At 53.3% G+C, this 64,527-nt stretch overlaps 1 protein-coding gene across 1 annotated transcript; it reads left to right on the top strand.

Annotated features, from left to right (window-relative positions):
* Positions 1-4,341: 4,341 nt before the first annotated feature.
* Positions 4,342-40,400, top strand: VSTM2L (V-set and transmembrane domain containing 2 like; the record flags this gene model as incomplete). Its single annotated transcript, XM_080716400.1, has 4 exons — positions 4,342-4,462; positions 29,794-29,963; positions 31,313-31,363; positions 40,128-40,400. 4 exons carry the CDS (start codon positions 4,342-4,344, stop codon positions 40,398-40,400), a joined length of 615 nt encoding a protein of 204 aa, XP_080572526.1.
* Positions 40,401-64,527: the final 24,127 nt, after the last annotated feature.

Here is a 64,527-nt window from a genome sequence, read left to right as displayed (position 1 = left end):
GGCCCACACGGTGAATGATTTCCAATGCCTGGTTTAATTTATTTTTAAATGAAATTTGTTATTGATTCTGGATTAAAAGGACAAATCTTACGGCTGTTACCACTGACAGAGCCACAGCGCTCAAGTGACACCTCTCCAGGAGGAGGGAGAGTGGCCCCCAGAGTCAGGGGAGGGGCGCAGATCCAGGAGCGGGGCTCGGGGGTAAGGGGCCGTGCGGGATGCCTTCTTGGGAAGAACTTGACATCTTTCCCTGCCGAAATCCTGGACACGACGACGTTCACCTTCCAAGTCTCATTCATGCAAGGGAAATGGCAGGGATGTTTGCCTGATGGCGTCTGTGTGACTGCTAGCTGCTTGCTCGCTTACTTGCCTCCAGGGACAGGAGGCTCGCTCTCTCCGGAAGCATTCCCAGAGTGAAGTGCGCGACTCGAGGCAGCCCCCCTGGTGAATTCCCAGAGACTTTTTCCTGGGAGAGCCTTTGGTCGCCCGATACCACTGCACTCCGTTTCCGCATCATCTGCGGTTTGTATTCCGAAGGGCAAAGCAAACAAGAGACCGAAGTTCAGCGGGAAGGAGCAGGCTGAAGACTTGCCCTTCGGCATCCAGCTCCGTCCTGCCGCGCCGCGCAGCCCCGCCGGGTTACTGCGACTCTATCAGCTTCAGCCTCCCCACCTGTAAAAGAAGAAGGAACGATACGGTCTCAGGGGCCGAGTGAATCCTGTGAGATCGTAGTGAGGGATCTGCAAACCTTAAGGGCGGCTTTAGTCGATGTTGCCGAAAACACAACAGTCCAATATGGCATCATGGGAGAACACTGAGGTGGGAGATGGAGAAAACTTCTGGCTGGCTGGCTGTGTGATTCTGAGGCAGTCGCTCACCCTCTCTGGGTCCTATTTTCCTAAGCTGCAAAGAGGTGGAATGAACTAGATACACTCAGGTATTATGCCTGCCAGCATGAACTCGGGAATCTAAAATATCACTGGCCTGTCACTGCCTTACTTTGGGCAATATGCTCAACCTTTCTGAGTCTCTGTGTATTATTTGTAGGTAATAATAACAATAGTCAATATAGATCATGCCTTTGCTATGTACCAGGCACTGTTATCATTGCTTTCCATACAATAGCTCATTTAATTTTTTTTTTTTTTTTGTGTGTGTGTGTGTGTGGTACTGGGGGTTCCTGGAAACCCTTCTACCTTCGGGCTACATTCTCAGACCTATTTTATACTTTTTTATTTGGAAACAGGGTCTCTTAAGCCAGCACAGCTGGCTTTGAACCTGCGCGATCCCTGTCTCCGCCTCCCGAGCGCGGGGATGACAAGCGTGCGCCCCCACGCCCGGCTCACTTAATCTTCACAGTATTTTTTTTTTTTTCTTTTTGTACTGGGAAATGAATCCAGGAGCATTCTACCTTCCAGCTATATTCCCAGGCTGATTTTATTTTTTTATTTGGGAACAGGGTCTTACTAAGCTGCTGAGGTCTTTCTAAGTTGTGGAGACTGGCTTGGAACCTGTAAGCCTCCTGTCTCAGCACCTTAAGTACTGGGATTATAGGCATGTGTCATTGTGCCTGGCTTAATTCTCAAAATAATCTTGTCAAGAAGGTATTATTATTCTTATTTTACAGGTGAGGAAATCAAGACACAGAAAGGCTAACCATATTATCTAAGGTGAGGTGGCTAGCATTCAAAACTCAGAGTATAAGCTGGGCATAGTGGCACACACTTGTAATCCCAGCCTTTGGGAGGATGAGACAGGAGGATCGTGGTTTGAAGACAGCCTCAGATACTTAGTGAGGCCCTCTGCAACTCAGTGAGACCCTGTTTCAAAATAAAGAATTAAAAAATAGGGCTGAGGGTGTGGCTCAGAGGTAGAATGGCCCTGGGTTCCATCCCCAGTATGGAAAAAAAAAAAAAACAAAAAACAACTCAGAGTATGGCTTTAGAGTCCTTAACACTTAGGACACCATATCCTACTCTGTATGGCCTAATTGCTCTGAGGATTACATGGGATAATTAAAGTTCTTCACATGAGGCTGGGTACCCAGTGATAAAACAGAGGCTTGGGAACTGGAAAAGGCAGCTGGTATTTCTTCCTTGGGGCATGCTGGGACCTTGGACAGTGTGATTCCAGCTAGATGGGGGGGGGCATGCAAACGTGGGAAGGGCACTGAAGGCGAGTGCTCTTAGGGGGGCAGTGCTGGAGCACAGGACATGGCCAGCAGAGAGGCTGAGACCTTGAATACAAAGAGAAGTCGAGATTTTCCAAACAAACATGGCCACCGGAGGGTTTTGAGCAGAGCTATTCTATCAGAAGCCTTCTCAGTGGCTTACGATCCCTAGAACTCTGTCCTTGAAGGACCCTTAGAGGTCACAGGTTTAAGCTTGTTCCAGACTCTGAGAAAAGGTTCCTGAAGGTAAGCCGGCAGGCCAGTGGCTCCAGCAGCATGCTGCTGTCCACACGCCACCCTCGCAGCCCCCGAGCGGGGTCTCCCGTTTCTCCTCTCCTCACTCTCTCCCTGTCCCCCTTCTTGTGCCCCTTCCTCCAGTCTGGTATAAGAAGAGAAAGCCCTGGGTTTGAGCCCCACTTCTGTCCCCACGGTGTCCTAGCGAGGCCTCAGGCTAGAGTTGAAAGAGTTTCGGCTTTCAGTCTTGGCCCTGCCTGAAGAACTAGAAGATTCTCACTTTCCTCATCTTTCTACAGAGAGACAACGCCCATTTCATTGGGAGGAAGGTTCAAGGGAATTAATGAATGAGCAAAAGCTTCTGTAGTCCTAAGTGCCTGTCTCAGGATAACCCAAACCGCTAGAGCGGCCCCTCCGTCCGCAAGTGTGGTCCTGGAGACCAAGAGGCCCCTCGCCAGGCCCTGTCCGCGGTGCTGGGGAGCCTCGGGGGCTGTCCGTGGTGCTGAAACGCGCTGGCAGGTGCGCGCGCGCTTCAGGGCCAGGGGGGGTCCTTGCTTTTGAAGGAACTGGATTGTTCCCGGCCGCCACGGGCCCGTCGAAAGAGAGGGGTGCAAAGACAGAATGCAGACAGCGACGGGGTGTGTTCCTCGGGCTCTGCCCTCTATCTCAAACTTAAAGCCCCGTCCACAGTGCTGGATGCTGGACCCACCGTGCTGTGGGGAGGGGGTCGTCTGGGGTGCTGGCCCACCCTGGCAGGGGGAGGAATTCGGAGGGTCTGTCCACGGTGCTGAGTCCTAGCCTCAAAGAGTCGGGTGGGGGCCGTCTGTGGTGCTGAGAAGATGGACGGCTGGGTCTGGAGCTGTCCTCCCCCGAGGTGCTGAAACCTCAGCGAGGGCTGAGGCCGACTAGGGATGAGAACGAGGGCGCTGCCCCGAGTCAGGGGCCCCGCCCTCGGAGAAGCTAGCCCTCCGAGTTAAGGTGCTTGCTCGGAGTAAGTGGGACACAAGTCCTCCTTCCTGTCTGTGCTGAGAGCCTGTCCCAACAGACCAGTACAAAGGCCAGGGAAGGAATTGGAGGAGCACACACGCAGGCACACACACGCACACACACACACACACACACACACACACACACACACACACCATAGACACACGCACGCACACACCCGAGGCTCAGCAGTCCAGAAGGGGGCGATCCCGCATCTCCAACCTAGAACGATCTCCACCAAGTGGCCTGCCTCAATCCCATTGTGCAGACCAGAAAACTGAGACCCAGAGAGGGGGCCGCAGCAAAGTAACCCCGAGGCGGCCGTAAGCGGCGCCGTGCGCAGCGCTTTACAGACCCGCAAACCTTCTGCACTACCCCGGGGTCGCTCTTACTGCCCCCATTTCTCGGATGAACATTCAGGGTGCCCACCTGGGCGGGATGGCACGGGAGCCCAAGGCCGCGGCAGGGCTGAAGCCGGGCCCCGGGTCTCCGCCGGGGTCCCACCTCCGCTCGCCGCCCCCGGCCCCCGCCGCCGGCCGCTGAGGTCGAGCAGGCCCTGGGTTTGGGTCTGGGGGCCAGGGGAATGGTGTGTCTCCTCCTCCTCCTTCCTGCCGGGCAGGCTTTCTGTTGCTGGGCGGGAACCGGCTCCCTGGGGCGGCCCGCCACGCCGTCCAGCCCCCGCCCCGCTCTTGGGCGGGTGGGGGGAGAAAGTTGCGAGTACCGCTTTAAAAATCCCAGCCTGGGCAAAAACTTTGATGATAAATCAAGCGGCAGATCCCTCCGCGCTCCGGGCGGGGGCGCAGCGCAGCGGCGTGGCCTTCCGCGGAGGGGAAGAGTCCGCAGTCGCGGCGCCGGCCGGGCTGGGCGTGCGCTGCGAGCAGCCGGCGGCGGGGCCGGGCCGGGGCGGGCGGCGGAGCCCGAGGAGGCGGCGGCGCCCGGCCCAGCGCAGCATGGGGGCCCCGCTCGCCGCGGCGCTGGGCGCCCTCCACTACCTGGCACTTTTCCTGCAACTCGGCGGCGCCGCGCGGCCCGCGAGCCACGCGCCCTGGGACAACCACGTCTCCGGCCACGGTGAGTTCGGTCGCCGCCCCCACGGGCTTCCCCGCAGACCCCCACCCGGGGCTGCGCGCTCCAACCTGGCCGCCCCGGGGCTCGAACCCGCGCTGGCGGTGGCCGGAGTCCCGGGGCGCCCCCTGCTGGGACCCGCCCCGGGCACCCTGGCCGGCCTTGGAGGAGGGGGCACTGGAGGGCACCCCCACGCCCACTCTTGAGAACCCCCTGGGCATGCACACGCACACACATGCACACACAGGCTCGCGCGGATACGCACACCTCCATGACCACATAGATGTCCACGGCCACAGGCACCTCAGAGCCACACTCCCCGTGTTCTCACACAACTCCTTCCCCCGCATCTCTCACACCTCCCAGATCCCCCTCCTCACTCATAAATACACTGCCCAACACACACACACACACACACACGCACACGCACACGCACTGCGCTGGTGGCTCGCACCGTGCCAGCTGGCACCCAGGCTCCAGTGCTTTGCCACAACTCCCGCCTGTCTGCCTGGAGACCCGTAAGGACACACACGGACTTGTGGGCACGCTTTGCCCACCCACTCCTCTGCCCATCTGCCTGGCCCCTTCCTGGGTTTAACCCCACAGCAGCCTTGTCCCTCTCTCTCCATCTTGCCCACCCCACGAGGGAGCGTAGTCCTGCGCTGCGGGCAGGAGACCCGTCTTTGGAGACCGGTTAGTCTGGCCAGCAGCCTCCGCTGACAAGTGGGTGGCATCTGGGGGACGGAGGCGCCATGGGAGCCCCTCAGAGCCTGGAGTCGTTGAGCTCCTTCCAGCCAGAGGCATGGGTGTGCAAAGAGAATGCCCAGTGCTTTTGTCTGTCTCTGGGGTGAGCAGGAAGCCCCGCCGTGGTTTCACAGGGCACCCCATCCTCATTTCTGGCCCCCGAGGATTGAGACTGGGAAACCTCAGCTCCAGCCACCGTGGGCGCTGGGAGCGAGCAAGCGTCCCCAGCGCGGCTTGCCCGTGTCAGACGCGCCTCACCCCAGAGGAGCCCAAGTTGGCAGCAGAGTTGGATGGTGGGAGGCAGGCAGCTGCGGGGACTCCCCTGCCCCTGTGAGCCAGACTGTGGTCTAGGGGCCAGGACATAGATGAAACCCTGTCCCCTCCATCCTTACCCTAACGGCTCCGGCTCCGTCTCTCGGAGGAGGCTGCAGCACCGACGCTGGGTACCGTGTGCCCAGGGCTGGGGGAAGTTTGCACAATGGACAGAGAACTGAGTGGTTTATTCTGATGGGAATGAGTGAGGGGTACGTGGTGGATCATAGAGGATCCACGGTGGATTCTCCCGGCCTGACACATGAGTGGGACTGCTTCAAGGGGAGGAGTTTCTAAAGCCGTTTTCAGGGTATCTGCTTTTGGGGGACCATGACTCCCTGCGCTCTTCCACCTCACCCCTTTTGCTAATAGCTGCTGTGTGTATCGTGTATTGTTTATACGCCCTTCGCACTCCGTACCTGATTCTACGGACCCGGCTGGAGGGGCGGTAACTAGGGAAAGGTTATTTTGATCCTCAACTGACAGCTGGGGAACCCAAAGCTCAGCGAGGGGAAGGGAGTTGCCCAGGGTCACACGGTGAGATAGTAGCTGAGCCAGGACAGGCCCCAGAGTCTGCCAGGCGAGGACAACACTCCCAGGACATTCATCTCCCGGTTAGATTCCCTCCCATTCAACGGAAGCTGGGAATTCCTCCCTCCCCTCGCCTCGCCTGTTCGGTTCCTTGACACAGTTGGAACTTATACCAGGAGGGTTTTCCAAGCAGGGACTTCCCTGAGTTTGCTGTCCCGGAGGTAGGAGGACCGGAGCGCTGAGGTTTGTGGTCATCTTGTTCCTGGGGCGACTGACCACAGGATTTGGGTACCAGTCTGCCATTGCTGAGGACGTGGGCTCTGCCTTCTGTGTGGCAGTCTCTGCCTGCCCCCTGGTGCCAGGCATGCTGAGGGGGCATAGCTCTGCCCACCAGCTATAATCTCCCTTCAGTGCCCTGGAGGGGTTCAGCTAAAGCCCAGGGGAGGGGCTGGATGGAAAGGGGACAGCGCTGGCCACTGGGAAGCCGGCTTCTCTCCTGACCCCACGAGTGTCTCTGGGCAAGCGAGTCACCCTCTGAGACTCCCCCTCTGCCCCTCAAGGAAGGAGGAGGCCAGGGTGCTCTGCAGGGGCCAGGCTGCCTCCCCCCCCCCCGACATTGCCGGGTTCAAAGTCACCGACAGGGGCAGGAGGAACCCCCACTGCTGCCCCTCTGCTGGCCAAGCACCCGCCACCACAGGAAGGGTCTAAGCCACTCACTTAATCACAAAAAGAAACTGTTATTAATGATAGTGAGACGCGGCGAATAAGTGGGTCATGTCTAATAAGCCATTTGTGTTCAGGAGGAGAATACCAATTTGATAAAAGCTGTGTGTGCTGAAAAAGCTCCGAAATTGCTGTTTAGCAGATTGGAGCCTGATCGTTTCATTATTCCTGGGCTCCGCGTGTCCTCAGCTGATTCAGGAAATGTGGTCAGGTCGAGAAGGTGTCTCTGTCTGGGGGTGGGGGCCGGGGCTGGGAGCTGGGCCGCCCCCTGACCCCGACCGCGGTCGGCTGCTCGCTGCTGCGGCTCCTCTGAGCTCAGCCCGGGCGGGCGCCAGGCTAGTGTCTTCCACCCACCTGCCCCGGAGCTTGTCACAGGGAGAGCCTGTGGTCAGGTGGGTCAGCAAGGACATCTGTTTGGCTTCCCGTCTCCCTCCTACCTCCACTCCCCCTTCAAAGAGGGCTTTGTAAGGCACGAGGAAGAGACGGTGCCTGGCTCTCAAGACAGCATCCAGGACGGGGAGGTGCGGCGGTGATGCGCAGCGGCTGTGCCTAGTAGGTGTGCAAAAAACGGCAGCTGTTTGGATTTTCCGTATCAGAAAGGGCCAGCTCGTGGCTGAGTGCAGCAGGGGAGGAGGAAAGGGAGCTCACATTTAAGAAACGCTTACTAGGCTTACCATGTGGGCCCTGCCCTGTGAACTTCCGGCCTGCATCATCCCGCGAGGCTGGTGCCGGACCTGGCGGGAAGTGAGGTGCTGGGAGGGCCACTGCCTTGCCCAGAGCCACTGGATCTGCACAGAGAGCTGGAAAGCCATACTCAGAGTGAAGGCGTGTCTGATGGGCCTGGACCTGCCTCCTCCACAGGCCAGCTTGAAGCAGGCTTGGCCTGTGCTGTGACCGACTTCATCCTCCACATGGCCCTAAGTCAAGCGCACGCCCTCCCAGCCCCCCAGAGCACTGGTGAAGCAGTAGTGGGTTCTGCCAAGAGGAGCCACAGCTCAAAAAGGTGACCGGTCCTCGCTGAGGCCAGGCGCACGGCAGAAGCAGGCTGCTGGGCTGGACTCCTTAGCCAGTATTCTTTGTAGATCTCGTGCAGGGCAGGGATCTGGAAGGCGAGGACGTTGTGAGGATCTCTGCAGATCCCCCCAGCCTTAGAATCCCCCAGGGAGTTTGTTACGGGGGAGATTCCCAACCCACGGGCCCAAAGAGACCCTGGGATCTGCATATTTTATGGTACTGGAGATTGAACCCAGGCGTATTCTATCTCCAAGATTCGCCCCCAGCCCTTTTTTTGTTTTGAAACAGGGTCTTGCTTGGTTGCTGCAAGTCTCACTAAATTGCTGAGGCCTCGAATACGTCATCTTCCTATCTTAGTCTCCCAAGTCCTGGGATTATAGGCATGGGCCATTGTGCCCGGCGTGAAATCTGCATTTTAATAAGTTCCCCAATGATTGCTATGCAGTCTGCAATTAAGAAGTCACTGCCTAGCTGGGCATGGTGGTGCACTCCCGTAATCCCAGTATTTGAGGGTGAGATAAGGAGGATCACAGGTTCGAGTCCAACCTCAGCAATGCAGGGAAACCCTCAGCAAATTAGTGAGACGCTGTTTCAAAATAAAAAATAGAAAAAGACGGATACAAGGTGGGCATGATAGCGCACGCCTGTAATCCCAATACTTGGGAGGCTGAGACAGGAGGATCACAGGTTCATGGCCAGCCTCAGGTATTTAGTGAGGCCCTCTGCGACTTAATGAGGCCCTGTTTCAAAATAAAGAATAAAAAAATTAGGTCTGGGGGTGTAGCTTAGAGGTAGAATGTCCCTGGATTCCATCCCCAGCGGTGCGAATAAAAGAAAGAGAACTGGGTACACAACGGGAAATATACCAAGTGATATATGCCTGTTTGTACCACTTTGAATCTCATTATGATGGATAATTACATTGTACCAATAAAAGTATAATAAACAAAAAGGGCCAGGGTTGTAGCTTGGAGATAGAATGCCCCTGGATTCAATCCCCAAAACCAAAATCAGAAAACGAAAAGGAAGCCACTGCCTTACATATTTGCCCTTCCCCAACGGGAGGTGGAGGGATGAAGATGGGGGAGGCTGGCTTGGTTTTGCAGGGAGGAGTAGTCCAGACAGGGTAGGCATGTGGACCCTGAGAGGAATGCCAGGAAGCCTCCTGCCGCAGCCCGCATCCATCCTCTCAGCCCAACACACACACACACACACACACACACACACACACACACACACACACACCTAGGCTGGCACCTTCAATTATTAATACACCCCAGTGCAGACAAGGCCTGGCCTGGCGCTTGTCCATGGAGTGACCCATGGTCCTGAGTTCTCTGTTGCCAGGAGGGAGCAGCAGGGTGCCAGGGGAGGCAGGGGCCCTGGGCCATTTGGCAAGCCGCCTGTGTGCTGACAAATGACTCTGGCCGCCTTGTGTTTCTTACCGAACCGTTGGTGTCTCACCATCAATAAGCCAGCTAGTTTGGTGGCTGGAAGATGGAGAAAATTGAGTCCCGTCTTCCGAAGGTTATGATGTTAAAAATGTGTTCATCTTTGTCTCGGGCACTGGTGATTATTCTATCAATTACGCCGTAAACACTCCGCTTCGGGCTGAGGGTTTCCCGGCCTCCTGTGGGGAATTGGCCCTCACTGGTGGTTTTCCCCAAGTCTTTCACACCGATTGGTTTTGACACCCTGCCCATCAGCGACTCCCATGGCCTTTTTTTCCAAATGAGGGAGCCGCCCATGGCCAGGGGAGGGGGGGTGCAAGGAACTCTGCTCTCTGCTATTGTGACAGCCAGGGTGGCAGGTGGAGTCTCCCCCGGGGAAGCAAGCAGGTAAAGAGGGCCCAGGTGAGCGGCCCCTTACCCACCAGCCACCAGGCAGGAGAGAGCCCCTGGAGTGAATTGGGAGGCCCTTCCAAACACCTTCCTTGATGCCCTACCCTACAGCCAGGCGGCCAGGCAGGGGCAAGGAAGGGGGAATTTGCCCAGAATTGCCTGGGGGTTAATGAATGGATTCCAGGTCACCCATCCAACTCCGGCACAGAAGCAAGCATCTGTTAGTGCCAGCGCGGTGCTTGACAGTTGTCTCCTTTGATCCCTGCAGGATCCCTAAGAGGACGGGACTGTCCTGGGCCCCCGGTATAGATGAGGAAAAGGAGAATGTGATTTTAAAAGGTTCACCCAAGGTCTCACCCCTAGTAAGTGTTGGATCCTGGATTTGAGCCCAGGATCCAGTCAGACTCTCTAGCTGTACTACCGAAGAGGGAGCGGCCCTGGGTCATGTGGGGAGGGAGGGCAAGGGGCACCATGACCCAGGAGGGGGTGCAGAGTGGGACCCGGCCTCGGGGAAGGCGAGAAGGAGGCCTACAGAGTAGACGGCAGCACAAGTCCACACAAGGGGCAAGCATCGGAGAGAGAGGGAGAGGTGGCCAGAAATGGGTCCACTCCTGGGGCGTAGCCATTGCCTGGGACTTCAGAGACCAATTAAGCAGTTGATGGTTTTGGAGGGAGTTTGGGGTCAGCTGGGCACCCAAGGTCAGATTTCCCTGTCCTGGGATCCAGCCCTTGGCCGGCCCAGGGAGAGGGTGAGAGTGGGATCTGATTTGGAAACTTTGGCTCATTCCAAGTTCGTACATTTTTAAACATTTAAATAATTTTAATTTCATAAGGAATTCCTGTTTGTATTAAAAGATCATAAATGGGAGCCCCACCTCTAGCTGCCAGCTGGCCACAGCTAGTACCTGCTGGGGTGGGTAAGGTGGACCCTTTACCACCCAGGGGGTGGACCCAGACTCAGTTCCTGGGGCACATTTGAAGTGCATCAGCCATGAGAGCCTAAGGGCCCAAGGGCTGTGCCCTCCTTTCCTGGCCCCAGTGAGACTTCCATCGGAGGTGTTGTGGCCTAACTGGGAGAGTAAATTCCCCCTCTGCCTGCTGGTGACCCTGGGGCCCATCCCACTGGCCCCCTCTGACATCCAGAGAAGTAAGGTGTTGGAGGAGCTGCCCCTCCTGGTCCCCAAGGCTGCGCCCTCCCCTTCTGGAAGCCATCAGGGGAGTCTCTGGGCCTCAGCGCCACCATCCCCAGTTGAAATCCTTCTTTAAGAGTCCCCAGGGCCCTACAAGACTCGGCCTTGCCTGAGAGATAGGCTCAGGCAGAACCTAGACAAACCTCTTACATTTTAATAGTTATGCATTTATTTTAATGTGGGCTGGAAAAATATAACCAGCACATCAAAATAGATTTTACAGATATGATTGCTTAGGATGAGACTAACAGGGTATTAAAAAATAGTGGGTCTAGGTTTATAGGAAAACATTGAGGTCATAATAGTACAGGTGGCGCTGGCCTGCGTGGAGGTACGCCAGCCCAGGGGCCACCCCCCACCTCACTCTTCACCCCCCGGACCGCTGGCCTGGGGACTGCTGCTGTGTATTGGAGACTTGGTCACTCATTCATTCAATAGATAGCCTTCCATGTGCCAGGTTATTTTAGCCACTGGGGACATAGCAGTGAAGAAAGATGGGTCTCTTGCTGTCTTGGAGTTCTCAGTCTATTGGGAGAGACAGATAGCTAAGCCCAGAAAGAATACCTGAGTATGAATGTGTGAGATTCAGAGAAGGACGCTCACCTCTGGGTAATAAGGCTGCCCAGTGGCGAGCTCCCCGTCACAGGAGTCGTGCAAGCCGCACCCAACTAGTTAGGAGCTGAGGGCGCTTTAAAGGGGTTGCCCACCTTATTGCCCAAGGGAATGAAGACTGATGAAGTGGGCAGAGAAGCCAGAACACAGTGGGTGGTTAATAAAGATGCATGGACAGCGGTGTAGAGGTCCTGCTGGCAGAGGGCACAGGGGCTGGAGCTCCCAGCTGCGAGGAGACGCACACAGGCCCGTGACAGGCCTGCGCTGGGGCATCCTCCGCCTTTGCTCCAGCTCTGGATGGAAGTGGGAGCGCGGTGGAGGAGCTCAGGCTTGGTCCACATCCCTGTCTTCTGCCTCTGCTTCTAGGGTGACTTGCCGGGTGACTTGGTGAGGTCTCTGGACCTCAGTTCCCCTCCTGAACAATGAGAAGTGGGCCCAAGCCCCCACCTTAGAATCCCCCACCCCCGCTGCCGCTGCATCCCCCAACCCCGGCCCCCACTCACTGTTGCTGGAGGATTTTCTCTGTGCTGTCCCCCTCCCTCCTCTCGTTTGACCCCCCTGTGCAAGGTGAGAAGGTCAGCCGGGGTTCACAGAGCTGGAGGGGTGATGGGGGTATTGAATGTCTGTCCAGCTGGAGCACAGCTTGGGGGCCGCAGAGCCAGAGTTCTCACCCCCTCGGTGTGCGGTGTGCGTGCGTGCGGGCAGGCGCCCTGGCTCCATGGGATTCTCACAGGGAAGGCAATGCTGAGTGCTTCTGAGATACCGCCGCACTCTGCTTAGAATAGTGGGGTCTGAGGTCTGGGGTCCTGGCTGGGTCGGGCCTGTGTGTGCGGCCTGGGTTCTCCAGCAGAGAGAGTGTGGTCTGTTTGGTGGCCGGAGTGGGTTTGGTAGGTGGCGGTGTGATCTGAGCAGCTGTAGCAGGCTGGGAGGGACCTGGCCGCCTGGCGTCCTCTGCGTCCACTGCTCCCGTCTTAGCTTCAGGATCGGGCTCCGCCTTCCCGCTCCTCCAGCTGTGCGCTGGGAGCTGAGGCCAGCCCTGGAGCACTGGGAGGGCCAGAGCCCAGCCGGGCTGTGGAGAGCTGCAGCCAGGTGGCCGTGCCCCCAGGCGGTCCTGCCCACCTCTGCCTAGCCCGTGGCTCCCTGGACTCACTTTCCTCTGGGCGTCTCTGCCTGTCTCTCTCTTTGTGTCTCTTTCTCTCCAGATCTTTCTCTCTTTTCTTCTCCATCTCTGTTTTCCGCCCCTTTTATCTCTTTGTCCCTTTCTCGGTCCTCTGTTCCCACCTTCCTCTTTCTTCTCCTGTCTCCCACCTCATCTCTCTTTCTCTCTCTCACGCACACCTCTTCAGATGACATCTCCAGATCACACACACATACATTCCATATATCAAAACGACACTCACACAGAGCAGGCGCTCAGTAAATGTCGTGGAGTGGCGTGAATGAATGAATGAGTGAATGAATGACCACGCGCTGAAGCTTGTTGGACTAGTGGTTCCTAATTTTTCCAGAGGTCACAATCCTCTTGAGAAGCTGATGAAAGCTAATGGATGGTTTCCTCAGAGGAATGCCACAAGGTTTTGCCCATGATTTCAAAGTTTGTTGAGGCCCCGCAGTCTGTCCCTGGTCCCCAGAGGAAGCAGCTCTCACCTCCCTGGGGAGGAAACAGAAGCTGACAGAGGAGCCAGGGCAGGTCTCGGGCCAGCCTGGGCCCTCCCCCTCCCCTGGGACTGGGGGGGGAGGGCAAAGCTTCATCTATTTCCCCAGCAAGTCCTCGATTAGCATCTTGGGAGGTGGGTAGGGGAGAGCAGAGACAGTACGGAGGTGAGCCTTGGGGGGGGGGGGTCTCTCGAGGGCGATCACTGTGTGTCCTGGTACAGTCGGAAGATTTCCTGGGGGAGGCAGACTCCTAGGCTGATACCCAGAAACTGCAGGGGCTGAGGAGGCACACCCGAGGCCAGCTGGGAGCCATACCTGGCTGCCTGGGCTCACCTGGAGACTCCTGCTTGTGTCTCTGCAAAGGCAGGCTGCAGCTAGAGACCCAGGGACCAGGCTGGGAAGGCAGGGACAGCCAGGCAGGGGAGGCCAGGCTGGGGGGAGGAGAAGCCTGGCTGGGGGGAGGGGAGGCCAGGTTGGGGGAGGGGAGGCCTGGCTGGCGGAGGGGAGGCCTCTCAGTGGACAGGGAAGGCACAGAGGTGGCTGGAGCCTCGTGGAGCTCGGCTGACCAAAATCCAGGGGTGGTGAAGACCCAGCTGGGCAGGAGACTGGAGCTGGTATGTGTGTGTGTGTGCATCTGTGCATTTGTGCGCACATGTGTCCATGTGCACAGCTGGCCTCCTTTGCAGTCTCTGACCCGTGCAGCTTCCTTCCTTCCCCTGCTCTTCCCTGGCCCACCCAGCTTGCCCTCTTCCCATCCGAGGGGAAGCCCAGGACGCGCCCCCTGGGCACCTATTTGCCACACCCACCTTGCGGAGGAGGGAACTGAGGCTTGGAGAGGCATGGGGGGCCTGGGGCCTCAAAGCAAAGGGGCAGAGCCCCAAGTTTGTTGCAGACAGCCTGGCGTGCTAAGGGTGTCTCTGGGCGCAGGGGGTCTAGACTTAATCCCTTTCTCAGAATCCTCAGCCTGCTTCCCGGCAGAGTGGAAGGCTGAGAGCAGACGGCAGGGTGTCTGTTTTGCTTTGTGAGGTTTTAAAAAAATCATTTCCGGCCTCCGAGGCAGCAGCAATTACTGCCGGCTCGCTGGGGAGCTGTTTGCCGCCTGTCATCGGCCCCAGGAAAGGGTCCCTAATGGAGGCCCCGCGGCCAGAGCGCAGGGTAGTGGAAATAGCGCTCAAAACAAAGCCCCACTAATGGTCTCCCGGCAGGCTGGCCGAGGAGGGGAGGGGAGGGCTGGTGCCCAGCGAAGTCCTCCAGGGCCGGCCAGACTCACCCGCTGCCTCCGTCCCCCTAAGCCCCCCATGGCCACGCTCCAGCAAGGTTCTGGAAGGCCCAGCCCCGCCTGGGCTCTGCTGCTCCCTGGCTCTGCACCTCTGCCTCTGAGCATGTTAAATCCCCTCCCAGGCCGAGGGTGTATGCAGTGCAAAGGTCCTGGAGCGGGGCTGAGCTCAGCTAGGGACTCTCTGGTTCTAGAATAGTCTTTGTGTTTGAAGAGGCCAGGCAGGGAAAGGGGGGGCTGGGTGTTTGTGGGGGGAGCTGGAGCAAGCCCGCCCGGCAGGTGAAGGGATCCACAGCGTGGGGCTGCTTCGGAGTCACTGTCTGCCCGATACTGCTTACCCATGGATCCTCCCAACACCCACCTTACAGACAGGGAAACTGAGGCTCAGATTAACCCAGCAGGAGGGAGAATGCAATTGGGGTTCAAATCCAGGTCGGCCAACTCAGAGCCCACCCACTACCGCCATGCTTTGGGTTCCCACGCCCCACGCCGAGGGGCGGGGCGGGGCAGGTGCTGGTGTGTGGGGAGGTAGGTCTGACCCAGGCAGGGTGGGGCCACAGCCGCCCTGCGCCCCTGCCAGCTGGGCATCCGGAACCCCTGCTCTGTGGCATACCAGGAGTCCTTGTCCTCTCCCTCCTGGTGGTCTGCGCACCCCACTCGATGCCCCTTCCTGGGCTCCGTTCGCCGTCCCTGGCCCCCTGCCTCCACCCATGTGCTCCCCAAGTCTTTCTCCTCCTCTCCTCGGTGAGTCTGGGGTGCTCCTTCCTGGGGTTCTGGGACAAGCTCCATCCTGGCTGCTGATACACCTGCCTTTGCCTCATCCTGGCCCGTCTGCCCTGTCGGGGGCCTGCAACAGGGATGCACATAAACTGGGGTTTGGGGTCAGACACCCAGACACCAGGACAGAATCTGACCCGCTCCATCCTCCGCCGCACGGGCTTCCTTAGCCCTTAGAGCAGAGGGCTCCACCTGCTCCCTGCCAAGCCCTGCACAAGTCTCCTTCCCTCCCTCCCCCTCCCTCCCCCTCCCTCCCTGAGGCCCAGGCGGGTAGGAAGTGGAAGCAGGAATTCCACCGGGGAAACCTGCTCAGCTCCCACAATCCTGCAAGTGCCAGAATATTTTTGCTTTCCTTAAATCTCCCTAGATTTGTAATTCCACTGCTGTCTCCCTCAATATGTGCCAGTGGCCTTGGGAGCGCCCTGCCCCGCCCGCTGCGGGCACCTCAGGCTGCTGTATGGGAACTGCTGGCCCGACCTGGCATGTCCTCACCTCTGCCTGCCTCAGTTTCCTCGTCTGTAAGGCGAGCAGAATGGTACCGGCCATTTCTCAGGCTGCCACGGGGATTAGGTGATCTATATTACTGCATTAAAGAAACACCTCAAGCAGGGCGTGGTGGCGCACACTTGTAATCCCAGTATTCCGGAGGCTGAGACCGGAGGATCGTGGTTCGTGGCCAGCCTCAGCCTCAGCTATTAGTGAAGCCCTTTGCAACTCAGTGAGACCCTGTTTCAAAATAAAGAATAAAGCCGGGCGTGGTGGCGCACGCTTGTCATCCCCGCACTTGGGAGGCGGAGACAGGAGGATCGCGCAGGTTCGAAGCCAGCCGCGCACACTGGCTTAGGAGACCCTGTTTCCAAATAAAAATGTAAAAAAATAGGTCTGGGAGTGTAGCCCGGAGGTAGAAGGGCTTCCAGGAACCCCAGTACCACCAAAGAAAGAAAGAAAGAAAGAAAGAATAAAAAATAGGGCTGGGGGTGTAGCTCGGAGGTAGAATGCCCCGGGGTTCCATCCCCACTACCACAAAAAGAAAAAAAGAAAGAAAGAAAGAGCTCTAGAAAAAGTAATGGAAGCTGGGTGTGGCGGTGCACGCTGGTATTTCCAGGAGACTGAGACAGGAGGGTCACAGGTTCAAGGCCAGCCTCAGCAACTTAGCAAGGCCCCCAGCAACTGATCTAGAACCTGAAACAAAAGATACAAAGGGCTGGGGGCGTTGCATGGAGGTAGAATGTCCCAGTACCAAACAAAAGAGACACCTGACTCACTTCCGTGGTGGGTGATGCTCAGTGAAGGGAGCCCGGTGCACGGGCCACATCGCGGGATTTCGTTTGCGTGCAATGCGCAGAGCAGGCGAGCCTCCAGAGACTGACCATGGATTCGTGGGCCAGGGCGGGGGGCGGCGCGAAGAGCGGCTGCTTAATGGGTACAGGGCTTCCTCTTGGGGTGACAGATGTTTTGGGACTACAGTTGGACTACACTGTGAATGCACAAGATGTCACGGAATTATTCACTTTAAGATGATTGATTTTGCTCTGTAAATATCACCTCAATTAAAATACCCAGCTTAATGAAAATAGGGACCCTCGACAGTGCGTGCCAGGCAGGCCACTTTATAGATGCTGACACTCAACCCTCAGAGCAAGGCGGCGAGGCCTCGTCCGTGTCACGGATGCGGAAACTGAGGCTCCATGTCATCGGGCGCTCAGAAATGTTCTCTTTCGGCCTCGTGTGGTGGCGCACACTTGTAATCCCAGTACTGAGGAGGCGGAGAGGGGAAGATCGCAGATTCGAGGACAGACTCAGCCACGTAGTAAGGCCCGTACCAACTTGAACCCTGTTTCACAAATAAAATAAGCTAGGTGTGGTGACCACTCCTGTAGTCCCAGTACTTGGGAGGCCGAGGCAGGAGCTGCATCTGGCCTCAGCAGCTTAGCGAGGTCCTGTTTTCAAATAAAAAATAAAACAGGGGTGGAGGTAGAAGGCCTCTGGGTTCCATTCTCAGTCACACACACACACACACACACACACACACACACACACACACTAAAGAAAATGGGGCTCAAGTGTAGCTCAGAGGCAAAATGCCCCTGAAGTCAGTCCCCGGCGTCATCACCAAAAAAAGGTTCTTTTTTATTTTTTCGTTGTGTTACTGAGGATTGAGCCCATTCCACCTCTGAGCTACACCGCCAGCCCTACTTTATTTTTTATTTTGAAACAGGGTCTCACTAGGTTGATGAGAGTCTCACTACTTGCTGAGGCTGTCCATGAACCGCGATCCTCCTATCTCAGCCTCCCAAGTACTGGGGTTACAAGTGTGTGCCACCATACCTGCCTTCTTTCTTTTCCTTTTTTGTTATTTGTGGGTCTGGGGATGGACCCAGGGGCATTTGACCTTTGAGCTACACCCCCTGCCCTATTTTGTATTTTTATTTTGAAACAGGGTCTCACTAAGTTGCAGAGGGCCTCACTGAGTAGCTGAGGCTGTCCACCAACCGCGATCCTCCTGTCTCAGCCTCCTGAATGCTGGGATTACAAGCGTGCGCCACCACACCTGGCTTCTTTTCCTTTTTATTGAGCAGGGCAGCCCTCCCCTGCCAGCTGGGCCTGGGCGGAGATCACCAGTGTGAATTGTTTCTGTGTGTCTAACGCTGGGCACGGGGTTCTGCCAGGCATGTGGACCTGCTGTGTTCTACACACTGAAACAGACTCTTCCCCCGGAGAGTTCATTTAACCCCTAACATGAATCTCGGCCAGTGACAGGTGAGCACGGAGGCTCAGAGAGGGGAAGTGGCCCCCACAAAGCCACACAGCCATTTACATCCTCGCGACTTGCCTTCCTCCTGGTCAATGCAGGACACGCGAGCAGGGTCAGGAGCAGCCGGCCCTGGACTGGACGGCTCAAGAGGCCCTCGCTGGAGTGTGCACCCGGGCAGCCTTTCTTTTATGTGTCCCATTTCATTAAAAATTCTCAATTCTGTATTCTAGTCCATAACATACTCAGGTGTGTTGTATGTATGTATGTATGTATGTATGTATGTATTGCAGTACTGGGAGTGGAACCTGGGCCTTGTACCTTGGGTTATACTCCCAGCCCTATTTATTTTTTTATTTGAAAACAGAGTCTCAATGCCGGGCGTGGTGGCGCACACTTGTAATCCCCGTGCTTGGGAGGCTGAGACAGGAGGATCGCACAGGTTTGAAGCCAGCCTCAGCTACTTAGTGAGGCTCTCAGCAACTTAATGAGACCCTGTTTCCAAATAAAATAGAAAATAGATCTAGGAGTATAGACCAGAGGTAGAAAGCCCCTGGGTTCCACTCCCAGTACCACCAAAAAAAAAGAAAAGAAAAGAAAAGAAAGAAAAAAGAAAACAGGGTCTCACTAAGTTGCTGAGGGCCTCACTAAGTAGCTGAGGCTGGCTTCGAACCTGCGCGATCCTCCTGTCTCCGCCTCCCAAGCGCGGGGATTACAAGAGTGCGCCACCACGCCTGGCTACACATATAACATTTTTATCCGGGCAGCTTCCCAGTGGTGAAGTGGCACACACTTGTAATCCTAGACCTTGGGAGGCTAACACACGAGGCTCACAGATTTGAGGCCAGTGCTTGATAACTTAGTGAGATCCTATTTCAAAATAGAAGGAAATCACTGGGCATGGTGGCACACACTTGTAATCCCAGTACTTGGGAGGCTGAGACAGGAGAATTTGGGTTCGCAGCCAGCCTCAGCTATTTAATGAGGTCCTCCGCAACTTAGTGAGACCCTGCTTCAAAATAAATAATAAAAAAAATCTGGGGGGTATAGCTCAGCGGTAGAATACCCCTGGGTTCAATCCCCAGCACCACGAAAATGAGTGAATGAATGAATAAATAAATAAATATAAAAGAAAATAAAAGCTGAGCGTGGTGGTACATGCCTGTAGTCCCAGTACTTGGGAGGCTGAGACAGGAGGATTGCAGGTTCAAGGCCAGCCTTAGCAATTTAACAAGATTCTCTCAGTAACCTAGTGAGACCCTGTTTCAAAAAAGAAAAAAGAAAAAAGACCTTGGGGTATAGCATGGAGGTAGAATACCTCTGGGTTTAATCTCTAGTACCACAAATAAAATGAAATAGGACTGGACGTGTAACTCAGGGGTGGAAAGACCCTGGGTTCACTCCATAGTTATACGTGCATGTGCGTGCACACACACACACACACACACACACACACACACACACACGCACACACACACACACACGAAGAAAAGGGAGAGAGGAAAGACAAGAAAAAAAGAAAGGAGAAATAACTTCCCTTGCTTAGTGTACCATTAAAGCTGACACCACGCGTACTGGGCCTCTCGTCTTTACACTGCACCGGACTCACACTTTACTTTACACTTAGCGGGTCAGACCTGCGGGAGTCGCCCGTTCATTTCTCAGCTCACTCCTTCTCCCAGGATGCACTGGGCCATCCTTTGAGCCCTAGTCCGGGCCTGGTGGGGAAACCTCCAGGCGTCTTGGACTCGGCGGGAGGAGTCAGTAGGACTTGGGTAGGTGAGTGGCCGGGAAGCTCCAGTACATGGCCCGGCCTGAGCCAGGCCTTGGACGAGGCCCTCGGGAAGGGGATGGGGCTGGACGATGGCCGGAGGAAGCCAGGGTCAGGGAGGGTGAGGGGCCCCTGGTGTACAGGCTCTGTGCCCCGACCCCTTTGGATCAAAAAGGAAGCTTCTGCTTGGTGCTGCTCTGAAGTTAACACTTTGCCATTCTCCCTGCTAATGCGAAAAACCGGAGACGAGGCTGGGAGCCTCCAGCCTTCCTTCCCTGTGAGAATTTACGAACGCTGTTTGGTTTTCCTCGCGATGATTTTTACCGTTACCCTCTATTTATGGCGAGTGATGCTGATTTTCTGTTTATGACAGTAATAAAAGTCTCCTTTTAAGCTGAATTTATTTAAGTAAAAAGGGAAAGATGCTTTGAAAATAAATATTAAGTAAATAATAGTGCTCATGGTGCAGGGCTGCTGGGGAAGCGGGGGGTGGCGGTGGTCTGCTCTGCCCAACCCCAGGGGCACGGTGACGCGTGGCCACGGGAACAGAGCTCACCCAGCGCGCACCCTGCACTGCGGCGCCCCGCCGTGGAGGCTCAGTCCCTGGTGTGTCCCGCCTGTGCGCGGGAGGCTTCCTGAGGGCCAGGACGAGGTCCGAGGCTCTCGGGAAGCCTGGCACAGGGCCCACCTAGCCTGGAGGGGCCACCAGGGCTGATTTTTTCCTACTGGCAGGGAGGGCTGGAGTGGCCATCGCCCACCCAGGCAGCTCCTTAAGCTTCCTTCCCAAATGCTTGCCTTTCCACCTCTCAGAGGAGGACAGCTGGGCCACCCAGGATGAAGCGGCCTTCCTCAGCTCACACCTCCTCCCTCCTGCCACAGGCGGCCTGGCAGAGCCCGGGGCTGCCCAGAAAGAGACAGAGAGAGTCCTCGGGGCTCCTGGGCCTTCCCCAGCCTTCCCCTCACTTCCCCTGCCCTTCACCAGGGTTTCAAGCTGGTCGGCAGCCTTACTGCACCCTCCTTCTGCGGTCCTTCTGGGGGAGCCCCTATTCTTCCTCCCAGCTGGGGTTAGGTGGGGCCAGGCCTTCCTGACCCTGGGCCACCTGCCGGTGACCCAGCCCCGCTGGGCCTGGGCTGTGCAGAGAGCAGACTTGCTGGGATCCCTCCACAGTCACACTGTTGCTTTTGTGTGTGCTACTTGGGGATTGAACCCAGGGGCATTCAGTCCCCAAGCTACCCCTCTAGCTCTTTTATTTTTTATTTTTTTACTTTTTGAAACAGGATCTTGTTAAATTGCTGATAGTATCACCAAGTCGCTGAGGCTGTCCTCAAGCCTTCGATCCTCCTGCCTCAACCTCCTAAGTGTTGAAATTACAGGTGTGTGCCACCACGCCCAGCTTAATGCCCAGCATTACTGATGCTGTAACTGAGGCCTCTGGTTCCGTCTGACCTCCCCTTCCCACTTCTTATTTACTCGCTGCTGCTCCGTTCAGCACCGGCCACCCGCCTCCTGTGTGCCTGCCCCATGCGGGCAGCGCAGTGCCCGGTCCCCAGGTGGCTCCGACACATCTGTGTATCTGCTGTGGGCAGCGACAGGGGAACTAACAGGCCCTCCTGGGCCACCAAGGAGGATTCCCCACCAGGCCTGAGGAGGCAGGGTACCAGCAGAGCTGGGGTTCCAGAGCTGTGTGCTGGCCGTGCCCCATGTGGATATTTTAAGTGGCCAGAAGGGGCCGTAGATGGGGCTGGGCAGGGCTGAGCCTGCAGGCCCTGGGTACCAGCCTGGGAGCCTCTCCTGGAGCCTGAGGACTAGTACAGGAAGTTCTGAAGCCCCAGGCGGCCTGAGCAGGGCACTGCTCTCTGGCCACTGGGGCTGGTGCACGTGTGCCGAGGGCAGCACAGTTTCCTGGGCATTTACCATGTGCCCGGTACTGTTCTAGCTTTGAGACAGAATGGGAGTCCTGTTCACAAGCCCGCAAAGCTGCCAGGTGGCTGAGCCCATCCCTCCGGCTTCCTGCAGGACGAGGCCTCACACCAGCAATAGGGAGATTAGAAGGGCAGGGGGGGCTGTGCAGAGGCAGAAAGGAGGTTTGGGGCTGGACCAGAGGGTCGGGGATGGGGAATCTCCACAGAGATGAAGGGAGCCAGGGCCCGGCTGCAGCTGATTGGGCAGACAAGCTCCTCGGGCTGTAGGAGCCCCGAGGCCTCTGGGAGGGGGAGGGGCTGGAGCAAATGGGGCGGCAGAGGGAGTGAAATGCAGATGTTGCCTCTGCTGCATAATCTGCCCAGGCAACAGCAGCATCCTTAAAGATCTTCCCAAGGTGTGGAGATTTGGGTGGGAGAAGGGAGACATGTATTGAACACCTACTATGTGCCAGGCATGAGGCATAGACTGCCTTGTGTCATTCTCTCCTCAGCCTTCTCATCATCCCCTTTTACAGATAAAGAAGCGGAGGCTCTGAGAGGCCGAGACCTCACCCAGGCCACACAGCCAGTGGGAGGGGGAGTGGATGGAGCTCCGGCTTCAGGCTGAGTCGTCGCTGCCTGAGCCAACTGACTGGGAGGTTGGGAGGCCGGCCAGGCCTGGGAGGTTGGGGGGCTGGCCGGGCCTGGGAGGTTGGGAGGCCAGCCGGGCCTGGGAGGTTGGGAGGCCGGGCCTGGGAGGTTGGGAGGCCAGCCAGGCCTGGGAGGTTGCGGGGCTGGCCGGGCCTGGGAGGTTGGGAGGCCAGCCGGGCCTGGGAGGTTGGGGGGCCGGCCAGGCCTGGGAGGTTGGGGGGCCGGCCGGGCCTGGGAGGTTGGGAGGCCGGCCGGGCCTGGGAGGTTGGGGGGCCGGCCGGGCCTGGGAGGTTGGGAGGCCGGCCGGGCCTGGGAGGTTGGGGGGCCGGCCGGGCCTGGGAGGTTGGGGGGCCGGCCGGGCCTGGGAGGTTGGGGGGCCGGCCGGGCCTGGGAGGTTGGGGGGCCGGCCGGGCCTGGGAGGTTGGGGGGCCGGCCGGGCCTGGGAGGTTGGGGGGCCGGCCGGGCCTGGGAGGTTGGGGGGCCGGCCGGGCCTGGGAGGTTGGGGGGCCGGCCGGGCCTGGGAGGTTGCGGGGCCGGCCGGGCCTGGGAGGTTGGGGGGCCGGCCGGGCCTGGGAGGTTGGGGGGCCGGCCGGGCCTGGGAGGTTGCGGGGCCGGCCGGGCCTGGGAGGTTGAGAGGCCGGCCGGGCCTGGGAGGTTGGGAGGCTGGCCTGGCCCTGGCATTGCAGAGCCAGGTCCTCTCCTGCCTTGGTCAGAAGCCAAAGCCCAGACTCAGTCCAGGCCACGGCATGGATCCAGCCTGGGGTTAATGGATACACCGCTCCCCCAATTAAAAGCAGAAAGAAAGATGCTACATTCAATCAAGCCCCTGTCTCCTCCTGCAGAATCCTAATTTGTGGACACTGGTTTTAATTATCTTTGTGGAGGGAAGGCCCAGCCGGCCTGAGCCCCGGGTCTGGAGAGCACAAAACCTCCTTCTCCCAGATCTGTAATTATACCGGGCCCCTGGGGATGGCTGTGGAAGGCGCCTGAGCCTGAGCCTGAGCCTGAGCCGGGAGGGGTTTGGAAAAGGGTGGGGAGTTCGAGGACGGAGGGAACCAAGGAAGATAGAAGGGTTTTGTGTCCAGGCTTAACCTTGGTGCTGAAGTGGAGGTGGGGGTCCGGGCGGCTGGAGGGAAGGAGAGGATAAGGAGCCCCATGAGGACGGTCTAGAAGTTGCTGCCACTGTAGAGTCCTCGAGAACTGAGTTCAGTCTAACCACTGATTTGCTCTGTGGCACTGGGCAAGTCACTTACCCTCTCTGTGCTTGGCTTCCCCATTTGAAAATGGGGATAACTCAGTGAGACCCTGTTTGAAAATAAAGAATAAAAAATAGGGCTGGGGGGGTAGAGCTCGGAGGTAGAACGCTCCTGGGTTCCATCCCCAGTACTGAAAAAAAAAAAAAAGAGCCGGGCGTGGTGGCGCACGCTTGTAATCCCCGCGCTTGGGAGGCAGAGACAGGAGGATCGCGCAGGTTCGAAGCCAGCCGCGCGCGCTGGTTTAGGAGACCCTGTTTCCAAAATGAAAATGTAAAAAATAGGTCTGGGAGTGTAGCCCGGAGGTAGAAGGGCTTCCAGGAACCCCAGTACCACCAAAAAAAAAAAAAAAAACAAGAAAAGAAAATGGGGATGCCAAGGACCACACGGCGAGAGAGCCTATGCCAAGGGCTGGCACTGCAAAGCACGTCGTATTTCTTTATTTCTTTTTGTGTGTGTGGGTCTGGGGGTGGAACCCAGGGGCATTTGGCCTCCGGGCTACACCCCCTGCCCTATTTTTTATTTTTTATTTTGAAACCGGGTCTCACTGAGTTACAGAGGGCCTCACTAGGTAGCTGAGGCTGTCCGCGAACCACGATCCTCAGGTCTCAGCCTCCCGAATGCTGGGATTACAGGCGTGCGCCCCCACGCCCGGCTGTATTTATTTCTTTGAGGTTATCATTACTCCTGCATCACCACCACCCACATCTGTAGGGCTCGCCTCCTGGGTCCCGGCGCTGCTGCGGCGTCCTTAGAGTTAGGGAGGAGGAGGGGAAGCAGGTCTTGCCGATTAAAGCTCCCCTCTTTCTGTGGATTTGAGAGGGACTGAGCTCCCGTCTCTGGAGGTGTGCAAGTGACGTGCGGAAGGGTGAGGCCTGGCGGCTCAACTTTACCTGGGTATTCAGACCAAAGCCTGCCGAGGCTGACGGGCCCTCGGATCTGGGTCACTTAGGTTCAACATGCGGCTCTGCGTGGATCTGGGGCGAGTCAGGTCACTCTGGAACCTCGCCTTCTTCATCTGTCAAACGGGAGCAGATTAGAGAGAATTTGAGACAATGTCAGCATAGTGCTGGGCATGCAGTAGGTGCCCAATAAATGGAATGTTTTTTTGTTTTCTTTTGTGGTACTGGGATGGAACCCAGGGGCATTCTATCTTGGAGCTACACCTCCAGCCCTATTTTTTATTCTTTAGTTTGAAACAGGGTCTCACTGAGTTTCAAAGAACCTCACTAAGTAGCTGAGGATGGCCATGAACCGCGATCCTCCTGTCTTAGCCTCCCGCCTGCTGGGATCACAAGCGTGTGCCACCACGCCTGGCTTGGAATGATTTTTTTTAAAAACAACAAGCCCTGTGGTCTCTCCCCGTGAGTGACATATGTCGCCACTCATGCCTGGCACACTCCTCGTCTTTTCTCTATTTTTTATTTTTAATTTTTGGGTTCTGGGGTTTGAACCCCAAAAGCACTCTACCTCCAAGCTATACTCCCAGCCCCTCTTATTATTTTATTTTGAAACAGGGCTGAGCTAAGTTGCTGAGGCCACCCTCAAGCCTGCAACTCTCTTGTCTCAGCCTCCTAAGTACTGGATCACAGGTGTGTAGCACCCCAGTACTGGATCACAGGTGTGTAGCACCCCAGCTCGGCCTCGCCCCCTCCCCTGGGAAGCCTTTCCAGGTTCCCCCCTCCCCAAGCGGAAGAGCCCGCTCCCTTCCCCATGCCCAAGGCAATGCCCTTCTCCGAGATCACCTTCTCCTCGGAGCTGACAGGCACCTCTCAGACTTTAGGATTCAGCGGTGCACGGTGCTCAGGAGGGGTGGGGGCTTCTTCTAGGTCACACTGCAAGTCTGTGGCCGAGACAGGCTCAGTCCCCAGGCCCCATCATCCCTGGTCCTCCATCCCTGGATCCTGCACGCAGGCTCCTCCCTAGGGCTGCTTGGGGCAGGGCCAGGTCAGGCCTGAGAGTACCTGGGAAGGAGTGACTCAGGAGCCGCAGGCAGGGGGTCAGGTCCCCGCTCTGTCTGCAGGGCCAGGGCTGCGCCATCCACCGCCGAGCCAGACAGGGCCAGGGAGGGCCTGAGGCTGGGCCGTCTGCTCGCCCACCAAGCACGGAGCGTGACAAGTCCAAACAGCAAGGTGCCCCAGGCGCGCACAGTACACGCCGAGCCCCATGAGGGGCTCAGCGAGGATGTAAAATGTCTCATTAGTACTTTTATTACATGTTGAAATAATAATTTTTGATACCTTGGGTTAAATAAAATACATTATTAAAAATTAATTCCACCTCTTTTTTTTACTTTTTTTTTTCATTGTGGCTACTAGAACATGGAATGTTCCACGTGTCTCACGTGTAACGCCGTCTCCGGGCAGTGCTGCCCAGCGGCATTCCTGGGGTTCTAGAGGAGAGGCGCTGTGTGCTGGGTTCTGCCCACGTCTGGCTGCGGGGCTCACGTCTGTTTCGCGGGGAGAGGGCTTGGCAAGGACTCGGAGCTCAGGCTCCGTCCTCACTACCCACTGGCGGCTGCCGGACCCTGGAGTAGACACTGTCCTCTTTGACCTTTGCTTTCTGCTTAGAAACGTTAACTATCGAGCCAGACATGGGGGCGTATGCCTCCTGTAATCCCAGTACTGGAAAGGCTGAGACAGGAGGTTCATGGGTTTGAGGCCAGCCTTGGCAACTTAGTGAGATGCTGTTTCACAATTAAAAAGTGCTGGGGCTGTAGTGCAGGGGTAGAATGCCCCTGGGTTTAATCCCAGTAACCACCTCCCCCCCCCAACAAAAGAACTAGTGGGTCTGGGTCAGGGGTTTTGGTCCCTTGGGGGCCTCTGAGCAGGAGAGGCTGAGCCATGGTGGCAGAGCTTCTCCCCAGACCCCTCCAGCAGAGCCTCCACCCAAGGGCTGTTGTCTCTGCCCTTCCCTTCCTCCCAAGAGACCCAAGCCAATGATTTCCCATCCTCCTGTCTCCCAGGCTGGTCCCCTGACTCTCCCATCTCTGGGAGGAGAAGTCCAAGGCTGAGCCTCAGGCCGGGGCTTGCGGCTGTCTCTGCCCTCCCTGCCAGGACCTGCAGTCCTGGGTTGAACATGCCCCTCAGAGATCTGGGCCCCTTCCCACTGTGGGAGGGGAAATGGCCGACACTTTCTGACTTCTGTAGCTTAGACAGTGGTACTCGGGGTAGGCCCCAGCCACGTTCCTCCCACTCTCCTTTTTTTTTGGGGGGGGTACTAGAGATTGAACCAGGGGCTTTCTGCCTCTGAGCTACACCCCCAGCCCTATTTTTAAAATTTTTAAAATTTTTAAACAGGGTGTTGCTATGTTGCTGAGACTGACCTCAGACCTGCAACCCTGTCTCAGTCTCCCCAGGACTTGGATTACAGGTGTGTGCCACCACGCCCAGCTCCTCCCACTCTCTTTGCCAGCCAGGGCACTTCAGATCCAACAAGGGGGACTTGTGACTCTCCTTCCCCCGTGTGCAGAGCCCCCTGGTACTGGGGAGAGGCGTGATCAAGACTGTCTGTCCCAGGGAGAGGGGCCACTGCTCCCTCCGGGCCTCCTGGTGGCCAGGCGCTCCGTGGCCCCCTTGAACTGTGCTCTAGTTCACAGGTGGGCCTCAGGGACTCCGGAGAGGCCTGGCCGGGGACGCGCAGGGTGGGGCCACCGCCGCTGCCAGCCCGGTCTGCTCACTAGTCTGTTCATTCACAAGTATGTACTGAATGTCTACAACGAGCCATGCACGCTTGGCGGTCAATCGGTGGGCAAGACAGATGCAGGTGCTGCCTGAGGCTAGGGAGCACAGGTAATACAGAAATAAAATCAGCACGTTAAACTTGTAGAATACAGCAGCCATCATCTGTAAGCGCCTATTTACACTTAAGATTTTTGTTTGTTTTGTTTTGTTTTTGTGGTACTGGGGATTGATCTCAAGGGCATTTTACCTACAAGCTACACGCCCAGCCCCTTTTATGTTTTGTTTTGAAACAGGTCATGCTAGGTCGCTGAGAGTCTCATAGGTTGCTAGGCTGTCCTCGAACCTGTGATCCTCCTGTCTTAGCCTCCCAAGTACTGAGATTATAGTCCTGCGTCGTCAGCACACCCAGCTTACATTTGAGTTCAAATGATTGAAATTAAATAAAATTTAAAATTCAGGTCCCTCGTCACACCGGCCACAGATCACATGCTCAGGAGACATAGACACATGGCGCCGGTGGCCACTGGGTCAGCTCGGCTGCAGAACACTTGCCTCGTTGGCCGGCACTGATCAGGTCGGAAGCGCAGGGCGAGCTGAAGATTTGGGTCGGAGCAAGGGATGCACTTGACCACGGTGGTCAGGGAGGGCCTCATGGCGGAGGAGATGCCTGAGCAGAGCTTAGAGCGGAGGGAGGAAGGAGCCATGTGGGAATCTGGGGCGTGCTCAGCAAGTGCAAAAGCCCTGAGGTAGAGTATCCGCTGGATGCTCAAGGAATATCAAGGAGGCCATGGGTGGGGTAGAGGGCGGGCGAGCCCAGCGCAGGGGCCTCACAGGCATTGTAAGGACTTCAGCTTCGATCCCGGCCAGAAGACACCACGAGACAGGTGTGAGTAGAGAAGGACAGGGGCTGCTATGTTCTGCCAAAACGCCTCTTGCTGCTGGGTTGAAATAGGTTGTCTGGGAGGGAGAGCCAAGGCTGGATGGAGGCCCTGGGGGAGGCTACAGTGAGCCAGAGGAGGGAGGGCCAGGCCTGTAGATCTTCTGGGGCAGAAGCCTCAGGGTCCCTGAGGGGACGAGGAGGGGAGCCACGGACGACTCACTCGAGGCCTGAGCACCGGAGGAGCGGCCGGGCTGTGGTGGGGAGGGCAGTGTCTGAGGTGCTGGGGGTGGTACCCAGGCCTCCCCGCGCCAGGCAGGCTGCACTCCTGAGCCACACCAGGAGCCCTGCCCTGTCTCCTCCTGTGGGCAGCCCAGCCTTCAGGCCTCCTGCGAAGCCTGCCAGCCCTGGCTCGCCTTCAGTAAGTCAAGCGAGACCCAGCCTTCTGAAGCAGGCTTCGTCTACCTAATGGTAGCCCGAGACTTCCAGACCCCAGAGGACTGGTGCCTGCAGAAACCTGGGGGTCAAGGGGGCCGGGCTTTCTCTTCACCCCAAAACTCATTGCTCAGATAAAGCTCCACATGGAACCCCATGTGTGGAGCGGAAAAGAAGCTTCCAGAGCCAGACATGGTGGCCCACGCTTGTAATCCCAGCATTGGGGAGGTTGAGACAGAATTGCAGTTCAAAGACAGCTCAACTACCTAGGCCCTTTGCAACTCAGTGAGACCCTGTTTTAAACTAAAGAATGAAAAATAGGGCTGGGAGTGTAGCTTGGCGGTAGAATGCCCCTGGGTTCCATCCTCAGTAACACACACACACACACACAAAAAAAAAAAAAAAAAAAAAAAAAAGAAGAAGAAGCTTCCAGATACAGGCATTTGTCAGTCTAAGCCACCCAAAGCCGCCATTGTCCTGTTCTTCTTTCTTGGAAGAAAAAGGGACAGGAGGCCCTCTGGGTGGGGAGTCTGGAGTCCTCAGACCCACCCCTCTGGGTTGGTGTCTGGGGCTGTAGCCACTGGATAGAGGGTTAACAGACATCACACTCCCTGGGTGACCTGCCCGCTGCCAGGCATCTTCTCAAGACAAGATAATCTCTCCTGAGAAGAGGAAAGAATTTTAATTGCATGTCAAGACAATATTTGTTTGGGGAGACAAGAGACAGGACATCGTAGGAGGGACGCTGGGTCGTGGGAAGGGGATTTGCTTCCCCCTTACCTGGCAGCATTGGGGGGCAGATCTGCTGAGTCAGGGGGACCCCTGCCCTGGGCACACAGGGGCTCCCATCACACCCTGGGCACCCCAAGGGGATGGAGGAGGCTCCCCTTCAACACCAGGGCAGCTGCTCTGCTCCGGGGGGGGGGCCATGTGTTGGGAGACCTGGGGCCCAGGGGCGGCCTGGAGCACAGGGGACCCTAGAAAGGCCTGAGGAGCAGCCAGGACAAAAGCGAGGCCGGAAGCCAGGCAGGTTCGGAGGACAGAGGGCCCTGGTGGCCCCTGGCAGGGCCCTGGGTGCAGGGGAGGCCACGGGAGGGATGCGAGCGGGGGAGAGGCCAGGTTGGATTTGGTTTTCACCAAGGAGGTCCTGGCTGCCACACTCGGCAAGGCGTGACCCCTGTAAGCAGCTGGGTGCGCACAGGCCCAGCAGAGGGCGTGGTGTTCGGGCCCAAGGGCACCCACCCAGCCAGGCCCGATCCTGCTCCCTCCGCCCTCCGGGCAGCCCCTGCCCCGGGCTCTGGCTCCTGAGCCCACCTCTCCTCCCGTTTCCTGCACAGCCCTGTTCACAGAGACGCCCCACGACATGACCGCGCGGACGGGCGAGGACGTGGAGATGGCCTGCTCCTTCCGCGGCAGCGGCTCCCCCTCCTACTCGCTGGAGATCCAGTGGTGGTACGTGCGGAGCCACAGGGACTGGGCTGACAAGCAGGCCTGGGCCTCCAACCAGGTAACGCCCTGGGGGCCGTCCCGGGGTGGGGTGTCTCTCTGCCCCTCCCTCCTTCCCCCTGGGGTGGGGCGGGTGATGCCCAAAGGAGAGGATGGTTTTAGGAGGGCAGGGGACCATGCTAGGCTGAGCACCTGAGATGGCCACAGCAAGAAGGGCCTCCCCTCAGTGTACAGGTGGGGAAACTGAGGCTAGAGCAACAGGAGCTGGCTCTAGGGTATGGGGCAGAGACCTCACATCTCCAGGACGAAGGGGCACTGGTTTTATCCAGGGCTTTGCGGAAGAGGGACGGCGTTGTCAGACCATTCCTAAGTCCACTCTGCAGCTCGCAGGCGGTCAGCAGCGGTCGCTGCACACACCCCCTCTCTGCACACGCAGGAGCGTGTGTGCACACCCTGCTGGGGCAGGTGCTGGGTGCCTGCCTGTCCCTGCCGCACCACGCCTGCCACCAGCCCCCTGCCAAAGGCCAACTCCTATGACCACCTCAGGGTTTTCTCTGGGCAGCGGGGTGGGGGACACCAACCCCAGCCCCACGCTCTCGGGCACGATAGCTGGCCAGTGCTCCACCGTCCCCCGCGATGCTCAAGGCAGGGGTGTAGCTCCGGCCGCTGGAGCATGGCCAGCTGGGTCATCGGCATCCCCTCGGGTTGATAAAAGAGCCTCCGGCTTATACACAAGGGCGTAGGAAACTTGCTCCTGGGGTGCCAAGTCCCCAACCTGCCAGCCTGCCGCACTGTCTCAGAAGACTCCAGCGGCCACAGCACACCTGTTTTGGTAAAGGGGCGGCCGCGTCTGCGGGGAAACCCTGGCTCGGCTTGCAGGGAGCGCGCAGGGAAAGTCTCCAACCAACATCTGCTCCAAGTGCGTGAACACCTGCAAGTACCACGGCATCACAGACAGACACAGCCTGCTGACACCTTCGCACCCTTTACACCCAGACACCCTGTGACTCTAAACGCGCGGTCAGTTTGACACGCACCTCCTTTATCGTCCTTGCCCCCAAGTGTCCACAGAGCTGAGGGACCCCAGCTCCAGACCCAGTGGTCCCCAGAATCTTCTGCTACAGGTGGAACCTATCCTTTTAAATTTATATATATATATATATATATATATATATATATTTTTTTTTTTTTTTTTTTTTTACTAACATGTGCTCCTTGTACGTATTAATGAGGTCCCGTGTGCTATTTGCAGTCTGCACACGGCGCGCACAGATCAAGTCGTCTCTTTAGCACCTCCCAACTATTCTCAGCATCCGGGAAGACCAAGTGTCTCCCGCACCCAGCACCCAGCACCCAGCACCCACCCACACTAACACCTGTCTCTGCTCTCTCCGCCCCTCCCCCCAACAGCTAAAGTCATCTCAGCAGGAGGACGCAGGGAAGGACGCCACCAAAATAAGTGTGAGTTTTGATAATGACTTCTTCTCCTAAGGGCTCTGAGAGAGGGCTCAGCCGCAACTTAGAAGAATAAAGCTTTGTGGGTCCATTTCAGCAGAGAGGTTGGTCAAGAAGATGGAGGAGAAGGAAAACAGAAGGGGGAAAAATGGCCCTGCTCCATTTCCTATGAGCCAGCAGCGTCGGGCATGGCGGCGCACGCTTGTAACCCCAGTACTTGGGAGGCTGAGACAGGAGGATTGCAGGTTTGAGGGCAGAAAGCCTCAGCTACTTAGGCCCGCCACAACTTAGTGAGATTCTGTTTCAAAATAAAGAAAAGAAAAAACCGAGTTGAGGGTGTAGTTCAGAGGTAGAATGCCTGAGTTCAATCCCTAGTACCTCAGAGAAAAAAAAAAACAACACAGAAATTTTTCAAGTTCATTGAATGACAGGAGTGGAGGTGCGGAAGCCGAGCACGCCTCCTCACTTCACACTGTCAGAGCAGCTTTTTTTTTTTTCCTTCTTGGCCCATGGTGACTGACAGCTCGAGCATCCCTCGGCCCCTGTGCCCTGGGTCCCTTGGGTGATCTGGCTCAGGGACTCTCAGACTGGCCAGGCCTTCTTATGCCTTGACTTGCATTTCTGTAGCCACATTCTGTGCGCAGGGCTGAGCATTCACCCTCTTGACAGGTGGGGCCGTCCGTGAGGTCAGGATTTGCAGAGGTCGCCCCAAGAGTGACTGGAGTTGCTGAGCCCCTGTCCCGGGCTAGCTGGAGCTGGGTGAGGCCGGCGGCCTCGATAAGCTCAGGGATGAGGGGTTTTGTGGAGGCGAGGCCAACGCCGGGCCTGGGAGAGGCAGACAGGACTGAGAAAGGAGGCACAGGCGGAGAGAAGCTGGGCGCCGTGGCTGTAGCCCAGGTCCTAGGGAGGCTGGGGCAGGAGGATCGCACGCTAAGGCCCTGGCTTCAATCCTAGGTTTGGGTGGGCGAGGGGTGGGGTGGGAAAAGACACCAAGGAGAAGGGCCTGGGGCCGCGTGGCCATGGGCCGGGCTGGACGGCCTGGGGCCGAGGCCAGCCGCAGGATGCTGGGGGTGTGCACATGTGTGTGAGTGACCTTTCTAAAGTCCATCTTTTCTGCTTGGCTCTCCACAACCTTTCCAGGCCAGGCGGGGAGCTCAGGACCCCGAGTCCAGTTAGACAGATGCAGGAGAAGCTGCGCCCCAGCCAGCGGTCAGGGCAGAGCACAGACACGGGCAGCTTCGTGCCAGGCATTGGGGTGGGAGTGTGGAGGCAGAGAGGCCAGGGGGGAGGCTGCAGCCACGCAGGCAAGAGGCTGGCCAAGAACGAGGCCTCCTAAAGGACCAGCAGGGCTCTGTGGCCGGCACGTGGGGGTCTGGAAACGTCTGCGCCTCTAGCTCCAGGCGGCTGACCCGCAGCGCCCTCCCTCCACCCGGCCTCATCAGAGGGCCATCCGGGAGTCTCACGCCCATGTCTCTGGTCTGGACGCCCACCGCCCGGCAGCTCCAGCTCATGCCTGCCAATACACCCGTTCCTGGAAGCCCGCCCGGCTGCAATTTTTGTTTGTGGTTTCAGGAGCGGCTCGGGCAAAGGAGAGACTAACCTAATTGGTTTAGAGGATTCTAATTCGAGGCTGCTGGGCCCCACGTGAGGGAATGCCATGATGCTAATTAGTTAAATAAAATAAATGTTCTCAATGCGAGCTTGAAATCGCCCCCGCCCCGCCCCCTGCGACTCCGGCACCAGCTGGGACTTCAGGGGTCCGCATAGGAAGCCACAGACCCAGGCCCTCCCACGGACAGCGCCGCCAAAACACGGCCCTTCAATCCTTCAACGCGAGGCCGAGCAGAGGCGCCTGCGTTCCTGCGGCCTGAGAAGGCTCACACCTGTGTCCTCAGCCTTCAAGGCTCTGCCCACGCAGGGCTCTGCCATCCGCGTCACCGCGCTCCCCCTCCCCGCCAGCTCCTCGGCCTTCCCGGGGGCCCCCACCTCCGCCTGAGCAGAGGCCGGGCTCAGGCCTCTGCAGGGACTCTTCACTGTCCCCTTCAGAGCTCAGCGCAGGAGGCCCCGCCCCCTGGCTGTAGGCCCCTCCCACTTCCCTGCTGTCTGCACCTCCCCCTGTAATTCTCCCCTTCTCATCCTTGTTGGCTTCACGTCTGTCTCCCCTCTGAATGGCTGAGCAATAGGCCCGGCACATAGTGGGTACCCAATAACTGGGGGGTCCTGGGATTGAACTCAGGGGTGTTCTACCTCCCAGCTATATCCCCAGCCCTATTTTATTGTTTATTTTGAAATAGGGTCCCACTGAGTTGCTGAGAGTCTCACTAAGTTGCTGAGGCTGGTCTTGAACTGGGATCCTTCCGACTCAGCCTCCCAAGTACTGGGATTACAGATGTGTGCCACCCCCAGCCCCACCCCTGCCTGATAAATACTACTGCTGTATCTCACACACACAGACACAGGTCAAGACGTCTGTGAACATCTTTGTACATGGGCATGACGCCATGACATAACGTGTATCCCAGGCCTGCACATGTGTGTTCACAGGGGATGAAATAAGAGCTCACGCGGGGCCCCGGGACCTGGAGACCCAGGCCCTGTACGCACAGAGGACAACGGAGCCAGACAGGGATCCAGGCCTGATGCTCCCATGTTTTCTGAAAAGACCAATTTTGATGGGCTCTCTCCTGACTTTTAACTATCAGGACATAATTTGATGTTGCGGAAAATGCTACGCAAGCCGGGCGTGGTGGCGCACGCTTATAATCCCAGCATTCGGGAGGCTGAGACTGGAGGATCATGGTTTGAGGCCAGCCTCGGCTACTTGGTGAGGCCCTTTGCAACTCAGTGAGACCCTGTTTCAGAATAAAGACTAAAAAATAGGGCTAGGGTGTAGCTCGGAAGTAGAATGCCACTGGGTTCCACCCCCAGTACCACACACACACACACATACAGGCCGGGCCACGATGGAGGTGTGGGGTGTCCAGTTCTGGGGGAGGAAGTGCATAAGCTTTGAGGAGTTCGGTTGGGTTAGAGCTTCCCAACCTATTGGGATTCTATGCAATACTGCACACCTGTCGTCCCAGGGACTCCGGCGGCTGAGGTAGGAGGATTACAAGTTGGAGGCCAGCCTGGGTAACTTAGCAAGGCCTTGTCTCAAAATAAAATTTTAAAAGGGCTGGAGATGTAGTGCAGTGGTAGAGCCCTTAGCCAGCATGTGTGAGGCCCTGGGTTCAATCCCTTGTACCACGAAAGAAAAAGAAAAAAAGAAAAAAGATGGGTCTGCTGGCCTGCCATATAGGACCGGGGACCAGAGTCCGTGGTACTCAGTACTGACAGCTGGGATCAGAAGGACGGGGCGGGGTCAGCGCCCAGGGTCCCACAGCCGAGTCCCGCTTCCTGCTCGGACACCGCCCTGCAGCTCCATTTCCCAAGTTGCCTGTTGCCGGAGGCAGAGGAGGAAACACTGTGGCACCTGTAAAGTGCCGTGATTTGCCTGTGTGAATGGCAGTGGTTGTTTACAAGGGTGGAAACTTTTTTAACATGAATCTGTGACTCGGAAGACTTTCTTTCAGCGAGAAGCGGGCAAGGGAGTGGAAAGAGCTCAGATTCTCCTAGTGAGACCATCTATATGGAAGGACAGGCATCTGCAATAAAATAATAATAATCCAGTAATAATAAAGCAGCTGACGTTATCGCGTGCTTGCCATATGTCAGGGACCGTCATGAGCACTCTCCATGAATGATCTCATTTAACTTGGGCCTGGGGAGCGACCCCTGGCCCCGCAAGCTCTCCCCTGGTAGCCCCCATATGCTGAGGATTCAGCAGGCAGGAAGGGCCTCATCTGGTGGCTCAGACAGACACTTCTGCCTACCGGCCACTGTCAAGTTCTGGGAGTTTTCCTCTGTACTAATTAAAATCCTTTGTACTAGAGTTGAAATGAATTTCCCTTTAACCAGTTTTGCAAGTAGGGGTGATCCCCAGCTTCCTAATTTTAAGAAATTCTTAAGCCAGGTGTGGTGGTATAGGCCTGTGATCTCAGTGCTTGGGAGGCTGAGACAGGAGGACCACAGGTTCCAGGCCAGCCTCAGCAATGTAGCAAGGCCCTCAGCAACCTAGTGAGACTGTTTCAGAATAAATAAAGGGGCTGGGGGTGTAGCTCAGAGGTAGAACGCCCCTGGGCTCAGTCTAGGAAGGAAGGGGGTGAGGGACGGAGGGAGTCTCCCCTTCAGCTCCCCAGGGGGTCTCATGGTGGGGGGTGGCACCTTAAGGGTAAGCAGAAGGCACCCCGAGAGGCCCCAGTCCCTGCTCTCCGGGTCCTTCTAGGCCTCCATGGAGACAGGTGGTGACCTAGGTGATGAGGAGAGGGGCGCTGAGAGCCAGAGGGCCGGGTAGCACAGTGGATGGGCGTGGACCCAGATGTGAGAAGCCAGCTGTGGAGGCTGGGTCGGGAGCCGAGCGAGGGGCCGGCGATGTTCAGGAGGAAGACTGATGGCCTGAAGGAATGGGTCGTGCCAGAGCATGGAAGGAAAACAGGGGCCAGGAGTTGGCAGGGCTTGGCCTGGATGGTCTGAGGCCTTCAGGGGCCTGGGTTTGGGGGACCCTGTGAATTGGGTTCTGAATAAGCCGGGCGGAGCGGAAGGAGGCTCTGAGCAGGGCCACTGCCTCCACCAGAGGCCACTGCTCGCAGGGTGGCCTCAGGCAGGCTCCGCCACGCCCTTCCTGGCAGGGTGGGAGGGACGGGTGTCCCTGTCATTCCTGGAAGGGCCTGGCCAGGGAGCATGTGGGGGTAGGCTGGGCTGGGCCTGCGAGGCCTCAGCCTCGTCTCTTTCAGCGCAATTAGGTGCTTAATTGCACCGCGAAGGCCTGTCGATGCTGCCCAGGTGCTAGTGATTTACAGCCGGGCCTTGGCCGGGCGTCCAGTCGCTCAGAGCCAACGGGTTTCCGCACAGTGAGTGAATGATGAGACCCAACAGGCTGCTCCCAACACCCCCAGAGCTGAAAAGGAACGAAGGGTCCCTCCAGTGAGCGAGGCTGGGCCTGGGCTCCCCCAAGCAGCCTGGTGTTCGGGAGGAGGGAGCAGGGGGAAGACGACCGGCCCTACAGCTTCTGTGCAGAGGAGGCGTCCAGTCCCAGAGTTCGGCCTGTCCCCCCGGTGGCCCTGGGAAAGGCACTTGGCGCTCTCCGATGCTTTCCTGGCCCACACCGCGGTGTCCTCCCGGGGCCCCGCCGTGGGGTGACAGCGAGGTTTAAGTAAGATCCTGAGGCTTTGGTGCACGCAGCGCCTCGCAGTGCGCAAGCACCCCGCGGGCTTCAGCCCAGCACCGCCTCAGGGCCGGGACTGTTTTCAACCTTTGGTTCTGCAGAATGTGCGGAGGTCAGGGCTGGAGGCCCAGCCGGTGGTCTGCCTTCTGCAGGGACGGTCAGCCATGGCTGGGTCAGGCTGGTTCACAGCCAGCACGGAGCGGCCCCCTCTGGATGTTTGTTGAATGAATGCGTGAATGTAATCCAAGGAGACCCAGGCCAGGGCTGGGGGTTTGTCCGGGTCAGGGCCCAGGCCCCAGGGCGTCCCCCCTCCTCCGGGGCTTGCTGGGGAGGCCTCCTCGAGGCTCCGCCTCCAGAGGGGGGGGCGTGGGCGGAGGCTCCCTCCCCAGGAGCTGCTGCTCCCAGAGCTTTGCATTATTACTCCATTAGCGCCTTGTAGGGTTGACAAATGAAGGATAATTAATATCCGTGAGGGAAGCAGATGTTGAGGTAATTCGCTCCCGCTGCGCCAGCATCTCCTAGCGCGCCGAGAGCCCGGCAGGACCCGGCTCCTCTGTGCCCTTGGCCGGGAGAGAGGGGGTGGGTGGCCGGCGGGCTCCAGCTGGGCCTGGCACCAGAAAAGGGGCGCCCCCTCCTTGGCCCTCACACCGAGGGGGCGGCTGGAAGGGCACCCCTCCTCGCCACTGGGAAGTTCTGCCCGAGGCCCCCTCGGCGCCTCCTGCTTCATCAGGAGCCCTGTGACCAGCAGGGCGATGCGCTCCCGGCCCCCCCCTGCGTCCCCGCCCCAGGAGCCCCCGCTGTGGCCCTGCCAGCTCTGACCCTCTGTGCATGGGTCACACCGCGTGGCGTGCAGGCCGGGTTCAGTCCTTACTCCTGGCGGTCACCGCTTGCCTCGGTTTCCCCATCTGCAAAGCGGGTTCACTGGTGTGTAGGAGGAGGTGCGGTGAGTGTGCTTATTGGCTGGTGCTGGGATCTATCATGGCCACCCACACGGAGCAAAAACCGCACCCCTGCCCCGCCCCAGGCAGAGAGGGAAACCCAATTCAAACCAGCAGACATGGAAGCGGAAGCGATTCAAACCATGAGGGCTGCTAAGCAGGAAACAGGGTGTGACGGGGATGGGATTCTCCTTGGAAGAGGTGACACTTAGGGATGAATGGGAGTTAAGCCGGTGGAGACAGATGGGGCTCCGCATGCAGGCAGAGACCAGCCTGTGCAAGGGTCCTGAGGTCAGACTTTCTCATAAGAGCCTCCTGGGGAGGTCAGGGCAGATGAGTGAGACCTGAGAAGTCACTTGTGGAGGGCTGGCTGTGTGGCTGGAGGCTTGTGCACCCTGGCCCCTCACTGTGCAGGGACTCCAGGGGTACTCACCTGGGGCCCGGAGCTGGCTTCCCCTCCAGGCTAACCCAGAGGAGAGGGGCCAGTGAGGGTGGGCCAGGCCACAGCCTGAGGCCCCTGGCCTGGACCTGGCTGCCCGAGAGGCAGCAGGTGGGAGGGAGGCCTGGAGCAGCTCACCCTGCGGTGGGGACTGAGCTCTGCTGTTCTGTCTGGGCGGGGCGGGCAGGGGCTTCTTCCAGCTGTAAGAAGAGTCAGGGAAGCCCCTAGACACCGCCCTTTCCAGAGGCTCGCCACTCTCCTCCCCTTTTCCAAAACCTTTTTTTTTTTTTTTTTTCAGTACTGGGGATGGAACCCAATGGCATTCTACCTCCGAGCCCTATTTCTACATCTCCAGCCCTATTTCTTATTCTTTTTTAAAAATTTATTTGATTTTTCTTGCAAGTCTGAGGATGGACCCCAGGGGCATTTGATCTCTGAGCTACACCCCCTGCCCTATTTTTTATTCTTTATTTTGAAACAGGGTCTCACTAAGTTGTGGAGGACCTCATAAGTAGCTGAGGCTGTCCGCGAATCGTGATCCTTCTGTCTCAGCCTCCCGAGTGCTGGGATTACAAGCGTGCGCCATCACGCCCGGCTTTTATTCTTTATTTTGAAACAGGGTCTCAATGAATTGCAAAGGCCCTCACTACGTAGCTGAGGCTGTCCACAAACCGTGATCCTCCTGTCTCAGCCTCCCAAAAGCTGGGATTATAAGCGTGCACCACCACGCCTGGCTTAAAACTTTTATTTTGAGTGGCAGACTCATAGAAAGTTGCACAAACAGATAGCAGCATCCCTGGTACCTTTCACCCAGCATCCTAGCGTTGTATCTAACACAATGGCCCATCTGCCTTTTCTCTTGGCATTGGAAAAAATCCCCAGCAGGGCTCAGACAGGAGGACTGAAGGTTGGAGGCCAGCCTCAGGACCTTAAAGAGGTCAAAACAAAAAATAAAAAGGGCCAGGAGTATACTTGGATGTAGAATGTCCCTCGGTTCAAACCCCCTTCCCCACCCCCAAACCCAGCCAGCTAAAACCAACCAACAAAAAGCCAAAGCCTTAGCCGGGCGTGGTGGTGCACGCATGGGAGGATCAGGTTCGCGGACAGCCTCAGTTGCTAAGTGAGGCCCTCTGCAACTCAGTGAGACGCTGTCAGAATAAAGACTAAAAAATAGGGCTGCGGGTGTAGCTCGGAGATAGAAGGCCCCTGGGTTCCACCTCCACTACCGAAAAAAAAAAAAAAAAAAGCTAGTTTTGCAAAGACCCATATAACAATCACCCTGCTCCACCCGCCGCATCCTGCATCCCCGCGCTCTTTGTACTCAGCCCCCACTGACGGGAAGCCGGCTTTGCGGTGCCCCTCACCCTGCTGCGCTCAGCTCCAGAGAGCCCACGCTGCCGGGAGGCGGTTTCCCTTCTATTTTTAAATTTTTACACACGGAGACTGCGAAACCAGTGGAGAGTATTTTCTGTTTATCTACATAAATGGCATCACACTGTAGGACTCCTGCAGAGCCCTTTCCCTGCCGGTGCCCTGGCGCTCGGCCTCTGTTTTGCCGAGCCTCGCTGTGCCCGGCGCTGTGCCCTGCGGAGCTCTGCCCACCGCTGCCCGGCCTTCCTGCTGCGGGTTCCCCCAAACCCCACTGTTCAGTTATCTGTGCTGGGCATGGACAGGAGAATTGCTGCTGGTTTATTTTTATTTTTTCTACTTGGAAGTTAACCCAAGGGCAGTCTGCCTCTGAAGTACATCCTTAGCCTTTCTTTGTATGTATGTGTGTGTGTATGTATGATCTGATTATTTATTTTGTAGTACTGGGGATTGACCCCAGGGGTCGATAGCTCACCCCAGACCTATTTTAGTTTTATTTTGAAACCGGGTCTCACTAGGTTAATGAAAGTCTCACTGTTTGCTATGAGGCTGTCCTCGAACCTGCGATCCTCCTGTCTCAGCCTCCCGAGTACTGGGACTACAGGCGTGCGCCCTTGTGCCCAGCTGGTTTGTTGCTATTTAGCCTTCCTGCAAACCTTGGGGTGCCCCTGCGGGAGTGTCCTGGGGCCCTGGGCGGGCACTCCTCACCCCCACCTGCCCGCCCTCGGGAGCGGCGGGTCACGGCCTCTCTGTCGCCCCCAGGTGGTCAAGGTGGTGGGCAGCAACATCTCCCACAAGCTCCGGCTGTCCCGGGTGAAGCCCGCGGACGAAGGCACCTACGAGTGCCGGGTCATCGACCTGAGCGACGGCAAGGCCCGGCACCACAAGGTCAAGGCCTACCTGCGGGTGCAGCCGGGAGAGAACTCCGTCCTGCAGCTGCCCGAGGCCCCTCCGGCCGCGCCCGCGCCGCCGCCGCCCAAGCCGGGCAAGGAGCTGCGGAAGCGCTCGGTGGACCCGGAGGCCTGCAGCCTCTAGCCGCTGTGCGAGCGAGCGCGGAGCCGGGACCCGGGACTGCCTGCGGCCGGCCGCGCCCCCGCCCCAGGCCTGCTCAGCATGCACCCCGCCCGCCCCCGCCCGCCTGGCTGGGAGGGGCCGCGCCCCCGGGCTGCCCGCTCAGCTCCGGCGCAGCCCCCGGCCCGCTTTGCTTGCTCGCCCCCAGCCTCGCCTCCCTCCTTCCCGCCGGCCTCCGCTGGGGCCTGCAGGGGTGGACCTCGGTCCCTCTCCGACTGGACTGACTGCTCTGCGCTGCACAGCCACCCCTGGTGAGGATCGGGGGCACAGCTCCCGGAGACCAGGGGGCGCCCCCGCCCCGGGGGCCTCTCCCGTCCAGCTTCGTCGTATCCAGAAATGGCTCTGTCCGCCCTTCCCGGGAGCTGGAAGCCAGGAACCTCTGCCCCAGCACTCAGCAAACCAGGGGAGGCCCTTCCCCCGCCCCAGGCCCCACGCAGAGTTTTGCACCAGCAGGACCCTCCCAGGGTCTTCGAGGCTCCCCCAGGAGCCCCCTCTGCCAGCCCCCACTGTCCCAGCCCCTTCTTGGGGCCCCCAAGTCCACCGAGGGCCTGGGACGGCGCGAGCCAGGGCCTCTACCAATGCCCTCCCACTCCAGACCAGGGACACCCGCTGGTGGTTTGTAAATATTTCTACTGGGCCCACCCCGCCCCCACCCCGGAACTGGCTCAAACCTCTGGCTGCCCCTCAGCGAGGGATGGGGCGGGACAGGGGGGGCTTTGCCTAGAGGTGAGCGGGTAGCCCCGTACACATCCAATCCGTCACTACCAACCAACCTCAATAAAGCGGTTTAAAACAAGCTCTGGGTGGAGTCTTCCTGGGCTTTTGGGGGGGGAAGAGGGAGGTGGGCACAGCCTAGCCAGCCCACGTCCACACTCTGAGGACCCGGCTCAGCGGGGTCCTCACCAGCACGGAAACTGGGGGGCTGCGGAGAGGTGGGAAGAGAAGCCGTTTTTTGCTGGGCTCCAATCCACTTAGCAGGCAGAGAATTATTCTTTGATCCTGAGATAATCACATACAAAGGAGTGCATAAAACATGTTTACACAGCTGGAGTTTTTTTGGTGGCGGCACTGGGGATTGAACCCAGGGGCATTCTACCTCTGAGCTACACCCCAAGCCATGGCTAGGTTGATGAGAGCCTCACTAGATTCCCCAGGCTGTCCTTGAACCTGCGATCCTCCTGTCTCAGCCTCCCAAGTTCTGGGATTACAAGGGTGCGCTACCACGCCTGGTTTATTTTTGTTTTTGAAACAGGGTCCTGCTGGCTTGCTGAAAGTCTTGCAAAATTGCTGAGGCTGGTCTTGAACCTGGAATCCTCCTGTCTCAGCCTCCCAAGTACTGAGATTATAGGCGTGCACCACCAAACCCAGCTATGTTTACACGTTTGTGACAATTTATATAAACCACGTACCTGTGTAGCCACCACCTACCAAACATGTCACCCTAGAACAAACCCCAGCCCCAGCCCTGCGTGTGCCTTTCCAATCACTCCCCTCCTTCTTAAAGGCAACCACAGTGCTGACTTTTAAGGTAATCACCATCTTTTTCTCTTTTTTCTTTTCTTTTTTTTTCTTTTCTTTTTGCGGTACTGGGGATGGAATCCAGGGACATTCAACCTCCGAGCTACACACCCAGTCCTATTTTTTATTCTTTATTTTGAAACAGGGTCTCACTGAGTTCCAAGAAGCCTCACTAAGTAGCTGGGGCTGCCCGCAATCCTCCTGTCTCAGCCTCCCAAATGCTGGGATTACAAGTGTGCGCCACCACATCTGGCTGCTTATCAATTTATTTATCCATCCTACCGTTGAGAGGACTGTGGAGTGTGTCCTCCTGGGTGCTGCCAATAGCACCGCTGTGAGTCTGTCTCCTGGGCACCGAGCACGGGATTCCTGGGAGTGGATCTGCTCAGCCGGGGGCTCGGGCACTTTACTTTGGGATCTTGTTTTCTCCTAGGAGGTACCCCTATGCCTTATTACATTTGAGGAAACAGCCTCAGAGAGGTTAAGTGGGTCCTCGCTGAACTCAGCCCTCCCTGAGCCTGGGGGCTCTGACAGGCTCACCCTCTCCGATGGGCTTGGGATGCCCCTGGCTCCTCCCAGCTGAGGGTCCCGCCTGCTGAGAAGCTGCCTGAGGATGTCCGAGCTGGGCGCTCAGGCTACACCCTCACAGCCAGCTGACTCCTCTGTGCACCTGCAGAAACCAAGGGCACCGCTCAGGGGCTGGGGACCAGCCCAGGTGCAAGCCCTGTGTGTCAGCACAGCGCCATGGGGCAGGCGTGGCAGATGAGCAGATGAGGCATGAGGGTCAGAGAGGGGTGGGTGGAGGACGGATGGCTGGGTGGCTGGTGGCAGGATAGATGGGTGGATTGATGGATGGGTGGATAGATGGATGAATGGGTGAATGGGTGGCTAAATGGGTGGGTAGGCGGATGGGTACCTAAGTGTGTGGATGGGTGGATGAAGGCATGAATAAACCAGGCTGTGGAGCAGGCAGGGCACCGGGCGATGGGAGAACTCAGGTACCCAAAGCTGTCTGGCGTGGCCTGTGGTCCTCTCAGGCCAGCGGCGAGGCTTTAGTCAATGACCAGGCTCCCTTCCAGAAATGCCATGGCCAAAAGGCCATGACCGATGAACTGTAAAAGAATGTGCTCTATCTGGGCAATGGAATGTCATCTGGTAATGGAAAGAATGATGTTCTAGCCGGGCGTGGGGGCGCACGCTTGTAATCCAGGCATTCGGGAGGCTGAGACAGAAAGACCGTGGTTTGCGGCCAGTCTCGCTACTTAGTGAGGCCCTTGTAACTCAGTGAGACCCTGTTTCTAAATGAAGTATAAAAAATAGGGATGGGGTATAGCTCGGAGGTAGAATGCCCCTGGGTTCCATCCCCAGCACTGCACGAAAAAAAAAAGGAAGGAAGGAAGGAAGGAAGGAAGAAAGAAAGGAAGAAAAGGGCTGATGTTCTGATCCATGCTACTCTGTAGATGAACCTTGAAACATGGCTTAGTGAGGTCAGCCAGACACAAAAGGCCACACTTAGGGAACTATACAAATAATATGAGGTCATATGAAATGTCCTCAATAGACAAATCCATAGAGATAAAATCAGACTCGCCGGTGGTTGCCCAGGACTAAGGGAGAGGAGGGCGGGAAGCCACTGCTCCTAAGTACAGGTTCCCTTTGAGGGTGGCGGAGATGTTCTAAAATAGTCGCGATGACTGCACAGCGGTGAGACTCGACTACAGGCTACAGCATATAAATTCTTTTTTTTTTTTTGTATTATTGGGGATTAAACTCAGAGGCATTCTACCTTCGAGCTATACCCCTAGCCTGCTTTTTATTTATCTGGAAACAGGGTCTCCCTAGGCTGATGAATCTCACTACATGCTGAGGCTATCCTCGAACTTGTGACAGCCTCCCAAATACAGGGCTTATAAGCATGCGCCATCACACCCGGCTACAGTATATAAGTTCTTTTTTTTTTTTTTTTTTTTTTTGCGGTACTGGGGATGGAACCCAGGGCCATCCTACCTCCAAGCTACACCCCCAGCCCTATTTTTAAGTCTTGTTATTTTTTGAAACAGGGTCTCACTGAGTCATGAAGTAGCTGAGGCTGTCCACGAGCCTGTATTCTCTGGTCTCGCCTCCTGAATGCTGGGATTACAAACTTGCGCTACCACGCCCGGTTTCCAGCATATAAATTCTAAATGTGTGGATCATGCAGCGTGTGAATTGTATCTCAATAAAGCTGTGAGAAGAAACAGGAGGCCCTGGGCCCAGGTGCCTGCACCAAACATCTGGCAGGTGCTCGGGAAATTCTGGCTCATACACTGTGGCTGTGATTTGTATGTGAAACGGCTGTTCAGGCCGCAGCTAGGGGGGACCTCCTGGGGAAAGGGAGCAGCTAGAAACTGGAGGCTGGGAGGGGAGTTCCTGAAGGTTCAGGAAAACCTCCGTGCACCCGCAGGGCAGCTGCAGGCTGCGTTTTCCCCTTGGTGCCCCAGCATAAGAATAACCTGGGAGCTGGGCGTGGTGGTGCACGCCTGTAATCTCAGTACCTGGGAGGCTGAGACAGAAGGATCACAGGTTCGCGGACAGCCTCTGCAATGTAGTGAGATTCTCGGCAACATAGCAAAACTCTGTTACAAAAGAAACATTTTTAAAAGGGGGCTGGAGGTATAGCTCGGAGATAGAGTGAATGCCCCTGGGTTCAATCCTTCAGTAAGACACACACACGCACACACACACACACACACACACACACACACACACACACACACGAGGGATGGGTATGTAGCTCAGTAGTAGAATGCTTATGTAGCATTTGAGAGGCCCTGGGCTCACTGCTCCCTGCCCCAGGAGGAAGAGAAGAAAAGAAGATGAGAAAGAAGACCCCCACCCCGGGAGCCAGGCACAGTAGCAGGTACCTGTAGTCCCAGCACTCAGGAAGCTAAGGCAAGAGGACCACTGAGCCTAGGAGTTCAAGGCCGGCCTGGGCAATGTAGTGGTCCCCATTTAAAAAAATAAATAAAGGCTGGTCATGGTGGTGCACGCCTGTCATACCAGCACTTGAAAGGCTGAGACAGGAGGATCACAGGTTCAAGGACAGCCTAGGAACGTAGTGAGGCCCTCAGCAACCTAGTGAGACCCTGTTTCAAAATTAAAATAAAATATGAGGGTGTACCTCTGAGGTGAAATGCCCCTGGGTTTAATCCTGAGTACTGCCAAAAAAAGAAAAGGAAGGAAGAAAGGAAAGGAGGGAGGAAGGAAGGAGGGAGGGAAGGAAGGAAAGGAGGAAGGAAGGGAGGAAGGAGGGAGGGAAGGAAGGAAAGGAGGAAGGAAGGGAGGAAGGAAGGGAGGGAGGGAGGGAGGAAGGGAGGGAAGGAAAGAGGGTGGGTAGAGGGCTCCTGTTATAAATTCAGATGCGTCTTGGCCTTCAGACTCCCCCTGGCCAGCAACTATAGGCAGCGAATGACCCCAAGACCACAATACATCCCGGCAATGGTTCCACGTGTTTTTAGGTTTTATTTTTTCCAGTACTAGAGATTAAACCCAGGAGCATTCTACCTCCGAGCTACACCCACAGCCCTATTTTCAGTTCTTTATTTTGTTTTTTGTTTTGGTTTGGTTTGGTTTTTTGGCGGTACTGGGGTTCCTGGAAGCCCTTCTACCTCCGGGCTACACTCCCAGACCTATTTTATATTTTTTATTTATTTGGAAACAGGGTCTCTTAAGCCAGCAAGGCTGACTATGAACCTGCGGGATCCTCCTGTCTCCGCCTCCCAAGTGCAGGGATTACAAGCGTGCGCCACCACGCCCGGCTCAGTTTTTAATTTTTTTTTTGGTGGTACTGGGGGTGGAACCCAGGGGCTTTCTACCTCCGGGCTACACTCCCAGACCTTTTTTATATTTTATTTGAAAACAGGGTCTCAGTAAGTTGCTGAGAGCTTCACTAAGTAGCTGAGACTGGCTTCAAACCTGTGCGATCCTCCTGTCTCAGCCTCCCAAGCGTGGGGATTACAAGCGTGCGCTACCATGCCCAGCTCAGTTCTTTATTTTGAAACAGGGTCTCACTAAGTTGTGGAAGCCTCACTAAGTAGCTGAGGCTGGCCACGAGCCTCGGATCCTCCTGTCTCAGCCTCTCCAGTATTGGGATTACAAATGTGCGCCATCATGCCCAGCTGGGTTTTTTTTTTGGGGGGGGTGGGGGAGGTAGAATATCCCATTATAGAGACAAACCCTAAAAATTCATTCAGTCCTCAAACAATGAATATTTAGGTTGTTTCCGATTGTGTGCTATTATAAATAGCACTGCAAGAATTTCCCAGGTTATAAATCTGTGAATACATATGCAAATGTATTTGTAAAATTAATATCTAGAAGTTAGAATTGCTGGGTCAAAGAGTTTACGCATTTTTAATTGTGGTAAATTACTTTCCAGTGGAGTAGGACTGATTTACACTCCTACACGTAAGGTGAGTACCTGGCCCTCCATTTCCCTGGTCTCTGCAGCCCGGAATCAAGTGTATTGATCTTGGGTGAGCTGAAATCTTCTAGTGGTTACATTTTCCTTCCCTCTCTCCTCCCCCAGTCCCTCGGAACGGAATCTGGTGCCTGGTGCATTCCTAAGCACGGAATGATCCCTGAACCATATCCCAACTCTGTCCCCGAACCACACTCCAGGCCCTGTGTGGTTCTTAAATGTGAGACTGAGTTTGGGGGTGTGTTTTGCCTGTTTAAGAGTCCTTTTCCTCCCTTTTCTGGGAGCTGGCAGCTCAGAATCTTGGTTTATTTTTCTATTGGTGTGCAGGCTGTCATTTATTTGTGGCAACTCTATGAGATGAATTTCAATTTTTTTTCTATTTTGACTTTGTTTCTGGTATTTTTTCCGAGGAAAATATTTTTTATTGTTAGGTAATGTGTGTGCCTGTTAATCTTTTATTTTGACCACTTCTGACTTATAAAATGTTTATATAAATGTAAATTTGACCCCTCAAGAATTTAAATTGCTCTAAGAAATGAGCTAGGGTCCTAATTTATTTTTTCTAGGTTTTTAATTTTTTCTGTACCATCTCAACTCCATTTATATTTGTTCCCAGTGATTTGAAATGCCATTAGTATAGTCCCAAATACACAGGCTACTTTTCAGCCTTTCATCTGCTACCTTAATCTCATTCCAAGGTCAATATCACACTATTTTAATTTTTATAGTTTTGTAGCATGTGTTAATGTATTCTAAGGTTTATTATACTCCCCCATACAATTCTTGTTTCCAGAACTTGCCTGGATTCTTCTTTGCTTTTCTATGTGAACTAGAAACTTTTATCTAGTTAAAAAATTCAATTGAAGCCGGGCATGGTGGTATATGCCTGTAATCCTAGTTCTTGGGAGGCTGAGACAGGAGGATCACAGGTTCGAGGACAACCTCAGCAAGTAGTGAGATTCTCATCAGCCTAACCAGACCTTATTTTAAAATAAAATAAAAAATAAGAGTAAGAGGCCGGGTGTGGTGGCGCATGCTCGTAATTCCAGCAGTCGGGAGGCGGAGACTGGCGGATCGTGGTTCATAGACAGCTTCAGCTACTTAGTGAAGCCCTTTGCAACTTAGTGAGACCCTGTTTCAAAATAAAGAATTAAAAAATAGGACTGGGAGTGTAGTTCAGGGGTAGAATGCCCCTGGGTTCCATCCCCTGTACCGCCAAAAATAAAATAAAATAAAATAAAATAAAATAAAATAAAATAAAATAGGACTAGGGTGTAGCCCAGAGGTAGAATGCCCCAGGGCTCAAGCTTCAGTACCACTTAAAAAAAATCAATTGAACTGGGCATGGTGGCACATGCCTGTAATCCCAATACTTGGGAGGCCAAAGACAAGAAGATTTTAGCTTCAAGGCCAACCACAGAAACTTAGTGAAACCCTTAGCAACTTATGAGACCCTGTTTCAAAATAAAAAGTAAAATGGAGCTAGGAGTGTAGCTCAGAGGTACAATGTCCCTGGGTTCAATCCCTAATGCCATGAATGAATGAATAAATTTGATTGTTTGATTGAGATTATATGAAATTTATATATTAACATGACAAAACTTTACATATTGTTGCCAGGCATGGTGACACATGCCTGTAATCCCAGTACTTACGAGGCTGAGACAAGGGGATTGCAGGTTCGAGGGCAGCTTCAACAAGTAGAGAGACTCATCAACCTAGCGAGACCCTGTTTTAAAATAAAAATAAAGCTGGGCGTGGTGGCACACACTTGTAATCCCCGCGCTTGGGAGGCAGAGACAGGAGGATCACGCAGGTTCAAAGCCAGCCACGCGCTGGCTTAGGAGACCCTGTTTCCAAATAAAAATGTAAAAATAGGTCTGGGAATGTAGCCCGGAGGCAGAAAGGCTTCCAGGAACCCCAGTACCACCAAAATAAATAAATAAATAAATAAATAAATAAATAAATAAATAATAAAAAAGCCGGGTGTGGTGGCGCATGCTTGTAATCCCCGCGCTTGGGAGGCTGAGACAGGAGGATCGCACAGGTTCGAAGCCAGCCTCAGCTACTTAGTGAGGCTCTCAGCAACTTAGTGACACCCTGTTTCCAAATAAAATATAAAATAGGTCTGGGAGTATAGCCTGGAGGTAGAAAGCCTCTGGATTCCACCCCTAGTACCACCAAACAAACAAACAAAAAACAGCTGGGAGTGGTGGTGCACACTTGTAATCGCAGCATTTGGGCTGCTGAGACAGAAGGATTCGGATTCACTGACAACTTCAATTACTTAGTGAGGCCCTTTGCAACTCAGTGAGACCCTGTTTCCAAATAAAGAAAAAAAAAATTGGGCTGGGTATAGCTCGGAGGTAGAATGCCCCCTGGGTTCCATCCCCAGTACCGCAAAACAAACAAACAAACAAACAAACAAACAAACAAGGTTGATGGTATAATTCAGAAGTAGAGAGCTCCTGGGTTCAATCCCCATTCCCCCCGTACCCACACACACTTGTGGGTTTCAAAGAGTTTTTTTTTTCATGGTACTAGGGGTGGAACGCAGGGGCTTTTCTACCTCTGGGCTATACTCCCAGACCTATTTTATACTTTATTTGGAAACAGGATCTCACTTAGTTGCTGAGAGCCTCACTAAGTAGCTGAGGCTGGCTTTGAACCTGTGCGATCCTCCTGTCTTCAGCCTCCCAAGCTCAGGGATTACAAGCATGCACTGCCACGCTCAGTTTTCAAAGAATATTTTAAGATTAAGATAGGGACTTCTGGGAAGATGGCGACCGAGAAAAGCAGCATTTATGAGTCCTGCTAAAACTCGATCTCTATTGCCACAAAATCAGCACTTTTCATAACCAGAAAACACTAGTAACAGAGAAATAAAAAATGTAAACACAAGGGACAGGGAAAAAAAAAAGACTAGAAGAACAATCAGAGACCAGAAAAGAAATCAAGCCTGCAATGTGGCGGCAGAGCCGTGCTGGCACCATCTTCCCTCACAGCACCAGGCTTCAGAGAGGAAAGGTAAACAAGGAGCTGAAGTGAGCAGCTGCGGATCATTCGGGTATAATTCAGCATCACTTTCAGCACAAAGAACATTTAAAACTCCCAGTATCCAAGCTCATCACACCTTCCAGGGACTCAAACAGAGCTCAAAACCAGAAAAGAAATACGCCAGCCTCACGGCCAAGGGCATGGCAGCGGCACCATATTGCCAGCAGCAACAGCGAGTTCACCACACCCTGCGATAGCTCCTGATCAGCACACACAATAACTGTGAATAAAATTGCGGCCCCTAAAGGAGAAATCCCAGTACTGCACCCCCAGGGACTTGCACAGCTTTGATAATCTCCCTAGGTCTGAGAATTTGCAATCCAACCCAGTGAAGGAGTAGCAGTGGCAGAGATACCACACCCTGGTCGCATCTCCCTGTGGGAAAACGCCCAGCCTGGCACCCCCACGGTCTCACATAGCCTCGGTTAACTCCCTGGGTCTGAGACTTTGCGATACAACCCAGTAAAGGAGTAGTGATGGCTGAGATTACCACAGACTAGAGATACAGAGCATCCTAAGTGAAGTCCTGGTGATCCAGGGAAGGCACAAAATTCTGAAATCATGGGAAAGAGGAACTACAATAGAGCAATGAATGCCCACAACCCCATATTATCAGAACCTGATAACACAGAAATTCAGAGATCTCCAGAAGATCAAATCAGGAATATAACTGTAGAAATAATACAGGACCTTGGAAAAGAATTTAGAGAGAGTCTAAAAGCAATAAAGGATGCGACCATTGAGGTAAAGGCCTTAATTCAAAGTATAAACAATCAATTAGATTACAAGGAGAATAGAATCTCGCTCCTAGAAGATGATCACTCCAAAAATGAATGCATAACTTATAACTTAGAAAAAAAATCAGACAGTAGGAATCTGATATTGAAGAAATATGGGCCCATTTTAAAAGAGCTAACCTAAGAATAACCAGAATAGAGGAGGGAGTGGTGGTGCACACTTGTAATAGAGAAAATACTCAAAGAGATTTAACTACAAAGAAGAAATAGGTAATATATACTAGAACCAGAGAAACAAGATTTTCCATCCAACAGACAACTTAGATTGGTTATCTTTGGAGATTCATTATTTATTTTATTCTTTTTCCTATTCCTAAATTTTATTGTTTCCTTTTATCATTGCTAATTTTTAGGATTTCTATTTGAAATATTAATATACGTTCAGATATAGCATTTGGAAATATTTTATCCCATTCTTTTTTTTTTTTTTTGGTGGTACTGGGGTTCCTGGAAGCCCTTCTACTTCTGGGTTATACTCCCAGACCTATTTTTACATTTTTATTTGGAAACAGGGTCTCCTAAGCCAGCACACGCGGCTGGCTTCGAACCTGCGCGATCCTCCTGTCTCTGCCTCCCAAGTGCGGAGATTACAAGCGTGCGCTGCCACGCCCGGCTATCCCATTCTATCAGTAACTTTTAACTCTGTTTACATTGTCTTTGGATGTACAATATTTTTTTTTATTTTTTAGGAAGTTTGTTTATTCTTTTGTTGCCTGTGCCTTTGAAATCATATCCAAGAAATCACTGCCAATTTCAGTGTTGTGAAGTTTTATGAACCAGATTTTCTTCTAAATGTTTATAGTCTTAAGATTTACATTTAGGTCTTTTATCTATTTTGAGTTAATATTTGTATATGGTGTTAGGTAAGGGTCCAATTTTATTCTTTTTCATGTAATTATTATTTTTCAACCATATTTAGTTAAAAGGTTATTACTTTCTTCACCAAATGTTCTTGGAAACCTTGTCAAAAATAACTTGGCCATATATGGAAGAATTTATTTCTAGGCTTTTTATTTTACTCCACTGGTTTATATATCTGCCTTTATAGCAGTACTACACTGTTTCAATTATTGTAGCTTTATAAGGTTTGAAATCAGAAAATGTACATCTTCTAGCTTTGTTCTTTTTCGAGATTGTTTTGGGTATTTAGAATTCATATTTCATGTTAGGATAGATTTTTTTCTGAAAAATAAATAAATAAATATATGATAATTTCACCTTAAAAAAAGAAAAAAATATCCTCTGGTAAGAAAGAAAACAAAAAAATATTGAAATGTTATCTCTAAGTCATCAAAAGCTTGATATCAGACAAATGAATCTGTTATATAATAGTATCACTTTTAATTTTGGATAAATTGCTATAATATTAGATGTCAACGACTAAGCCAAGCATGGGAAGGCGGGATGGGGAGGGAACGGGGTGGGGATCAGGTAGGGGCTAACTGGGCGATGTGTGCATGTATGTCTACAGAAGTTTTTTACCCCATTATGATGTATGAATACAGTACACCAATAAAAACATTAAAAAAAAAAAAAAAGATTAGGATGGGTGTTTAGCCGGGCGTGGTGGCGCATGCTTGTAATCCCAGCATTTGGGAGACTGAGACTGGGGGATCGTGGTTCGCAGACAGCCTCAGCTACTTAGTGAGGCCCTCCACAACTTAGTGAGACCCTATTTCAAAATAAAGAATTAAAAAACAGGGTAGGGGGTGTAGCTTGGAGGTCGAATGCCCCTGGGCTCCATCCCCAGACCCACACACACCAAAAAAAAGATTAAGATGGGTGTTTGGATGAAGAGTAGGATGTACATATGCATTGATATATAATAGGTATGTGGTTTGATATACTTCGTGTGCGTGAAGTGTAGAAAAATGTTAACTGTAGAATCAAGGTGGTAGGTATATGTGTTCTCTGTACGATAATTTCAATTTTCATGTCTGTTGAAACTTTCTTATATTAAGATCCTGAGGGAAGAGAGAGCATCTAGAAGGTTTATTTCCAAGGCAGGAGCGGTGGTGCCCACCTGTAATCCTAGCTACATGCAGGCTGAGACAGGAGGACCGCTTGAGCTCAAGAGTTTGAGATCAGCCGGGCGTGGTGGCGCACGCTTGTAATCCCCGCGCTTGGGAGGCTGAGACAGGAGGATTGCACAGGTTCGAAGCCAGCCTCAGCTACTTAGTGAGGCTCTCAGCAACTTAGTGAGACCCTGTTTCCAAATAAAATACAAAATAGGTCTGGGAGTATAGCCCGGAGGTATAAAGCCTCTGGGTTCCACTCCCAGTACCACCAAAAAAAAAAAAAAAAAAAAAAAAAAAGAGTTTGAGGCCAGCCTGGGCAACATGGTGAGACCCTTGTCTGGGTATGAGTGTGAAGAAAAAAATTTCCTTTAACCTTTTTTATTGCTGTCATTATTGACTATCGTTCTGTTATGTCTTCTAATTAGTAGTTATTTATGTAAATGTGAAGACTATTGGTTTCTGCATTTTATTTTATTGTATTGTACTGGGGATTGAATGCAGGGATTCACAAATGGTAATTATGTGCTACACCAACAAGGTACACTCCAAGCCCACTTTCTGCATTCTGACTTTTGAGTTTTTATTTCAATCCCCTGCCCATCCCAGCCAGGTAAATGACAGCTGCGAGCAAGTTTATCTTGCTCATCCCTCTGCAATTTATATGCTTTTCATTCCTTTCTCTTGTCTAATTGCAGTGGTCAGTATTTCCATGACATTGGCCAGCATTCCAGTCTTGAATGGCAGAACTGCCAGAGGCGTCTTCTTCTGGTTTAGCTTTACTGTGTCCATTTCCTGTTTCCAATGCTGGCTTTGGAGTCCATGTCTGGAGTCTTCTGTGAATGTTTCAGGAGTCTAAGCCTTATTTGCAAGGCTCTCAAACACCGCAGTGTGAATCTCCACTTCAAGTTGGCACATCCGAGCCAGGCCCAGGGAGAGTGCCCGGCCCCAGCCCTGCCCCCGTCAAAACCATTTCTGGAGTGATGCTAAGTGCCTTGGCTTTAGACACCTTCAGGCACAGCTCTGGAGGCCAACAGGCCTAACACGGAGACCTGGGCTGTAGGGTCCGATGGGCATGGGTTTGAATTCCACCTCTGCCCCTCTGGGGTCTACGGCATTGGATCTTCCTCCTCCTCTCCCCGAATCCCAAAGTTCCCTAGGAGACTTTATGGGGACATCGGGAGCAGTATCTGCCACAGTGAACCTGCTGTCTCATTTCCCAGCGTGGGTCAGGGACAGGGCAGGGTCTGGGAATGTGCCTTGCTAACAAGTTCTGCCAGCTGAGGCCCCTGAGTTGGAGAGATATCCCTCGTGCATAGCAAGCTGTCTGAAAACAGAAACCATGCTCAGAGCTGTGGTCAGTGTGTGTGTGTGCGCGCGTGCGTGCATGCGTACGTGTGTGTGTGTGTGTGTGTGTGTGTGTGTGTGTGTGTTAGTGGGGATTGAACTCAATAGCATTCTACCTCTGAGCTACACTCCCAACCTCTTTTATTATAATGATAATTATTATTGTTATTATTTTGGCACCGGGAATTAAGCTCAGAATGGACATTCTACCTTTAAGCAATACCCTCAGTCTTTTTTATTTTGAAGCAGGCTCTCACTAAGTTGCTGAGGCTGGCCTTGAACCTGCAATCCGCCTGTCAGCCTCCCATGTAGTAGGATTACAATGCCCAGCTTGTGGTCATTTTTTTTGGGGGGGGGGCTGGGGGAGAATGCTGGGGATTGAAACCAGGAGCAATCTACCTCCAAGTTATACCCCCAGCCCTTTTTGAAATTTTTTGCTTGGAACAGGGTCTTGCTTGATTGCAGAGTCTCACTGCTTGCTCAGGCTGTCCTTGAACCCGAGCTCCCCACGTACTGGGGTGACGGGCATGAAGCACCAGGCCTGGCTTGTGGGCATCTGAGTAGAGTAGAAGAGAGCTACCCTCGTAGGCTGACTACTTGTACAGGGTAAGTATTACATCTGTACCTGGAAACATATATAAATATTTAAAGAAAACCAATCAGGAAGCAAGAGTAAATAAATGGGGGAAAGGAGAGAATGCCAAGGCTGGCAGGAGTCTAGCGGGTGCACCATCTGGCGTCTGGGTCCCCTTGACAACGACTCTTCCTCCAGAGCGGAGAAGCCATCTCTGAAAGAAGTCCTTGCTGTCACTGCGGAGGCGGCGCTGGGCTGCGTCCGCCGCTCTCCTGGCCTCTCGCCCTCCCCCAGTCTTACTCCCCCCTTTCTTTTTATGTGGTGCTGAGGATCGATGCCAGGCGCATTCTAGCTCTGAGCTACACCCCAGCCCTGTTTTATTTTTTATTTTGAAACAGTCTCCAGCCAGGTGTGGTGGTGCAGCACATCTGCAATGTGGAACCACCTCGGCTATAAAGCAAGACTCAGAAACCTAGTGAGACCCTGTTTCAAAACAAAAATTAAAAAAAAAATAAAATAAAAAGGGCTTGGGATATAGTTTGGAGATCAGATGCTTCTGGGTTCAATCCCTAGTACCTAGTAACACAGAAAGAAAGAAGGAAGGAAAGAAAGAAGGAGGGAGGGAGAAAGGAAAGGAAGGAAGAAGGAAGGAAGGAAGGAAACGAAACAGGGTCTCATTAAGTTGCGGAGGGCCTCACTCAGTAGCTGAGGCTGGCCCTGAACCTGCGATCCTCCTGTCCCAGCCTCCCAAGACCTGGGATTACAGGCGTGCACCAACACACCAGTATGTGGGAGGCTGAATCAGGAAAATCACAGGTTCAGGACCCTCAGCCCCACCAACCACTTTTCACACTGTCGAACTCTGTCTCAACCAAAAGGCAAACACTCTCACTGCTCCTAATGCGGGAAACATCACTTGTGTAGTCTCGCTGTGTGCTTTAATAAGTTTAACAGTTTACCTTGAAATAGGCAATGATTTCTTTCTGGAGAGACTGATGGAGGAGGAGGAGGGAGGAGAAATAGGAGAAAATTTATCCAGCTTATCCAGTTGTTAAATAAACGAGGAACCCAGGGTTTGATTCTGAGTTAAAGAACTCCACAGTTAAGAACACTTCTGCCGGCCAGACATGGTTGTGCACACTTGTAATCCCAGTACTTGGGAGGCTGAAACAGGAGGATTGCAGGTTGGCTGCCTGCCTCAGCAACCTAGCTAGGCCCTCTACAACTTAGTAAGCCCTGTTTCAAAATAAGAAATAAAATAGGGCTGGGGGTAAAGCTTGGAGGTAGAACATCCTGTGTTCAATCCCCAGCACTGGGAAAAACAAACAAGTAAACCAACAAACAAACCTGCACTCCTTCCTGACAGCATCGTTAACCAGCTGCTTTTGGGGGCTCCAGACAAATTTCCCTACCTGTGCCTCTGTGCACAAAGGCATCAAGTGATTTTTGTCAAATGCCCCTGATTTCCGGAGCCCCTGTCTTCTCCTTCATCTGTTTCTCAGCCCTTTCTCTGCCCTCACCCTGCCCCCAGCAGGGAGGTGGGGTCTGCCGAGTTGGCCTGGAGCCACACGAATTTGGTATCGGAAAGTGTTAACTTGGGCACATCTTAATAAAGGCTATTTTCTAGGCTGTATCCACGTAAACATCCCGATTTAATATGCAAATGTGCCGCAAGTGATTTAGAGCGTGCTGGGCCTTTATTGTTCCAGTCACAGTTACGTGGATTTAGCCCGTAGCTTTATCGTTAATAATTTAGTAGGCAGCCTGAGTTCTAAGTGTCCTTTTGTCCTCATCCTTTCCCAGTGTAAGGAACTTAAACCTGCATGAAGCTTTGGTTTCATGAACAATCAATCCTTGAGTGAGTGCAGCTGCAGTGAACCTATCCGAATGCCGGGGGAGACTTTAAGTTTATGATTTTTTTACCTTCTTGGTGGGAATTTTGCTTTTACCATCACGGTATCGACCTACTTTATCCCCAGTAGTTTTTTGCTTCATATTACATTTATCTGATATTAACATGGCTAGATCAGTTTTTAATAGTGTTTTCCTGAGATTTTTTTGTGTCTCTTTTCAATAGATTATGTCATTGCCTTAGTCTATTTCATACACAGCTCATAGCTGAATTTTGATTTTTTTAAGTTTCATTTCCTAGTCTCTGTCTTTAATAGGTAAGTATAATCCATTTACATTTATTGTGATTATTGATGTATTTGAACTCATTTTCTACTGTCTTATTGTGTGTTTTCAATTACTAGGATTTTCTTTTTGAGAAAGAGGGACTATGTGTGGTTAGTTTAATTTTTTTCTTTGTTCTTCACTTTTGAAAGCTAGAGCTTTTTGTTACCTGATCTCTTGACCTCTCTCCATATGACTTAAATGCTGTAAATTACATTTCTTTTAGTGGCTTTATTTGATTTTTTTCCCCCCTGGAGCTAGAGGTTGAACCTAGGGGTATTTCTACCTCCAAATTACACCACTGGCCCTGTTTTTTTTTTATTTTTTTATTTTAAAACAGGGTCTCATTATGTGGTGGAGGGCCTAAGTAGTGGAGGCTGGCTGAGAACCTGCGATCCTCCTGTCTCAGCCTCCCAAGTACTGGGATTACAAGCGTGCACCACCATGCCTGGCTTGATTTTTAATGTAGTTACTTAACTATATATTTTGCTAACAGTGTAAAGTTATTCAGTATCTGTTTTCCTTCTGACAACATAACTTCTTGAATACAATATAACTACCTCCCCCACTTTCCTCATTATTGTCTAGAATATCAGTCCTAATCATTAAAACAAATATTTAGGACTAGGGACGTAGCTTAGTGGTAGAATGCTTGCCTACCATGCACAAGACCTTGGGTTCAATCCCCAGCACCACATAACTAAATAAATATCTGTATTTCGGGAATTAATTAGATTTACCGATATATTTGGCGACTTTTTGTACTTAGTATCTCCTTTCATTTTTCTTTCTGCTGAAGTACATGCTTTAGTACTCCTTTCAGTGAAGCTATGGGTGGTAAACGCCCTGTATCTATGAGGTCCGGAAACGCTCATAATTTGCTCTCCTCCATTGTTCATTTTCTGTGTATTGCAGCAGATGGATAGACACCTGTTCTTTGTACGCTCAGATTGTAACTCCTCTCTGTATATGGTCCATTGCTGCCAACGAGTTTATGCCATTTTAATTAACCTTAATGACATTTTTCACATTTCTACTATTTCCTTCTCATTTCAATAGTTAAGAATATCTTTTGCGTTTCATAACTTTTCTCTTTTTACAAGTCATTTCTTCTTTTACCTTTGTTAGATCTTAAATTTAGAATTATTCCCAAGCCAGATGTAGTGGCACATGCTTGTAATCCCAGTACATGAGAGGCTGAGCCAGGAAGATTGCAGGTTGAGACTAGCTTCAGCAACTTGGTGAGACCCTCTGCAACTCAGCAAGACTGTGCTTCAAAATAAAAAATAAAAGCCGGGCGTGGTGGAGCACACTTGTAATCCCAGCATTCGGGAGGCAGAGACCGGAGGATCACGGTTCGCGGACAGCCTCAGCTATGCAGTGAGGCCCTCTGCAACTTAGTGAGACCCTGTTTCAAAATAAAGAATAAAAAATAGGGCAGGGGGTGTAGCTTGGAGGTCAAATGCCTCTGGGTTCCATTCCCAGACCCGAAAATAAATAAATAAATAAAATGAAAAATAAATAAATAAATATAAAACGCCAGGTGTGGTGGCAGACTTTGTAATCTCAGTACTTGAAAGGCTGAGACAGGAGGATCTCAGGCTCATGGCCAGCCTCAGAGCCTTAGTAAGGCCTTCCACAACTAAGTAAGACCCTATTTCCAAATAAAAAAATAAAATTGAGCTCAAAGGTAGAATGCCCCTAGGTTCCATTCCTAGCAACACACACATACACACTAAAATAAAATTAAAAGGGCTGGAGGTATAGCACAGAGGCACGATGCACCTGGGATCAATCCCCAGTATTTAAAAAAAATGTTATTTCCAGAATGCCATATTATTTGTATTTGTTATAAGTGAGTTGATCTGTCAAGACTTGATTTTATGGCTGTCTTTCTTAGTGTCAACTTTAGAATTTGGGCTGGCAGGCTCACTCTGAAGAGGAACATTTCTGTGCTTTTATTGTTTTCCCTTTCTTTCTCTGGATTTGTTTAAACCCAGGCCCTCAGAACCCCAGTCCCAAAACAGGTTTCCTATTGCCAGCTCAGGTTTCTTAGTCTTTGGTGACATCAGCTATGTCCCAGGTATAGTTAAAGAGTCAGGGTGTTGTTGGCTCAGGCCCCAGTTGCTAGACCTGCATCTGCTCCCTCTGGTTACCTAACACTTTTTTTTTTTTTTTTTTTTTTTTGGTGGTGGTACTGGGTGTGGAACCCAGAGGCTTTCTACTTCCAGGCTATACTCCCAGACCCATTTTATATTTTATTTGGAAACAGGGTCTCACTAAGTTGCTGAGAGCCTCACTAAGTAGCTGAGGCTGGCTTTGAACCTGCGCGATCCTCCTGTCTCAGCCTCCCAAGCGCGGGGATTACAAGCGTGCGCCACCATGCCCGGCTAACACATTTTTTAAAATGGTACTAGGAATTGAACCCAGTGGTATTCTACCTCTGAGCTACATCCCCAGCCCTTTTTGTTACACACATACACAAACACACACACACATGTATACACACATATATATTTACACATTTGTGTAAATATATATATTTATATATTTATTTGAAATAGGTCTCACTTCTGGGGATCTTGCTAAGTTGTTGAGGCTGGCCTCAAACCTGTAATCCTCTGTCTCAGCCTCCCAAGTACCGGTATTACATACATGTACCACCACACTTAACCTAAGATATGCTTATTTATTTATTTATTTATTTATTGGAAGATTTAAAGAAGTTTATTAAAAAGATAGAAATACAGAAAATAGTTACAGCCCCATGCACAAACGGCATGGGTGGGGAGGGTGGCCCGGGCCAACTCACCACTTTCCCTAAGATATGCTTTTTTAAACATATCAAATAATTCTGTTTACATGAATTATAGGCTAGGAAAACTAACCTCTGGGGTGAGAAATCAGAATGATGGCTGAGTCTGGGGAGGGAAAGTAGATGATAATTAACTAAAAAGAGACACAAGGAAACTTTTTAATGTGTTTGCAGCTTTCAACATATTGATTGGATATTGGTTAGATAAATATACGGTTGTCAAAACTCATCAAACTGCACACTTAATATTTGTACATTTTACTATTTATAATATGACGACAATTTCAAAAAATTTATACAACTAAGTGACCTGAATAGTTTTTGTCAAATTAGCTAAATAAGATTGTAAAAAACATTTTTTTTTAAGGGTAGCATGTAAAGGCTTTATTGGGTAAATTTCACAGCAGGGTCACAGAGCAGAGTAGAGGAGAGAGGCTTAGCTATGCTTCCAAGCCATGAGTCGGGCGCTAGTCTTCCAGCTCCAAAGAACCCGCTTGGCCCCCATTTTCCCTAAAGGACTTGGATTCATGGGCGGCGACATTTCCAGATTCACAGCCTGGTGGGCCCGAGGTCTATTTTTGTATTTCTGTTCCTTTTTGTTCCTAAGGAAAATTTACTTTATGAATGTAAACTTTTAAAAGATAAAACTATCTGTTGTTTCAGAGTATAAACAGAGGTTATTTTCTCCCATTCTTTTATAGATATCATTATTTATTTATATGTTTATTTATTTGTGTGTGCTACTAGAGATTGAACCCAGGGCTTCATGCATGCTAGGCAAGTGCTCTACCACTGAACTACATCCCCAGTGCTGTGGCTGTGTGTGTGTGTGTGTGTGTGTGTGTGTGTGTGTGTGTAGAGGGGATTGAACCTAGTGGCACTCTACCTCTGAATTATAACCCCAGCCCTATTTTATTTTTTGTTTCAAAACAGGGTCTCATTAAGTTGCTGAAGGCCTTGCTAAATTACCCAGGCTGGCCTTGAACTTAAGCAATCCTCCCACCTCAGACTCCCAAGTAGCTGGGATTACAGGCATGTGTCACCACACCTGGCACGCTTTTTTAAAAATATCAGTTTTATTGAATTATAATTTGCAAGCAATATTCAAATACGGCGGTGCACATCTGTAATTGCAGTACTTGGGAGACAGAGATAGGAAGATTGTAGGTTCCAGGCCAGCCTGGGAAATTTAGCAAGGCCTTCAGCAACTTAATGAGACCCTGTTTTGAAACAAAAAATAAAGTAGGGCTGGGAGTGTCGCTTGGCAGTAGAACGCTCCTGGGTTCAATCCCCAGTACCAAAAAGAATCACATGCAATAAAATCACCAAGTTAACTGCAAAATTCACCGGGTGTGATGGTGCAGGCCTGTAATCCCAGTACTTGGGAGGCTGAGGCAGGAGGATTGCAGGCTTGAGAACAGCCTCAGCAAGCAGTGAGACTCTCATTAACCTCAAGAGACCCTATTTCAAAACACAAATAAAATAGGACTTGGGGAGGTGTAGCCTGGAGGTAGAATGCCCCCGGGGTTCAAGCCCCAGTATCACAACAAATAAATAATTAATGAATGAAATGAGTTTTGAATAATTTGCAGTTATATAACCACCATTACAACCAAGAAAAACATATTTTCCTCACCCCTCAGACCCTTCCTTGTGCCCTTGCAGCCCCCGCTGCGGGGAACCTGGGATCTGCTGTCTATAGAGTATCTTGCCTTTCCGGGAACTCCAGGCCGCTGGAGCCGCAGGGAGGCGTTCATTTGTGCCTGGCTTCTTTGGCTGAGCACAGAGGTTCTGAGCTCCCTTCACGTTTCTGGGCATTATCAACAGCTGACTCCTCTGTGAGCAATATTCTACTGCATGGATATGTCACAATTTGTTTACCTACTTTTCTATTCAATTTGATGGACATTCAGACTGTTTCCAGCGAGGGGCTGTTACATACAAATCTGCTCTGAACATTCGCGTACCTGTCTCTGTGTGCGCATGATTTTGCTTCTCCTGGGTCAGGACCTAAGGGTGTGATGGCTGGGTGGGATGGAAGCGTATGTTTAACTCCATAGCCAACGTTCGAGCGGTTTCCAAGGTGGCTGCACCATTCTGCTTTCTCATCTGCAGTATATGAGCTCCGGCTGAGGAGCAGAGGTTATTTTTACAGCACGAACTCCGTGCCATCCCAACTGCAGGTGACTGTAAAAAACACTTTAGAATGAAATGCCAGGAGCAGTAAGGCAGGACTCCAAGGGTCTCACTTCCCGCGGCTCCCCCAGCGCCGAGCGCAGGGCTTGGCTCTTGGCACCCGCTCAGTAAATTACTCCATGCATAAAAGATTTGTCTTTAACAGACATTAGCAGCTTATGAGTGAGGTCCAGGTTTGGGCCTACTGAATCTTATCAATTAAAGGAAGTTTTGTGGACTCTGTTTTCTTCTTTCTCACATTTCATAAGATGCTTTGTTTTGAACGACTTGGCATTTCTGCCCTGTGACCACAGTATTTACTGGCTCAGCCTGGATGGCTGCTCTGCCTTCCCTCCTGGGTCCTGTGTTTCCCCAGAAAGGAGAGAAAGGAGAGAGGAATGCACAGCCTCCGATTAAGGACACTCACCTAAAGTTGCAGGTCATCTCCACTTATCTATTGTGGGCCAGAACTTACTTTCATGGACATATCTAGCTGCAAGAGAAGCAGGAAGGTGTGGCCTGGCTTGATCTCAGACGCATTCTAACTCTGAGCTACACTCCCAGAGATTTTTTTTTACTTTGAAAGAAGGTCTCGCTAGGTTTCTGAGTCTTGCTAAGTTGCTGAGTGAGGCTGGTGTCACACCTGTGATACTCCTGTCTCAGCCTGCCACGGACTGGGATTACGGGCATGTACCGCCATGCCTGGCATGGCTTTGTCTCACTCGGAGCACAATATACCACAGTGTTCAGAAAATGTTTATCCCTCAACTCCAGGGAGAATTCAGTGTCCATTCATGGCACACCGAAAGCCAGGTTGGTGGGAATGGGAGGTGTCTCAGTGAGCACAGCACCCAGGCCAGCGCCTGCCTCCTTCCTCAAGGCTGGCTGTGTCAGCTGCAAGGGGTGGGGAGCCGTTGAAGGCGGGTGCCTTTGAATAAGGGGGAACTCGTGTTGGGCTTACTAGGCAGGCACATTGTACCTCAGGAAGCTCCGGAAGTCCTGTAGTTGAGGTGGATGCAGAGAGCGGGTCTACTCAGCCGTCCTTCCCACAGTCCATCACGCTTGGCCTCCAGAAAACTTAGCAGCCTCCTCCAATAGGTCCAGGATATGTCCCAGAGCTGCCTGTCCAATATGGTGGCCACTAGCCACACAGATTTATTTACATCAAATTAATAAAACTACCCGGTTCCCCAGTTAGGCAAGCTATATTTCACATGCTCAGTAGACACGTGTGGCCAGTGGCCACCATATTGGATAGTGCGGATAGAACACTGGCATGATTGAAGAAGGCGCTATTGGACAGCACTGCCCTAGAGGAAAGCCACTTCAGGTCCAGTCAACAGAGACAGAGACCAGAAAGAGACGGTGATAGGGCTGTGCTAGGCAGCCTCAGATGGACCACCCATCTCATGGCCACCATGCCCTGTAAAGGAAGCAAGTCTGGGGGAGGGAGGAGGGGAGGAGACAGAGAGAGAGAGAGAGAGAGGGAGAGAGAGAGATGGAGAGACAGAGAGAGACAGGCAGGGTAGTCAGGGGCAGACGGAGTTTGAAATTCTTCTGTGTTTTGCTTCAGGATGTCTCACCATGTGTTCCTCCAGAAGCAAACTCTGCTTCAAAGATTTGGACAAAGATCTGAAGGCAAGTGGTGTATTTGGGAGGGAATCTCAGAAAGCGCCAGTCGGGGAGTGGGGAGGGAGACAGGTGAGGGGTGTGTGGTTGAGCGGGTCACACCACTGCGTGCAAGCAAGCGGGGCGCAGGCCTATGGGGAGCAGGGAGCGCTGGGAACCAGCAGAGAACAGGCAACTCGGGCTGGGTGTGGACTTGCCTAGCATGCACAAGGCTCTGGGTTCAATCCCAGTCACACACACACACACACACACACACACACACACACACACACACGGGCCTGGAGTATGGTAGAGCACTTGCCTAGCATGTACGAGTCCCGGAGTTCAATCCTAGTACTGTCAAAACAAAATAAGAAACCAATGTAGAACATGCAACTCCAGGTTACCCTGCCCAAGGGGCTGGGGAGCCAGGCATCACCTCCGAACAGCCCTTGGCTGAGGGCTGCTCCTGTTTAGTTTACCAGGACGTGTGTGTGTGTGTGTGTGTGTGTGTGTGACTGGAGATTCAACCCAGAGCCATTCTACCTCCAAGCTACACCCCCAGCCCTATTTCTCAGTCTTTTTATTTTTTGAAACAGGGTCTCACTGAGTTGCAAAGGGCCTCATTAAGTAGCTGAGGCTGTCCACAAACCGCAAACCTCGGGTCTCTGCTTCCCGAATGCTGGGATTACAAACATGTGCCACCATGCCCGGATTATTTTTTTTTTTGTTTTGAAATAGAGTGTCACTAAATTTCTGAGGGCCTCGCTAAATTGCTGAGGCTGGCTTGAACCTGTGATCCTCTTGTTTCAGCCTCCCAGGTACTGGGATTACAGGCGTGTGCGCCACCACGCCCGGCTTCACTGGGACTTCTGACCTGCCAAGTGTGCAGACAGAGGACCTTCCTTACCTGTAGAAAGTTCTCAAACAGAGAAATCAGACAGGAGGCAACAGGCAGCTGGGGGGAATACACTGGAGTGTTAAGTTCTGAGGGATGTGGGCAGGCCTCAGACTGGCTGCTGCAAAGCGTGAAGACCCATATGCTTAATCCCAGCCTTAGCACGCACCCACATGTCCACATGCGTGTGCCCACACTCTCACACTGCCCACCACTGATGCCTTGGTACTGCAGATTGAACATGAGGGCATCCTACCTCTGAGATACACCCCCAGCCTCTTTTTAAAATTAAAATAATTTCAGCAGGGTCTTGCTAAATTGCTGATGGTCTCACTAAGTTGCTGAGGCTGGTCTCACACTTGTGAGCCTCCTGTCTCAGCCTCTCAAGCACTGGGATTATTGGTGTGCGCTACCATGCTCAGCTGTCTTTTCCCTTCTTCGGACTCATTCTGCTCCCTCCCACCACAGGACCTTTGCATATACTTTTCTGAATGTCTGAACAACTCTTCTACCATTTCTCTTTCCCTTTCATCTAGTTAAATTCTACATACTCCTCAGATTTTGGTTCAAACATTCCTTCCTCTAGATGGGCTTCTGTGAGGGACCCCTCACCTTACCCTACGTCAATTTGCAGAATCGGGGGTGGAACCCAG

The sequence above is a fragment of the Muscardinus avellanarius genome (assembly GCF_963383645.1).
Source record: "Muscardinus avellanarius genome assembly, chromosome: 19".
Classification (NCBI taxonomy): domain Eukaryota; kingdom Metazoa; phylum Chordata; class Mammalia; order Rodentia; family Gliridae; genus Muscardinus; species Muscardinus avellanarius.
This window is presented reverse-complemented; position numbering and strand designations above follow the sequence as displayed.